Below are 65,680 nucleotides of genomic sequence, written 5' to 3'. Positions count from 1 at the left end.
AAATAAAAGTTATATTATAAAAAATAACATTCATTATAAACCATGAGAAGGATGAAATTATTTATGTTGAAACGACAGATCATCATAATTTGGTTCCCTGGTTATTAATTTTAATCTGAGATGCGGTTCCACACCCAAAGGCTGTTCCTTTTTTTGACTTAATGTCTACAAATGCTGAAAAAGCATCTTCACATAGATAAAAGCAATGTATTTCAGGAATTTCTCTATTGAAACTGGATACACATGTTGCATTTGCAACCTAAATGATGTTTAAGTACACTCCTTATATTTATTTTGCATGGTCGCTGTTCACTTCCAATCCGCCAGTCGCTGATGACACGCTCAACGGTTACCGCCACTATGCCTCCAATTAAAAAAAAAAACTAGGAGAAACTGTACAAATATATCGCCGTGTATTGTGAAATTATGCAAAAATATTTATATGAAGAAGGAAAAGAGCCTATGGGACTAATTTCCATTCTCCTCCTTCGCCCCCCCCCCAATAATAAATCCTGGGTGCGCCACTGGCTGCAGCGATACCACTAATACCCCTGCTAAATCTGTCGTCGGTTCACAGCATTTACATGATAATCCCAGTTTAACTGACATATTTAATGTGGTTAAGGGCATTCTAATTGACGTTTTGGAAATTAAAGATCTGAAAAAAGAAATCTTAGACATAAAAAAATACTTAAATTTTATGGACGAAAAACTTTTGTCCATCGACAGGAGTTTAAAGAATTTGAAAAAAAATTTAGAAACCCAGTTAGAAACGGTCAAAATAAAGTTAAATGACCTTCAAGAAGAAAACAACAAAAATGCTCAATGGGATCGTCTCCTTAATGTAGAAATAATTGGAATTCCAGAAAGAAAGAAGAAAATCGGAGTAGCTATTCCTCCCAACGATGTCGATTATGTGTCAAGAATAAAGCAATTCACGCCCGTTCCGAATAGACCTAATCCCATTATATTAAGGTTATGTCGTAGGGATATAAAAGCTGCAATTATATCGAGAGCGCGAAAATCTAAATCCGGCGGAAGAATGTTACATTCTGCCGATATCGGCATCCCAGGATCATCGCCCCCAGTGTACATTAACGAACATCTGACTAAACAAAATAAAATACTGCTGAAACTCACTAAAACTAAGGCAAAAGATTTGGGGTTTACTTATACCTGGGTCAGAAATGGTCGAATTTTCACAAGGAAAAACGATACCTTCCCTGCTATTTGTATCGCAAAAGAGGAATATTTATGGAAAATGAAATAAACTATACAATGAAACTCACCTTCGTGAGCACTTCACTTTTTATTAATTTTGAGATACCGAGGAATATCATATTTTGTGTAATTAACATTATTGGCGCAACGATATATTTTTACTTAAGTATGTATTACTTAAGTAATCTCAGATTCTGATATCCAAATTTATTATCAAAACGTACGTGGAGTCCGCACGAAGACGCATGACTTTTTAAATAGTGCCCTTAACTGCGACTATGATATAATTTGTCTTACTGAAACTTGGCTTTTGGACGAAATTAGGGATCACGAACTAATTGACTTTAGGTATAACGTTTTTCGCCGAGATCGCGATTATAAATCAGTTGGGAAAAAATGGGTGGTGGTGTATTAATCGCAGTGAAATTGGAATTCAGTGCATCCCTTCGGCCTCAATGGAATAGTAGTGCTGAGGATCTTTGGGTTACCTTGAAGACTGAAAATCTCACTAAAATTATAAATTTATGTTGTTCCTACCATCCACGCGGAACCGATTTTAATAAAATCAATCTGAGCGCGCACTTGGAAAAAAGCTCTACCATATACCATGCTCATACTGATGAAGTTTTTATTATGGTAGGAGATTAGAATCTTCCAAATTTAGACTGGACATCATCTGATGACGTCAATTATCTTCACCCTGATTACAATAATGATCCGTTTTGTACCAGTTTAACTGATTTTTTATCCTTGACGAACATGCATCAATTTAACTCTAAATGTAATATTAATAATCGTATTCTTGATCTTGTAATTTCTGACATTAGTAACTGCTTGGTTACCTCGTGTATTACACCCCTTACTCTAGAAGATGCACATCATAAATCCCTTATTATTAGTTTTAGTATAACCAAAAAGAAAACGTTACAAGCGGCTGTTCGTGAGACATATTTATTTAAAAATTGCGATTATACTGAACTCAAAAAGGATCTCTCCGCAGTATTTTGGGCAACTATTATGTTACCAAACATGAATATGGAAGATGCCTCGGCTTGTTTGTATGCTAAACTTTGGGAGTTAATTGATACTAACGTACCGAAAAAATGCATAACTTAATTAATTAACCCTTAATAAAAGTTATAAATGAAAAACTAAAATATCATACAAAATGGAGAAAGTACAATAGCCTCATAGACTATGATACATTTGTCATTTTAAGAAAAAGGCAAAAACGCCTTGCTAAAAAATGTTATGAAGACTTCATTTTTCGGGCAGAAAAATCCATTAAGCGAAACTCAAAATGTTTTTGGCATTCGTTAAATCCAAATCCAATGGGTCCAATATTCCCGGTGAAATGCTCCTTGATGAAAAAATTGTTTCAGATGGCAAATCTAGATGTAATGTATTCAATGACTATTTTAAATCTGTATTTATTCCGTCATCCTTACAAACACCTGTTTTGCAAGATGTTAGCACTATGATAATTAGTTAATTAATATTCACTCCGTCATCAGTTCTTTCATAAATTAAAAACATAGACATAAAGGCGCAGGTTCTGATCGTATTCCTCCCATTTTGATTGCTTCTTGTGGAGAAGAATTGGCCTCCCTATTATCAATTTTATTTAACATTTCTGTTAAAAGCGGATGTTTTCCTAATGTATGGAAGAGAGCATTAATTATTCCAATATTTAAAAGTGGGGACAAAAGCGTTATTACTAATTACAGGCCGATATCCAAACTTCCTATTTTCGGAAAATTGTTAGAAAAGATCATTTCCGACCATATTTTTGCAGCTCTACATAACTTCATCACACCAAATCAACATGGTTTTTTCAGGAGACGCTCCGTAGAAACTAACCTACTCGAGTTCACTGATTTCATACTTAATTCTATGGGCAGTAAAACACAAGTGGACGCTATATACACGGACTTTTCTAAAGCTTTCGATAAAATCAATCACTGCATTTTACCACTTACCATTTCGACCACTGCAACTTTTATGGTACCATCTTTGGAAAGTCGACGTTCTATATCTGATCAATATTTTCTTTTTAAAATTATCAATGGTTTTGTTGACTCGCCAAACCTACTCGAAAGGGTGGGTTTCCATTGTCCATCAAGATTTACGCGAAACCAAACTTTGTACCATATCAGTCGTAGCGGTTCTAATTATGCACAAAACTCTTTTATTCGGCGCTCTTGTTTAAATTATAATATGTATTTCTCCACTGTTGATCCTTTTAATAATTCACCTGTTTCATTTAAACGCGCTATCTCCAAAATTTTGTATAAATAGATATATGTATATACTTATATATATTATATATATATATTTTTTGTATATAATTTAATTATTCATTATTCTTCCTCATTTTTCTCGTGTAATTTCTTTATATTTTTGTTATTCTTACTCTCTATCTTGTTAGGCTTAACTATATTATAATGTATACATGGAAAGTTTGCTATTTGCAATAATTCATTATTATATTTAAAATTTTTGTAATCAATATGTAACTGTTTGTTTCCTTAATAAAAAAATTAAAAAAGGTATCTGCTAAATATGCCATTTTAGCACACCAATCATCATCATTCTGAAGACGTTTTACAAAATCATCCATACTTTGTTATCCATCCTTAATTTTGGAAAAAGTTTAACAATTCATCCTTAAGTTCTATGAATTGGCATAAAATTTCACCCCTAGATAACCATCTCACTTCAGTGTGAAAAAGCAAACATTTGTACTTAGCTTCCACAGAAATGCAAAGTTTTTTAAAAATGCCTGTTTTTAAAGGTCTGGATTTGATGAAATTGACCATATTTACAACTCGGTCTAGTACAGGTTTTAGTGCTGCGGTAATGTTTTCAAAACTATAGATTCCCTGTGTAAAAAAAATAGTGCGTAGATATAATATTAGGGTTTCTTGCCTTTGCGAGGGAAAAAAATCCTTTAAATGAGCCAGCCTACCATGACGGAGCACCATCCATACAAATTCCTCCATGATATTTTAAATTGTTCTAAATATGAAGAAATATAATCAAAAACATCTTGTCATGTCGTACGCTCGGTGAGTTCTTTGCAGCATAGATATTGATTCACTATTTTGTTTTCATTTATGAAACGAAAACCTGTGAGGCCAACGGAAAATGCGTGCGATCGAATCGGCAACATCGAAATCACATTAGATCTTTCATCGGCTTTCATAATTTCACGAAGGACTTTTTCGGTTTTCACTATTTCGCGGATTTTTTTGCTTTTATCATTATTTTCGCAGTGCACTTGCAACAAGCCAGCGGTGCACCGATTAAGAACCACTGGTCTAGAGCTACAATATTTATGCCGAATTCCACCGACAAAAATGTTTTTTTTAATTTACACCACCACCGACTGTAGTGGGTATGGCCCCCGCATCATGAATCGGGCCCTTAGGCTAGGATGTTTGGCGGGCCCATTTACCTATCACCAGGGTTAAGGGCAATGTGATGTTCTACACTAGTGTTCCCAAATGGTATTCCGTGGATTTATCTATATTTTTAAATAATCCCCTTGAATTATTGATTTGTCGGACCTCATATCATATTATCGATCGTTATCATACTATGAACCACTGGTCACGACCCCCTATTGTGGTAGCCAAGTAGCATTCAACCCTTCGATTTTGGATAAAATAACCATTTTTATTTTTCTAGAAACACTAAAAATAATTGTAATATAAAATGATACACGTGAATTATCATGTAGTCACGTATATTATATTTTCATCTTACTACATATTATATTTTGTTAATTTTGATGAAGTAGTATAGCGCCACATGCGATTTTTTTTATAATATAACAAATTTCTGGTATGTTTATCTCACAATTGGACGAGCCGCCACGCCGGACCCTCTTAAGCCCGGCCCCCCAGGCTGTAGTCCTGTCAGCCCATGGTGGCCATGTCAGCCATGGGCCATGGTGGTGGGTGTAGTCGTTCTTTTCGCCGATTTTTTATCGTCGATTTTGGATTTTTTAATAGTGAAGTTCCAAAATATTAATTGAAAATGGCAAAAAAGTATTATTGCAATTAACTTATACATAAACCTACCCAACAGAACACAGCCTAATTTTTCGTTTATCGGACTTTTGTCTATTGCACTTGGTTTACACCACTACGGAATTTGGGTGGACACCGAGAATTTTTTGACATTTCCATTAGAGATTGGGTTTCTAAAAAACCCGACATTAGTGTTTCGAAATTTTTGTGTTAGAGGGTGCTGGTGAATTTGAAATCATTTTTGTGCCGTGTTTTTATTTGTCTCTATTGGCTTTCAATTTCAATGTTTTTGGGGGGTGCCAGGGCCCCTTGCCCTCCCCCCTGGGTGCGCCACTGGCTGATAATATGTCAATCCTTGATGAAAATAAACAGTAAAAGCGTAATTATAAAATAATATGAATGGATGGTTCATAAATTGTGTTTTAATTAATTTAAGTTATATATATATTATAAAATTAGATTTATAATGTTCAAGTATTCACCAACTGGTTAGTACGCGTATGAAAATTTCTTAACCTATTAGCCACAAATAAAATATCTATGAATTTTGACAGTAATTTTTAGGAATTTCTTGTCTATAGCTATTTCTGTCAATTGAGTAATGGCGATTTTTTTTGCTTGAAGAACCGGCAACGAAAATTGACGCTGACTAGGACATAAACAATATCTTGGCCTTCCATCATTTCTGCTGTGCGGTGGAGAATACTCTTCAATTCATAATAATTTAGTTTTCGAATGTAGACGTCATTCCCATAGGTGAGATCAGTACCTTGTTACTATCTAACCTCACTTTTTATGTGAACACTTATTGTATTATTTTCACTACAAACAAGGTGTTCTGAGTGTTGTTGAGGTTACATGATTGCTTCAATTCATTGACAGTCGTTTAAATAATTACCATTTACCCAGATAATAGCATAGTGACAATACCACAAAATCAGATGTCTCCGTTTGTCATTTTGATAATAAACATTTTTCATATAATATCATACCACAATCCACGTACTGTCACATATTTTGTCTAAAAATTATTATATGAATAAGTATATTACTTGAGTTATGTTTACGTTAGCTTATTTTATAGTATTAGCCGAACATCAAAACAAATTGCACCTTTGCAGGGCTTTGACAGTAAGTTAGTGATACATTTATTTTCTTCTAAGATATGGGCTTGGAGTTTGACCCGGCAATCTTTGCTTTTGAGACTTGACAATATGATGATTATTTAATTATATTAATATCGTTTAGAATTGTACAGGAATTAAGCCTAATCTAATGGAACCAGGGGCTTACTGCTCTGAGTTTGCACCGATACACTGAAGCTAGCAATTAGACTTTAAAATATCGGTGGTCTCAAACGTGGAATTTGGTTGTTGATTGCTAACCTTTGCAGATGTGTCCGCATTTGAAAGATGAAGGATGTTATGTAATATTGATAAAAATAATATAAGTATAGGTATACTAGCATAAATCGTCAGTTGTTCTAATTTAGAACTAAGCTCATTTCAATACTGAATGTTTGCATGTGGTGTCCTCACTCAACGGACAACTTATACTGGTGGATCTATATACATACGTAGTTAGTGACATATCCTCAGGGTCTTTTTCGGGGTTTTTGCTCAGTCGGCGACCCGAGGTGTCAAAGATTTTATTATATCTTTTTATTGATTTTTATATATTTTTTTTAAACTCGGGACTGTAATGTGATAAAGGGACACGGGGAAAACAACACAAATTTATTTTTAGCTTCACTTTTATTGTTTATTTTTTCACACGAGCTTTTTACTATGTATCAACTTCCGACAGTCAGTCTTTAGCGGTTGCACCTTGGACGCTAACTGACTGCGACAGGGTTCACAATACCCAGTCAAGCTAAAAATATATATCGGAAGCGCGATGGGGTTCTCTTTATTTTATAACGCGACAACATAATAATTTTACAATGGATGGTGTTGCCATTTTAATATTATTGCGTGTTTAGAATTTAGATTTTACTATTATAAACGATTCTACTGAATTTAAATTACATTCACCCATCGCGCTGTTCTATTTACGTTACATTAATTAAACATTTATTTAAAACTTAACTAGAATATATTGACGGGTTATCAAGGAGCTTGTTTGCATGTTTTGTTAAGCCGACGATTTTTGAGATTAGGTAACATGTTTCAGCCTTTTCTGAAGTTACAGTGTAGGCACTAGCAATAGGCTAATGTGAGAGTGTATCATTAGTATGTACTTAATTCACATATTATAATAATGATCAAGAACGATTTTGCTGGCTTAGGCTTAGGTCGACATCAATTGATAATTTTCATATTATTTGAAGTTAAGTGTTAATACTATAACTTCATTATTTCCATACTATAATTAGGTGTGAAGTTCTATTATTTTGTAATAGAGTAAAATTTTGCGAGCTGAATAAAACCATCGACTTTGATTCAAAACAAAATTTCTGAAACTCACCTGCAAAATTTTTTGGCTGGAAAAGGTAAAAAAATGCCTTGGAATACTGAGATGGTAATACTGACAGGGCATGAGGCCCAATAACAGTAGTGTAGTACTTATTAGTGAAATAGTAAAATAATCACACTAATACCCGGGCGTTGAAAAAATCACATGGATGTATTGTGACCTCACCGGGGATGGAACCTGTAGCCCCCGAATGAAAAGCCAGTGCGTCACTCATTGGACTTCAATATCCAATATACAATATCCATCTCAGCCTGTCATGATTGTATGTCAAATAATTACAGAATTTATATTATTATTGCATTCAGCGTGTCTTGCTATTGTGATGGGTGGCAGTTTAATGGTATGTACTAATTTTGACCTTCGCACCAAAACAGTTACAACAGTGAGGCAGATATTTTTGAATGGCTTAGGATTCCTGGCTTTCCCTATGACCGAAAGCATTAGTTTGTGCGTCCCGGTTGCATTGGAGCACGGTATAATTGTGATGCGGTCCTTGGGCACTTTCCTCCCTGGTACATTACTTTCTTCGCGATGAACATATGTTTTACGAAGGAGAAGTTTACAAAATAAACCAGTCTCATCTGCGTTGTATACTTGTACGCGGCGGACTACTGAATTTGACAATGGAATACCGGTGAATTATAGAGCATGATTTTGTACTTGCAACTAGTAAAAATAACGGCGAATTATAGTAGTTGTCGGATAATCGAGCGTTGGATTACTGAGAGTGTACTGTACATCCATTAAAATACAGTTAAAAAATGCATCGTACAACAAAATATTTTTATTAATTAATATCGTTGTTGTAAAATGCGCTGCAGGCAACTTTTTTTTACTATTAGAGCAAATTTGTGATCTATGTTTATCTCACTTATCTGGTCGACTCGTTACGCCGGGCCCTTCTTGAGCCCGAGCCACCAGGATAGAGCACTGCCAGCCCCCCCCTTGTGGGGGCCATGATAATGAGTGTAAATTACAGTGTATATACACGCTCATTTTCTATGGCCAGCGTTGTGCGCATGAAATTGTAGAGCTTGTGGCATACATCCGGTCAATGAAAACATGACAATATTTTGTTTTGGGCTAGAGAAGTCTGGTTTAAGCCTCGATATAAAAATTGCACTGTAGTGACTTTTTATTATAGTAGTAACTAGTACCGCCATATGCTTACTTATTAGCAAAATTAAGCCTATTTCAGTGGCATAAGCTAAGATGCATTTAACGCCACTTATGTGACTATGCATCTGGCTACAATTACTAGGTTATTTACAAAAATACAGTTTTGAAAAAATCTTAAAAACGTTTTTCGTCTCAATCCTTGCTTAGCAACTAAAAATTACATATTGTTATTTTTAATTATACGAATTGAAAATATAGTTTTTAAACTGCGTATTTGAAAACTCATGTTACACTAGATTTCTATATAAATTTGTCATCGCGTAATAAATCCTGTCAGTTGGACTCAAATATAAAATCAACACTTTACGCATAAAATAACGTACGAATGGTCTACCGGTTGTCGTGTTGGTAATGTTAAATATTTTGCTTCAGGAATAGACGGCCACTTAAATAATAGATTAATGTTGATAATATCTGCCAGCTTTCATAATGTTTATTTTCAGACCGAGTTAGACGACATAACTAGGTGTATATATTTTGTGTCGTCTTGACTATTCTCAAATTAGAAATGTCTCTCATTCAAGGCAATCTATATTTGTACGACTGCACGCTTTGACTGCATCTTTTGTAAATAACATCTCTGATTCGTTCCATTCATAAATATTTACTTGAGATAAATAGTAAAATAGCATACTGTAATTAGCTAATTATATACTTACTCAGTGGCTCATTTAGTGACATCCCCTTCGATAAAAAATGAACAATCTAATTTTAATTTTCCAAATAAATCCATGCATTCAAACAATTTTAATTATTTATTTGATTGATATTTATAGGTGCATTCGTATAATATAGCAGTGGCGAAGGGTGGAGGTAGGCTGTTAAAATTCGACATAAATAGTGCACACTAAACTTTTTAATGCCTACGGTGGCTTAAGCGTTGGACTATCATGCCGTGGGTCCCAGGTTCGAATCCTGGCTCTGGCAAGTACACATATTGTTTTTCAATTTGTGTGTGAGTCAGGGTATGGACCTAACAGGTTGAGCAAATGGCTGACATCCATTTCTCGTAAAAACAAAATCTGTTAATACAAACCTCTACTCTGTGGAGGCCCATATTATCCTATTAGGATCGGACATGGTCGGAAAAAAAAAAACTTTGTCAATCGCACTTATTTGTTTTCATTGAACTAAGAATGCAATTTGCAGATGGGTAATATTATTCGATCTATAAAATATCCTAAGTTATGTATGATTTAATTGCATAATTTTAGATATTTTATAGATTGACGAGTATTTTTTGACTATTATGGCTCGGTTTTCGCAGGTTTTAATTGAATTTTAAAAATTAACCAATACCATCTGTAAATTGTAGTCTTAGTTCAATAAAAACAAATACGTATGACTAACAAAGTTTAATGTGCACTATTTATGACGGATCTTAATAGCCTACCTCCACCCTTCGCTATTGGTATATACGTACCTACCTAAATACCGACATGTTAAATAAAAAGAAATCAATATTAAAGATACAAATTGACATAGGGCGCGCATTTTTTTGATTTGTTCACTGTTCATACCTACCTACTTAATTAACTTTTTTTTACTTATAATCGAGATCTATGAGAACCCCTACTTTTATGCAGTGAACAGAAATACTTATTTTCCACTCCGTTTGTAAGAAATATGCATCTTTTTTCAAATTTCAATATAATTTAATTAATCTTAGTTATTATTTTAATTTTAGCGGCAGGTTTTAACTCGTCGGAGGCTCCCTTTTAAATTTTGTCATGAATCCATCTCTGCGCCTAGCGGCTCTGCTTATGCGCCATTTGTGATTTAACACAAATTGGGATAAAGTGTAATTATAATGAAGCAGTGATTACTATGCTTAGAATACACCATAGTATTGTTAAATTTTAAATAACTAAATAGATAATAATATAATTATTATAGATTACATCACCATATTTGATCTTAAGATGATCATGTGTACCTCCGCAGAGTGTAAGTTGTATTAACAGATCTTCGTTTTTCCCAGAAATTGATGTTAGCCACTTGCGCTCAACCTATTAGGTTCATACTCTGGTTCCAAACACATCGAAAGACAACATGTGAATTTGCCAGACCCGAGATACGAACTCGGAATCCGCGATATTTTAGAGTGACACTTTACTGCTCGGTCGTCGTGGGCGCAATATTGATATATAACCAATAATAAAACTAAAAAAATGTCTTGGATTCAGAAAATATGTACAAATAAATAAATACCAAATAGCTGTATGTTTCATATAATTTTTTTTTCGACCATGTCCGATCCTGATAGGATCATATGGGCCTCCACAGAGTGGAGGTTTGTATTGACAGATTTTGTTTTTTACGAGAAATGGATGTCAGCCACTTGCTCAACCTATTAGGTCCATACCCTGACACACACAAATTGAAAAAACAATATGTGTACTTGCCAGACCCAGGATTCGAACCTGGGACCCACGGCTTTATAGTCCAACGCTTATGCCGCGCGGCCTCCGTGGGCGTTATAAATAGGGTTTAAAAAAATTTAATATGGTAAATCATCATTTCCATTGCGTAGCAAATAGATAGTGAGTTCCATTCACTCAGTCTCTACTCAGTGGCAGTAAGAAAGACCAACAAAGGGAAAATGTTATCAATGTCCATGTGTTGGTTCAAAATACTTGTTCATAAAAAGAACAATGAATTTTACTCAAAATGAGATTTGAATCCTAGATCCGTTGATCGTAAATATACTGTACCAACATCTAGTTAGGCTCATCATGGAGCAGGGGTTAACATGTGTGCTATTCGATTTGTGGATTGCGGGTTCGAATCCTGAATCCACTCAAATTCATAAATTGTCAATGCTTGATGTCTCATGAGAGTTGGCAAAGGGTCAAATGTGGCACTTTGCTAAAAAGGTTGAAAAGCACTGGCTTGGTGCTCACAAAAATAATAAAAGACCTTTAGCCAAATCATAAACTGTAATACATCGAAATGTTATTCATATCAAGCATTGGCGGCCTTAGGCCCGAAAAACTGGTAGGTCAATTTTGAATATATTATTTCAATTTGCCTTTTCGTTGTATACTTAAAAAACGTATTGCAAATTGACTTTTTATACATTATATAATAAGTGCTAGAAATTGTTATAGGTACCTACTTACCCTTCAAAAAATGTCCATTTTTCATAACGCCAACCCATCGTTAACCGAAATTGCACACAACGCGTTATACTTTTTTGTAAATTAAGTCCACTTTTCTTTCTTTACTTTTTGAAAAATCATCAATCACACGATTATAAAAATTGTCTATTTTTCCCACATATTTTTTTTCAATACTGAGCATTGCAAGAGCGGCCAGTCTATCTTGGCCCATCGTATTGCGTAGAAAGGTTTTTATTCTTTTGAGAGTGGAAAAACATCTTTCACTTTCAACTGTTGTCATTGGTATGACGCAAATAAATTGGAGAACTTTGATCGACTCGGAAAATGTTTCAATGAAATTATTGCTGAGTAAAAAATGTAGAAGAGAAACTGCACTATTAGCGCCATGCAAATCATCTCGTTGATAAAACACCAATAATTCATTTTTTAACTTGGTTATGTTTATTTCTTCTAACTGTTTTACCAAATTTACTTGACTTGTGGGAAAATTATTTTTAAAATCAGCGTAATTTTCTTTATTGAACAAATCGGATATAATAAGATGATCGTTGGATGTGAATCGTGCTTCTATTTCCACTATAATTGTATCACAGACTTCAATTGCTACTGCGTTGCTATTGTCATCTATCCGTCTCTTTTTATGGTCACCCGTTGCACAGCTGGAATTCGGATTAGTGCTAGCTTCATTTCTGATTTCGGAAATATATTTTTTAAAATTATCGATGTATGTTTTTATCTTAATAGCGTCTAAGTTTCTTTTTTGCATTTGTTTAAATAAAATTTGACAATGAGGCATTATTTTGTGAAAAAAAGTCAACCAATAAATAAAAGTATTTTTTTCCAAATTATTTATTAAGTTTTGGGCTTGACTTAGGGTATTGGTGTCATTTTCTCTGTCCAGTATTGAATTTAAACACTGTAAAATGTCTTCTCGGTACAAAAAAACTGTCTCCACACATTTAGCATTGAAGCACCATCTAGTTGGAGCTGCTTTCGGTAGACGCACTTTGACGAATTCATCTAATATTTTCGTTCTTTTTGGTGATCTCGAAAAAAAGACAGAAAATGATTGGACGGTGGCAAAAAAAACTTTCAGACCAGTGGTTATGGTGGATGCTTTTTGCATAACTAAATTAAATTGGTGAGCATAACAGTGGATGTACTGTGCTAGTGGAAAAGTTTCGCGGACTCTCGTCTGAACTCCTCCAGTTTTCCCACTCATTATTGCCGCTCCGTCGTAGCTTTGCGCTATTAGCTGTCGAGGATGAATTTCCAAGATTCTCAGCTCTTTTAAAATTTCTTCTGTTAATCCTGTTGCCGTGCACACCTCTGGATTTACAAACTTCCAAAATCTTTCACATACTATATTGTCTTTTAAATATCTTACAACGAAAACCATTTGCGTTTTTGTAGAGCTGTCTGTCGTTTCGTCAACTTGAATAGCTACGTAATTAGATTTTTTTATGTCACATCTAATTTCTTCTTGAGTGACTTTTAATATTGAATCTAGCAATTCGTTTTGGATAGTCTTCGAAATTCCTTTGAATGAAGTTGACCTTTCTAAATGCTCCTTCATAACAATATCTATTTCCTGCATGAAATTTATTAATCCACGAAATATACCAGGATTATCAGACTCTTTAGACTCATCATGGCCTCGTAAGGCCAGCTCAAACGATCCGCAAAATTGAATACACTTTAAAATTTTTGTTAAAATTAAACGATTTTTATCGACAGTTTCATTGTGATCAACAATCGATCTGCGGTATGCACTATCTAACTGAATTCGGATGTCTGTTGTTCCTAATAAAACAAAACTCATAGAATTATTTATGTGTGCTGTTGACTTGCTATGCTTTTTTATTTTTTCTTTAAGATGTTTTAGATCACCAACACCAAATTCTGTCCATTGCTTTTCATTTTTGCAATCAAAAATTAAACAATGAAAACAAAAAAATAAATTCCTTTCATTGCAACCACATATCCATTCACAAAAATGATAGCTTTTCTTGTTGAAATATCTGTTAACATCTTTGCTTTTCTCTTTTGTTGTTTGAATTATTTTCATATCCGGCATGTACCTGCCTAATATCTTCGCTTGTAGACGTTTATCATAGTTAAATGTCTCATTCTTTATTTCGTTTAAAATATAATCCACTGAATTAGACATTTTGTGTCAGTTCAAACAAATAAACCGTCGTAAATTCCACAAAACTTCACGAAAATGTAATAAATCACTAAAAACCAAACTTTGTGTGTAAATTCGTATAATAACTACACCAAAAACTATTTAAATACGTTTAAAACAACCAAAAGACATTCGTTGAAACTTGTCAACTGTCAGAACAAAATACAGTATACAATAATTTTCGGCGTGGCAGTAGCATGGGACTCCATAATTCAGTCGACTTTATCATTCTGTTTCGCAAAATTAGCTGAAAATATTTTTTGTTTCACACTCGGACAATGGGCGAGAGACCTGTAATGCACGGATCTTTGGAACTCAAAGCGTCGAATATTGAATTTATCTTTCTCTGTCTAATGTATGAGAAATGAGAGAGAAAATTTTATAAAAATATTAATTTTGGGTCAAGAATTGAATTGTCCGGCAATTGGCGGGGAATTCTCGCCTATCGAGAATACAAAACAAAAACAAGCGTACGCCTTATAATTTCAAATCCACCGATTATTATTATATATGACATTGTAGATATTATTAATATTATTCTGTCGATTGTAAGGTATTTATTTTGGGAGGTCATTGACTAATTGACCTAAGGAGGGAGCCGCGCATGATATCAAGTATATTTTACAATTACAAAGTTTTCAGCGCTCAAAATGGAAAATTTTATCAACACCAGATTAGACCAGCAATTATACCGGAGCTACATTCCGGTCCACTTCGAGCCCTGAAGTTTTTTTAAACTGATATTTCAGAAGATGCAAAGAAATCATTTCTCAGTAATTTGTGTTTGTAATGATTTATTTTATTTTGCTTCATGTGACAGGTTCATATAACTTGTCATAAAAATTTGATTAGTTATTTGTTGCCTATGCCAAAGTATTTTTAAAACTAAATTGAACATTTATTATTTTAAAATTCTCTAATAGTTCTGAGTATTTGAAGACAGACGCAGCACAACGCTGAATGTGTCCACAGTCCGAATGATTAATAGTGAAATGTGCTCTCTGTTATTTTTTGCAGAGCGGCGAAAATTCATCTCGACGCCAGAAGCCGATTGGCCGAAGAAAAAAACATATTAAAATTTCATTGGACAACGCAAAACACTTCTGGCGGGGAGATAATTTAACACACTGGCCATCGGCTTTAAGGTCAGTTGTTAAATCCGCTCGGATCTAACAAGAATACTTTCATAATTTTCATTCAGAAACATTAAATTCAGTGTTATTGAATATCTATTAAGAATAAATAAAATTATTTCTCTAATTTATACATTATATAAAATTAAATGTGTCATTAATAATAATTAATTTATCATTTATAAATAACTTACGTGCATACAATGTCGTTTCCATCTAAATCCGAGAGACAAGTGTGTTGGGACGCGCGAGATAGATACTGGGAATGTTTAGAAAAAAATAATCTCAACCCCGAGACGCCGGGCACGACTTGCCAGGACCTACGCAAGGTTTACGAATCGTCGTGCCCCTCGCAATGGGTTAAGCACTTTGACAGAAAGTGGAATTATAATATTTTCAAAAAGAAAATCGAAACGGAAGGATACGAACCTGTCCCTGAAAAGTAATGCAAAATTAATCTAAATTTATTAAACAAAACCAAACTTGACTATACGACAAATAATATGAAATTATTTTATGGTAAATGTGACGCAGATGCCGTCATGAGATTTTATAACATTCTTTTTAGACCTAACCAAACCTACCCCAACCTAATATTACCTAATATAATCTTAGTTTGCGATAATGATGCATCAAAATGTATGAAAATTTCAAATTTTAAATTAACAATTATTTAATCGAAAAGCCTATGCACCGACAGAAAAAGGTATTTATTATAATTGTCTACATGGAATAAACTGTTTTCGTAAAAAAAAATTATAAAAGCTCATGACGGCATCTGCGGCACAATTACCTAACAAATAATTATTGTTAGTAAGGTAAGGTTTCTAGTGTGATTTTCTAAAAATGTATAAAAGCTAATATTTTTATAATATTCGAGTTGTTGATGTTTCAAAATTCTTTTCTTCTTTTGACCATGTCTCCATGTGGGCCTCCACAGACTGGAGGTTTGTATTAACAGATTTGTTTTTGTGAGAAATGGATGTTAGCCAACCTATTAGGTCCATATTCTGACTCAAACACAAATTGAAAAACAAATGTGTGTATTTTCCAGACCCAAGATTCGAACCTGGGACCCACGACGTTATAGGCCGACGCTTAAGCCGCTCGGCCATCGTGTTTTCAAAATAGATCTGTGTTAACGAAATTATAAAATTGTTATGGGATTTAAGGATCCATCTATGAAATGAAAGTGATAACCAAAAGCTTTTTTTTCATATCTACTAATCTTCAAAAATTATAAAATATTAAGAAACATTACATTATATATTTGAATATTTCTTCTTCTTGGTTGTACACTCATGGCTGAGGATCGTGACCACTTTTTAATTTTGCAATCCTTTGAGCCACCGATACTTTCCACCCTTCTCGATCTTCCGCTTCTCACAGGGCAGAATAAATGATGTCGTCAGTCATCTCTTTCACTTGATAACTCCAGCGCGCAGACGCTCTTCCTTAGCTTCGCCTTCCCTTGAGGCCACCCAAAACCACCAGTCTCTCCAGGTTGTCCGGTCCATGCTGGACAATATGTCCAAAAAACTGCAGAATTCGTCTCTCGACATATTGTCGAGAGCTGTTCCTTTATCTGCAGTCTCTGGATGATTGACCGATTCGCCCTGTGCTGCGTCCAAGAAATACGAAGCATTTGGCGCCAACACCACATCTCAAAAGCATCAATTGCCTTCAGGGTCCATGACTCGACTCCGTATAAAAATATAGAGAACACTAATGTTTGCACAAGTATCATTTTTTTAAATTTCTTTTTTGGAGAAATGTATACTTACAAAATTGGTTATCCAGAGAGTGGTTGGATTTTTCCTATCGCATCATGTCATTTATGTGCAGCTGTTGTATTGATGCTCTCATTAGACTGGTCAAAGGCTCTTTTGATATACAGCTCCTTTGTTAATTTTTATTGCTTCCGTTTTGTGGTTTAGCTGAGTTTGGTTTTGACTTAATTAATTCGATTGTTAGTAATCGCATTTATATTGATTTTTTTACAAATGTAAATATGTAGAAATCGATGAAATAAATATGTCTTAGAGAAATGTCAATTTATTTATAATAATTTCTTGTAAAATTCCTGCAATTTTTTAAATACATGTGTCATTAATTTGTGGGTGCAATTTTGGCCAATTGTCAAAATTTCATTCAAATTCTAAAAATATGATGTTGGTACCTGCTTACTTTTGTGCATACCAATTCGATCTGTATTGAAATTGTAAGTAGATGAGTAATATTTGCATTTTTTTCTTTGAGAAAGCCTCTTTTGTTTGTAGAAATATTGTCTCATACAACATTGCGATTATAATTACAAAATAATTTGGCAACTATATTTTATCTAATCGATTACTTCATATTATCTTTTCAATTCCACATCAGAAGTAGGACTATGGCAATTACCATTGTGTTTTTTTGATATAGACTATTATTTATAATATTTCTGGTAGAAGAAGCCACCTACATTAATCTTAGTCCTGGCATACGGGTAACTTTTGAAACAGGTGAGTGTCCGGCAATCTTTGGGAGAGCTTTGAATAAATAACCAAAATCAATTTGTCTCCATCACTTTCAGCTACCTGCCACATTTGTACACCGCACCCGTACTATTACACATCTTTCCGACAATATGCAAGTGCCAGGACTAAATGTAGCTCATAATACAAAATAGAATTTACCAGTTGTTAATGTAGATTGTAGTAGTATCATCAAAAAAAATAATTTTATTGTTTGTCAGGTCTATTTACTTGTGAGAAAAGTATTAGATTTATTAGAAGATAGATATATAATTATTGTAGAAGTTCTGTGACATCTTATTGTAAATATGTAAATTTAAGTTGTCCGATATTGTTACAAATAAACAGTTGAACAAAATAAAAATGGATTGTTTTATTTATATCGTTCCATATTTGTTACAGCGTACCAAAATCGTTAGAATCCCTGGCGTCCAGAAAACAGCGGCCATTCAAGCAAGTGCTGAGTCACACTTAGTAGCCTTACAGTGTTGTCATCGCTTGCGATCTGTGAAAAATTACACAAAATACACTTTATAAACCATGCAAGGGTCATCATTGATGGCAACACAAACAATACATTTATAAATAAGAGAAAAAGACTAAATTAAAATGGATTTGGAGACATTAAATACTTGGCATAAATGGCTGGATGTCAAGACTGAAGACTTGAAGATAGAAACGGTAAAAGTAAGTATAAGTTTTTTTTTTATATGATCAATCATCATCAGGCAGGGTCGTTCAACTGCTGAATGAAGGCCTCCCCTCGGTTTACATCTGACACTTATGTCATGTATCTGAAATAAAATTTCACTTACTGTTAACATCTGCATGGTATCTGACGTAAATTCTCGCTGAAATAAGTCGACACTTCATTCAAGGCCAACATTTGGAATAAAAATATATATACTGTGTGTTACATAATATGGCACTGTAACTTATTCTGACACTTATGTCATATACTTCTCTCAAAATGTCGTCTCAGTAAAGTTGTCACTGGGAATGTCCAAAAAAAGAGAATCGAAATCGATAGCTTACTTATCCACTTAAATTAAGGAACTTGAAATGTGAAGTCGGTAAAAGTGTACTATTTGGAACAGCCCACAAAAATCAATCATATTTGATGATGATTGGAGAAACTATATTTATACGTGAAATTGATGTTTTTCCTTATGAATTGAGTATAAGCTAAATTGTCATTCCATCAATTCTGTATCAACTTTCAATTCATGATGGAACTGCTTTGTATTATTTGATTAATTATTTGTTTAATTAAATAAAACACAATTTTATAGTACTTATTCCACTTTTTGATAATGTCCCTTTAATCCTTTCCACACGGATGGTACACCAGTTGTACACTTGTTAATTGTCCATTCGATATAATTAGCATGTTATTTAAATGCGGTAATTAAATAGTAATTAAATGCTCCGCGTGCAACAAGTTAAGGAAGACGAAACCGGTCCAAAATTTTATTAAAAAAGTGGAATAAGTAGTGTAAAATTATGTTTTATTTAATTAAACAAATAGTTACATAATATATAAACAAATATTACTTTAATAGACTCTTTTAAGCGAATTAGAATATTAGCATTGTACTGTCCTGTGATGTTGGTGCCTTTTGGTTTATAATCTATTAACATGATTCCTTGTGAATCCCAAAACACTTTCCATCACCTTCCCAGTCGATAGTACGACCTTGAACTTCTTGGGGGCTGAACCACCCTTTTTATGCCACTGCATGGACTCCTATTTTGACTCAGGGTCATAATGATGAACCCACATTTCATCTCCTGTAACAATTTTGTTGATAAGTTCCTCTTGATTGACGCCAGACTGCCTAGAACATTCCACACGGTACCTTTTTTCATGTGGGACAAGCATTCGTGATACCTATCTCGTGCTTACCTTTGACATCCCAAGATTTTCGTGTATAATTATGGAAATTGTTGTTTTGGATAGATTGAACCTTACCGCGATTTCGGCTAGTTTTCCGCATTTTCCATAAGGGCATCTTCGATCTTTAATACCATTTCATGTGTCACTACACTGTCATTTGGCCTTTCACAACGGTCATCATCTTCTAATGACACTCAACCTTTTTTAAATAAACGTGACCATTTGTAAATCATGGTTTCACCACAACAAAGAGTGCTATAAACCACTTTCATTTCATTTTGGATGGTTTCCACACCTTTTCTCTATTTTGTGAGGAATTTAATTACTGCACAAAGCTCAATATTTGACATTTTTTAAATTATCATAGACTTTCTTTTGTTCTTTTGAATATTGGAAGCGATTTAATGGAACAATCAACTTGAAATTGCTCAAGTATACCTAAAAAGGATTACTTAACAATAAAAAAATAATTTTAACTCCAATACAATGCTACTTTCACCACCATTCCGCGAACTTATGGAACTCCCCTCGTACTATGGCTTGGATTAGGCAGGGTTGAATTAAATTTTAAACACTATCTACACATTGTAGTAGTTTAATAATAAATTTCTGGTGGGTATATATATATCTGAAGTGTTTTCAAGTTATGTATGAAAACAAACACGTTTGACAAAGCTTAGTATGCACTATTTATGTCGGATCTTAACAGCCTACCTCCTACCTTCGCCACTGCCGGGTACGAAGCAAGAGTGGCTCCAGATAATATAATGTAAACATGTATTATTAAAAAGATTTTTACTGAAAGACAGAACATGTGGACCTATAACAGGGTTCAGGAGGATCAGCAGCCGGTAGCTATTGGGTTAATGGCCCTCAAACAAACATATGTATTGGTATTGAAAAAACAAGCCATTCGAGCCGTTTAAAGGATTCAAACCTGCGATGTGCCGAGTATAAGCAATAATTTTAACATTCACCGCTGCTCCAAATGGTGTCTTTTTATGATACGCTGATTTTTCATTTAGTTTTTTATTGTTTGCAGAAAATTTTGGCAGTTATCCGCACCAGGATACCGAAAGAAACATTTAAAAAAGATAACACTTTCTTAATTCGCTCTGCTGAGATTTCAGCCATGCTAATGTGTCACCTTAAGCATGGACTGCCGACAACAGAAGAACAGTCCATCTGTTCACTCACATATTGTTCTACGCTCCATTTGATGTCGAATGAAAGCGTTGAAGACACTTTGCAGGAAATTTTTGTTATTCTCTTCTCGTTTCAAAGAAAATTATATGGCGAAAGTGAGGACTCAGAACCGACAATAGACTGCCAGTATTCCAGAAAGTGTAATATAATGATTATTGGTCTCATTAACGGACTATTTAAGTCGGACTCGGTGCACAAACCTGAAGGTTCAGCATTGCAAAAAGTAAACGATTGTATTGTTTTAGCGTCTTTTAAAATCGTTGCAAAAATCTGTCTATTGTATTCCAATGTTACATTTCATTCCTTCAAAACGCTTCACGTTATGCTAGAGAAGATACTAGTGTGGGGTATTGTCGATAAAGTGATGGCTTCAGACATGGACCGTGTCATCATATTTGTCATATCGAGCAACTGGGAGAATTCTATATCCGGCGTCAGAGAGATCAATTCTAAATTACTAAAAACGTTTCGGTTACTGATGGATGCCAGTAAAAATAGCATACTCGATGCGGTTAAAGATGTCACCTTGAAATACCCGTGGAACAGAGCGAAATATTTGATTCTGTGTGAAGTTTTACCGGATTTAAGAGACGATCGGATCTTCGAAGACCTCAAATTGAGTAGAGACGGCTTAGAACTCAGCCTGCAGTGTTCGTCTCTCGTGTCGGCCGGGAGCAGTCTGTACAAGACCATGATTGGAAACCTGACCTTGGAAAAATGGCGTGAAAGATTTTTTGAATTATTCAAAAACAATATGCTCTCGAAAGAAAGATGTATTCAGACAAATATACTAAACCATTGGCTTCTTCCTACTTTGAAAATCTTTCCAGAAGTTTTTGACATTCTGATAGATTTGTTTGTTGAAAAGTCCTCGAGTGATAATGATCATTATGCCTTACTGTATGTATTGAAAATAGGTCGTAAAACTGGCCGCATTTTTACAGATTGGCGTAATGTCACTCAAAAAGAGCAGCAATTTAAAGATGCTGTCTATTATGGGTTACGACATATCGACGAAGACGTCAGATCTCAAGCGTTCCAGGTAGTTTGCGGTACTCACCAATTCAATGTCATTTCAGAAGAAGAGTGTAAAATTGTCAAAGATTTCTTGATCACCAATATCAACTACAATTCTACTTCTTTCTGCAACAGTACTATCAATTCGTTTACTGTGGTTTTTATCCGCCTCATCGAATCGTTTCTGTGCGTCATAAAAAAAATTAAAGTTTCTTCAGACGATGACGATCGATTTTACATCGAAGAGTACTTTATTTGGATACATGAATTTATAATGCAAAATTTAGAACAACCTGGAAATTATCACCGTAAAATATTTTCACTGCACATCAATGAAATCGTTTTGAGGTATTTGTATCCTTCGAGTGATATGAAACAATCTACGGAAAACACGACAGGGCACACTAAAAACGGAAGCTACCGCAAAGCTCCAAATCTGGCACGTGTATGTAGAATAGTAGAGTATTTAGAAGGAAAAAATAAGTGGCATTTTAAAGATCAAGATAACATTCAAGCGTTGATAAAATGTATACACGATCCTACGGATGATGTACGGGAATTGACTACTAGTATTCTAATCGGCCATTACAGTGTAAAGTTATTACAATACGACCATATTACACGAGAACTTTTCACAAATGGACTCGTGCTGTGCAACAGTAGGATGTTTTATGAAATGGAGAGCGGATGTTTAATGTTTAAAATAATCGCTAGTCTTATGGAGCAGCCTGATTTGCCACTGGAAGGCTGTTCAGATTTAGTTGAATATTTATTTAAAAAGGCGACAAATCAATTTGATTATCAAAAGAGTGATCTATTGCTTTCTATCTACGACAATAAACCGCTGTACGGATTGATATCCGCGCTGAAGATGACTGTCAAGTATTTGAACTCCTACTCGATGACTGACGATACCCTACAAAGATTAATCTCTCTCTCCGGTGCGATAACGAGTCACTTCCTCGACATTCTGGCTTGCAAGAGTGAAAGCGACAGTAAAGATTATCCGCCGAGCTTTGCGGAGATGAGTGACAGCATTGAGCACGTCATCGATATGTCGGCACACCGATATGATCCGGTAGACGGTGAAAATAATTTGCATATTTCAAATGCACACCATTTGGTACTCAATAACATTTGGCTCAATTTGGATGTGAGTATTAGATTTATATTTTTTCTTTCATTCAATAATTTTGTTATACTATGAACCGATGGTTATCATAATAATTGCCTTTTGATTGTGATTTTTTTCATAAAGGTAATCTTGATTTTAATAATGTAACATTGCATAAATTTTGATAATTTACATTTGAAAGTATTTTAGTTAATCAACATAGGTATTTGATACACCCCTGTTACAGGCGGGCTTCTCCCGGTGTAAAATAATCGTTTAGTAGTCATAAGTCGAAACGTAACCCTGACCTCTAGAAACGGCTTCATAAAACATCTAATCTGATTCCTTCCTCAACTAAGTAAATTTTTTTTTATTCATAAGTAAAGGCCTTCGTCCGGTGTGTGAAAATCACATACTGGGCGGAGGTGTAATTAAGATAAATTTTTTTATCTTTTTTTGTGAATCCGGGGTTCGATGGACACCTGAACTAGCTGCTGGAACCCCGGACATCTCATATTGTATCTAAAACATTAAAAAAAAAATATTTTAAATTTAAATTCAAGGATAAATATACAGTTTAATAAAAACGCTATTAATTGTGAATTCGTTGTGATTCCATCCTACCACAAATTATTAGCTAGATAAAATGCCAGATGGTGCCTAGAATGACCCAATTTTGATGTTGCTATTCAATTCCAGGCCAGTTGTGGATTGTCGTCTACACTTCTTCTAAAATACGTCACTCGAATGGATATAAAAACTGTGGGCGATTGCTTAAATGTAATTGTGACAGTGCTTACGAGATGTCGCCATAAGGGAGCCATAGAGCACGCCGGAGCCACATTGGGTAGGTGTTCAATTAAATCTTAAACACAAAATGTATATACATAAAAGTACATAATTTGAAAAAGCTTCAGAAATATGACTGAGTGGAATTTGATCACACATCTTTCGCTTGTTAGAATAAGGTATCGACTAAGCCGCCGACTCGTACATCATTCTTGCAGATGTTTCCTAATAATTATGCTACCTGAGATGTTTTTAAATTTCGTCAAGTCATTGTTACACCCCCGAATGGTCCCCATTTGGGGATGTCTCTGTGGATCTAAAGATGCCCGAACCATTATCAAGCCGACACATAGTAAGGGCTGATTGCGAGAATAAATAAATAAATAATAAAACCGGCAATGGTGTCATAAGTAATTTAATAAGAATGGCAACTCAGCATTTTGCACATTGCTTTCTGCGCTGGATTTTCGCACGCGCAGAATCTTGCAGAAGCATTTTGACAGCCAAACAGTAAACAATGTTAAGCTCGTCCTCCGCCAAACTTAAATTGAAAAGAATTTGTATAAAAATGTAACCATTGGTATTAACGTAATAAATTTCACCGTTTCCGATTACAATTCTGGTGTTTAATTTGTTCACTTAGTTCAATAGTCCCAATGACAGACGAAACACCAGCATACTGAACGAGGAGATGAATGCCTCTTCTCGCTCACGACTTGGACGGAGATATCATCATGCCTTTGTTATTTAAATCACAGTAATAACAATGCTAATTTTGATTCATAAATGGCACCAGGATTGTTCCAAATTTTAGTTTTGACATCCTTCAATGTAATAATTTTAATAACAATAAGTTAAGATTCTACGTTTTTTCTAATTAATAGACAGTAATATGTTTTTGAGAGTTTTCCAAGATATGACATTTGTGTTGCTGTATGGTAGTGTTGCTACTCGCTAATCGGTCGCCTAATATGTATTAAACGTCAGTTAAGTATGACTTTGCATCTGACCCTAGGTACATACACTATTTATTATATGGAGATCAATGTATGAAATTATTAACACATTCGCGGACACGACGTCTATACATGTCGTATTTTGTGAGATGTGATATGACAGGACGTCCATAGACGTCCTGTAGGTACTATGGAACGGAATACGACACGACATTTATAGATGTCGTATTTTGGATTAAAACAATATGTGTCCTGCTACTTGTGTCACGGTGCGAACAAATTTCCATTAGATAGTGTGATATCTTAAGACTTAACTCATTTCTATATATCTAAATCGAAAATTTGTTAAATAAATATTTTAATATGTGTCATATCACTAACATGTGTCCGCGAATGTATTAATCAACCAATCCGACCATGTCCGATCATATGGGCATCCACAGAGTGAAGGTTTGTATTAACAGATTTCGCTTTTACGAGAAATGGATGTCAGCCACTTGCTCAACCTGTTGGGTCCATACTGACTCATACACAAATTGAAAAAGAATATATGTACTTGCTGGAACCAGGATTCGAACCTGGGACCGACGACGCTATAGGCTGATGTTTAAGTCACGCGGCCATCGTGGGTCCAAATTATTAACACATTAATTAATGTATGTATTTTTATAGGGATCACAGTTCGACACCTGACATCGCTGATGAATCCTGGAATCAATGAATTGATTTCATTAATGCTGAGAGATTTTCTGGTGCAGGCCACTTCTGCAGATGAAAGCCACGGCGGGTCGATAACTCGTAAAAGTGCCGGCTTTACTATTCTCGTCGATAAGATTATCAGCAATGATTCCCGAGAAGAAAAGGTATGTTTATTGTCTTTTTACAATCTGTACACTTATTCTAGCTCGGCTGTTTATCGAATAACGCTGCACCGGTTATGCGCCGTCTTACGTGGGCGAAGTCGATGCGAATGCTATGCGACGCGGCGCGGCACGAAAATATCAAACACATGGAGTGCCAAATGAGTGGCCTACATTGATATTTTTGCGCGAACTGAACGCGGCGCGCGGCTGATACTCATTGATTATCTTCATATAAATGATGAAAATCTCCATGAACGTATCTTTCTAAATATATAATATTAGTTCCACTTCTTTGAGATAGATATTTCCGTAAAATTTTGTATTTAAAATATAAGTTTTCAAATAAAAAAACCTTGCGTCCGACCATGATGAATAATATGCGATGACGACTGGTGACAAGCCACGTTGGACAACGTTGCCGCTTTGCATCGTTTCGCTTTGTATTGCTTCAAACCGCGTTCGCATCGACTTCGCCTACATAAGATGAGCCATTAATCTTAGGCTTAACTGGCTCGCACATCTAAACTCGTCTCGTCTGCAACACAGCCATAAATCAAATCTTGATCCTTGTCCCACCCATGTTGCATATTTGACTGTGCACATAGGCGCTTAGCCATAAACAGCTGTAAAGAGGTCGCTTTATATTTCTGAATCCTGTAATCCGATCAGTATTTTTTCATGAAAATATGTTACCGGGACATTCTTTTGCATCATGTAAAAATTTATAAAACATTCAATTTATATTTGAATTCCCCAAGCAGTTTTTTCTCAGTCGAAAGTACCGTTAATTTTCCTTTCTGTTTTTCATTTCCAGCCGTTATTTTATCTCGCAATGGATATTCTTTTAAATGCTCTGAAATCATCGAAGAATCCAGGAGAAACGAGTGAACCATTCCAAAATGGCACCCCGTCGCCATCTCTAAAATTGCAAGAATCGTCGTCTCTCGTTTGCGCCGATGACTTTTCGAATGAGCGAGACGTCCCGCTAGCCAGAGCGCTTCATCTTCTTTGCCGTACGGTTGCCAACAGTTTTCTGGCAAGATTCGTAGTCCAGTTCGCTTCCGAATTGACTACGGTTTGCTTCGATCACCTGACGAGTGAACAATGGCAAGTCAGGTAAATAAATTCAATTTGAAGTATTAATACTTTGCTTTAGTGGCATTTTAAAAAAAATATCTTCCAACACAAGATGTCATATAAAAATAGTACAATTATTGTAAAAAATTAACAACCTACCATTATTTTTTTAGCTTTTTTAATGTTTCCATATCTCAATTTATTAGTTGAATATTTTTTACCCAGTGCATTAATAATTGTAGAATATTGGAATATATTTATGTGGAATAACAGAAGCATCCAACATAGAAACAACCTTCTTGTGCGGTTCCTCGCTCGCAATTTACAGGCTTGTGTGTCAGTATGCGAATATAAATGCAGCATTGCATCCGCATTTCTCTTGCCATATGGTTTTTTTTACTAGTCATCTGGCCCCATGTCCCCGACGACGGTTTCGTTCATTACACTATAGGTAACTCCAGATCTCAGAGGGTGCGTTTGGACATGACATTTCGCGATCAACCGGGGATTTGAAAAACAAAACAATTTATAAACACTTAATTGATAACAAAATGCAGGTGATACGTAAAATAAAAGTGACATAGCTTTACAATAAAACTGAAAAAATATCATTCTTTTTGTTCCATAGTTTTTATAATCCTAGAATTTTTTGATAAATTTAATAAACCAATTGGAAAAGTAAGAGGTTATTTGTTACATTTCCCAAAAAAGATAGTACTGATCTCCTGAGTCTACAAAAAGTTTTTTTATCTTTACAGAAATGCCGCTCTACAACTGTATGGTGCTCTCGTACCGAAGATAATCGGTCAGAAGAGCAATCGAGGCGAAGAAACATGCCCCGTCTCTCCTTACGAGTTGTTTGTCCATGTGCCATCTCTGTGGCATCACATTCGTCGCTCGTTGAGTGCAGCTCACAATGAAGAATCGCCAAAAAATATTCTCATAGTCCACTCCGACCTGGTTCCCGTCTTGAGCCTCTTATCCAGTATGGCCAGAGAACAAAATTACTATCCGGCTTGTCGCGAGGCGTGTGCGCAGCTTAACGTCGAACCCGTCCATTTGGAAGATATCTTCGATTACCTATGCGGCCTATTGGGCAGTCCCATTTATGCTGTTCGCAATATAAGTGCCAAAATAATTCAGTCATACTATTCTTTGACTCGTTTTTACAAACACTTCCAGACTAAATCGGCCTATAGTGAAAATGAACTGCACGGTTATCTGACCGCCTTAAAACATTATGTTTTTTACTATAACAGTGTTCTACATAAATATTTACTCTCTGACAAAGAATCAAGTCAGTGGTGTAGTATTTTTCTCTGTATTTTGGAGAAGATTCACGTACCCATGAAAAAGTCTTCGTATCTAGTTAAAATTCTGTTTTTAGAAGTAGAAAATTCATCACGTGACATTCATCACTCTGATAGCCGTACTTCAAATGAGTATATAGACTTAGCAAAAGACAGTGTTAAGTTGTACAATGAGTGTATAAATAATAAACAAATACAAATGGGTATCCGTCTGTGGATTGATCTCGAAGCGACTATCGCCATTAACGCATGTCAAGAGAGTGATCTCGTAACAACCATTGAAGTATTTCTGAATGCCGAAAACGCTGCTGCGCTTATTGAAGAAGTGTGTATGCCGGTATTGAAGAATAGATTGAAAACAAATACTTTCACACAAAAACATGTCTATGAATCATTATGTGAAACCATTATCAGTTCAAAGGTCATGAAAAGTGTAGGTAAAAATACTTTTAGGGTTTTATATTTATTAGCTCTAAACATTCCAGTACTTGAAAGGATTTCTTCCAAAGATTCAGATATACTACTGTCGCGTTTAAACTTAAACCATAAATCAAGCATTATCTTTTATAATCAAGGATATCTATTGCCTTTGTTGTGTTTGATAAATAATAATTCATCTTTTGTCGTGTTACAATTGTCTCGTGTCTGCAGACGACTTTCAAAACCTCACTCGAATGAATTTGAACATAGATATATAGCAGCTACTTCCGTATATCACCTAATTAAGACTGTACTTCTTTCCGAAGACGTACGAAAAAATTCTGATGACTATGAAATAAAAGCCAATGTAATTATGTCAGCGATTTGGTTATTACAAGATGAAAGCTCAGATGTCAGGAATCAATGTTCAAAAATGTCATTTAAAAAGGATGAAAGTATCGTTGAAAGCATCCATCCTAATGTTCATTTGGAGAATATTTTCAGTAGCGATTTTCTTTTAGAAGCCTTCGGTGATTCTGCCGTGATATTTCTCGAGACGGTCTTGAGCGAAATTCCAACGAGCGAGACTTCAAAGGAAGATCTCGACTTGCAGAATCCTTTCGATCACAACACGAGTAATACGTATTGGGAACCAGAATTGATGAGAGAAAATATTGCTAATTTGATACTCGCTATAAGAAATAATGACTAATTTTTTGAGGACTATACGTAATAGTATGCAAATAAAACCATGACTCCTTTTATATAATAAGCCAAAGCCATGCTGATTCCTAATTTATTGTGTCCTTTCATTGAATTAGGGCTCACCGCCAATTATTTATCAGTTACCAGTAAAGTATTGGAAGTTCTGACGATAATGGGCTGGTTCTCGCATTAAAAAGATGATAATATGCACACTGTTTGTGCTTCATAGCAATTTTATATTATTTTTAAATTATCACCTGTTTGAAAACATTTTTACATGAATTTACTCTATTTGTGCTCACCAGTCTATGATAACAATTTACAATTATTATTAATGGCCGCATGTGCCATGTGTCAAAATAGGGATTTTATGGTATTTTCAGAGTATAAACCTGGACATTCCTTAAACGTTGTAGAAATTCTATTTATATAATTTTGAAGCCTTATTATTTCTTTGTATTTATGTTTAACATTTGATGACTGCATAAAGTATTTTTATTACATGAAATAGTATTCTTTTGAACCGCTCGATATAATGGTTTAGAACAACGGTCCCCAACCTGTTGGAACTCGCGGACCACTAAACTCAAAATCTTGAATCCCGCAGACCACTAGGTACCACGTATTTTTTCCACACTTGTAAAAAATTCGATATGTCAATATAATGATAAAAGAATTATAATAAATAAACTTATTAACACAGATATTCATTACGAAAAATGCAAAAAAAAAAACATTTTAAATTTCATTTTATTAAAAGAATCAATACAATTATTCAATTAATATGAATTCTACGTCGACATAGAGGTGCATAAAAGATTAATTACAGGTAACAAAAAGGTAATCAGTGTGACCTTTGTTGCTGCTTGTTTGAAATAAGCTGTTGGATTCTTGGTTCCAATGACATTACTGCAACACGGAGAGCCGTTTGTATTTCAAGCCGACTGCAGTACTTGGTTTTAATTGCCGTAAGTGATGAGAATGTCTTTTCACACAAATATGAAGTTGTAAATGGAATTAAAATTTTTAGAGTTTTTTCACTCAACACTCGGTACACATTTTTGAAAGAAAACCAAAAATGAGATATGAGATCTTGATATAGACAAGTGGAATTTACTTTTGAGACCATCGTCGGATGATAGATCAACAATACAATTATCGATTTTCGTCATAAATGGATTTATTATTCACGTATTTCCGTGTCTGGATCGTCCTTCTTTGGATAATGACGACAAAAAGAGTCAGTGAGCGACTGTAAGTGCTATCTAACAAGAGTTATTACCTCGGTCGGTTGACATCTTCCTGTTTCACATAATCATCGAAATTAGGGAACATTTGCAGATCTTTTTCAGCCAACCGCGTTTGCCATAGCAATATTTTCCTTTAAAATGCATCAATTTTGCCTCATAATGTGAACACATCCGTGTGCAGTCCTTGCAGGGACGCGTTTAACTCGTTTAACAGAGAAAAAATGTCTGCCAGCTATGCAAGCTTTGCCAGCCAATCGTCATCAGACGAGAGATTTTGGAACTTCGAATTATTTTGCTGCTGAAAGAATAACTTGACTTCTTGGCGTAGGTCAAACAATCGGGTTAGTACTTCACCTCTCGACAGCTATCTCATCTCAAAGTGCATTTCTTCACAAAGTGCTTCAAAGATTCGAAAATTGAGCGCTTTGAGGCGAATTTCGATTACAATTTTAATTACATCAGAGAGTACTCCGTGCAGTTCTGGAGATAATTTTTTCGCAGCAAATTGCTCACGATGTATAATGGGATGAGTAAACAAGATATCTGGGTGTCCAACGTCTTTAACTTTTGCAACAACTAAAGGTTAAAATTATAAAAAAAAAATATAAGAATATACTGAAACTTTTTAATTAATATGAAAATTGCAAATATATTCAAATTACTCTGCGGACCAACAAAATTATCTCACGGACCACCAGTTGGGGACCGCTAGTTTAGAATATAGCCATATTATTTCAGGACTTCCATGTATTTGTCCTTGTATTTTTTTAAATTCTGACAAGAATTAGGCATTTTGTTATTCAAAAAATGGGCACGATTATCACGTTTTAAGATAATTCTAAAGATACGGATTATAAGATATATCCTTTACCATTCAAATGTGATATACCCAACTGTATATGATCTCATTAATTATGATTGCTTTGTAATAATCATCGACCTAAGAATAAGGTATTTTTTTTAACCGGCTGGCTGCCAATGACGTCTTAAGACGCGAACTTTTCAGTGAACGGAACGCCGCTCATACAAAAATGACATCCTGCTTTAAACGGGATTTTACTAAAGTAAATCAATTATTAAAACAATTAATAAACATACAAATATGTTGAACACACAACGACATATATTGGGAATATCGTCACATACTCAGAATTGGAACAGAATTCGTTTTTACCACCTGAAACATAAATTGATTTTAATTTTTTATTTTTGCAATCAAATTCGCGGCGTGCAAGGTACTGCCATACATACACCTACCGGCAGTAAAAAGGTTAAATACCCCATTATCCTTCGCTCCATTTTATTGTCATATCCAGCGCTCAATCCGTTCCAAATAGACGTGAAATTAGTGCTCGTCTGAAATGTCGTTGAATTTAAAATACATAACTTTAATTAGTAAAACAGTGAATTTTTCAAAAATTGCTATTAAAACGGTTTATTCTGGAAGTATAATAGATGTTTTATTATTTTCTCGATTATCAGGATTTATTGTTATCCGTATTACCTTCATCCCAAATCAGTCCGAATAATCGATGCTCTACAGTCCAGTGGCGCACCCAGGGGGGGGGGCCAAGGGGCCCTGGCACCCCCCAAAATTATCAGAATGATTTTAAACATTGAAATTGAAAACCGATAAACCATACCTTTGGGCTTAGACAAATAAAAATACGGCAAAAAAATGATTTGCAATAATTCTCCAGCACCCTTTTTAGAAAAAATTCTTAGATTTTAATTTCTAACACAAAAATTTCGAAATACTAATGTCAGGTTTTTTTTAGAAACCCAATCCCTAATGGAACTGTCAAAAAATTCTCGGTGTCCACCCGAATTCCGGAGTGGTGTAGGTCATGGCTGGGGAGGGCTGACAGGGCTCTAGCCAGGGGGGGCCCGGGCTGTGGGGGGCCCGGCGTGTCGGGTTGACCATATAAGTGAGATAAACACACATCATAAATTAGCTTTAATAGCAAAAAAAAGTTGCCTGCGGCTCTATTACACTTCATTGCCACGAACATTTTCAATTATATTATAATTGTGCAATATATTTTTTGTTTATTATGTGTCGATACTCGATAGCTCCATTATCAAAGTAGATGTATTAAAAATCGCCAATAATTCACTGTATGAGTACCCTTAATTTGAACTAAAACACAATTTGAAAAACGTTAATGTAGTGTTTCACACTGCCTTTAATCTTGGCGGTAGGTAGGGGGCCCGCCAAATATCCTAGCCTGAGGGCCCGTTTCAGGATGAGGGGACCATGGTCTAGGTACACCGAGTGCAATAGACAAAAGGCCGATAAACGAGAAATTAGGCTGTGAAGAAGAAAAATATCCTATGAGACTAATTTACATTCTCCCCCTTGGCCCCCCCCCAATATTAAATCCTGGGTGCGCCACTGCTACAGTCTACTGTAATATGTTAAAAATGAAAAGCTTATATATGTAAAAGTTTTTCCGTGGAAGAATTTCATTTATTTTTTCATGTATAAATAATAATTATATAAAATAAATGATAATAATGAATACGTACTCAATGAATAATCAATAATAAGTCAAATATCGTCACCGTTCAGGCAAAAGTCACCAACCCTGAAAATGGCAGTTTTGAGTTGAGTATGTCACCCGAAGCGTAAAATTATGTTCTTTAAGATGCAAAACACACCATGGTACATTAGTTAGTAAAATTTTGCTTAAATCCGAATTATTGGTTTTCCACTAAATGACCGCTTCAACACAAAGCGAGAATCAGACTAAAAACAACATGGTCGCCAGTACATTTATGTTGTGACTTGCGAGAAGAATGTTATTTTGTTGAATTGATAATTTAACTATTTGTAGTCAAGTGTGTGACGAACTTGTGAATATGGTTGAATGTCCAATTAATACAGCAAGATGTTGAGCCAACCAAAATCTTGGAAAATCAATCAAATGCGCCAAAAACAGTACGTTAAATTTGACATAAATGCATGGGTCACTACCTAAATTTCCAGTGGCGTGTAATTCAATTATTGTGAGTGGTTTAAACTGCTTTTTTCACTGATATATTTTTTTACAAAGAATAAATTGTCATGAAATCATTTAAAAATCTCGTTCTAATAATGATACCCAGCAGATAAATTAATATAGTTACTAAATACGTACTATGCAAATTTTATGCGACTGGTTGGCCCGTTTGCGTAAGTTGGCCATTAGATATAATTAACATGATATTTAAATGTGGTAATTAAATATTAATTAACAGGTCAGCAGTTTCATTTCAAATATGCATATATTTTGGTGTTGAGAGAACAAATAACCAATCATTTAAGTCTTTTATTTAATCAGTGAACTAGAATACAATCTAAATAGGTATGCAAAATATTTCCAACAATGATCTATCATTGGGCAAAAAAAAAAAACATCAATAATCCCATTATCCATAAACTGAGAAGTTTTTATCGATTTTCTCAAAAAAATGAAAAAGTGTTATAGCGGGTTTTGAAACTTAGAGAAACTTAGAAACTTAAACATATAAGAGAATATTGTGCATTTGTAATTTTTCATACACTCGACTTGATCCCCTGCCATCTCTGCCAATAGTGACTTGACAGGATGGCAGCAATATGGTTTCCAGTGTGGATGTGACTTAGGCCCTCCTCCCACGTAGCAAATGAAATCCGACGGAACTGAGACTCCAGTATCTAGCTAATGTATTTCAATGGCGGCTCGCTGACGGCAAGACTGGAATCTCTCAGTTGCAAATCGCCCGCAACTGAATCCGAGGAGACGCGACATGCTAGTCTCTCAGTTGTCAGTCAGCCATTAAACAGTGGTACCAATATCAGTAGAATCGATGAAAAATCAGCACTGAAATCAAATCTGAAAAATCGAAACTGAAATACACAAGCAATAACAAGTCAAGACGTCAAACTTTAAAGATGGTCGAACCGATTTTTAATTTTAAATATGTGGCAGATGTTGAGAAATACTCCTGCCTGTATAACTACAGGCTGCCAGAATATTCCCGTAAAGATATTACAGAAAAAGCTTAGAATGAAGTAGGAAAGACAATGGGTTTCACAGTTTGATGTTATGAGATTATTGGGTTTCAGTATCCCCGTGTGCGAAGTATCAGTCACTGGCCAGTTTATGAATTCCATCAGCAACCAGTTTGTCGGATTTTAGTTTCTGCGTGAGAGGATGGCCTTAGTAATAGAATTAGTAGCTAGACATTCACTAGGACACTGCTGGATGCGTGGAGAACTACCTCGGATCCAAATACACAACATTTTTAAGAAGCCTACACGACAAGGCAATGTAATAGATATTGTTTAACCAATGAAACAACAATGGTTTTGACTATTCTATCATGAGTGGAATAGTTAATTTGTCTCACAAGGGGTCATTCCCACTCTGCTATGTAGAATGTGCAGTAGCAAAATATAAGAAACTGCTTTGCACAAACTGTGAGTGGAGTGGGGACGCGACTTCAAGAGATAAATACACCGAAGGAGATAAAGCCTGACAAAAAAGAGGCCTTCTGGATGTGAATGATTATAATAATTGACATAGACATGGTGAGAAAATGATGCAATGCTAGTGGATAGTGATAGTCATTTTTAATATTGTGTAAAAAATCAGTCTTCTGCGTAATATTTAGTAACTGGTGTTGTATCGTCTATCTGAATTGAAACAATATGTCTGCCGGGCACCATTACTAATCCCAGGACCCGTGGCTCTTCGTCTGATTCTGCTTTTAAGTATTCCGCACAGGATCCTAGAACAATGAAAACACATAAATCAGACATTTTGGAAAAACCTCCAATGTATAATGCTCAATTTACATTGGCAGATTCCGTCTACCACGATTGCGAAAAGCTATTCTATTATCTATGCTTAAAAGTCACTTTTCTGGAATCGTGAACAGTCGTTAGCAAATTGGAACAATTTTTATTTATTGGGCACGATTCACCCACCAAAGATTGCCGGGAATGTTCTCGAAAATATCTGAAGTCACTCATCACCGTAACTATTCGCACCATCTTCAAACGTTACAACTCTCTTTCGACTCTTTCAAATACCATCAAATAGCTATCCTCAAGATAGCTAAAAAACGAACAGTGTGGACTAGCGCCGAGGACTCGCTCCTCGTTGAATTAATACACTTAATTAGGATTAATTCTTTAATAAGGTTATTTGTAAAATCAATCTTAACTGATTCGCTTGGAGATTCAAGCTCGCCAAGTAGATATCTATTATGTAAATTAATAATAAGTATTTAAGTAATTATACAAAACTAAAATATTTTTAAAAAAAAAACATGAGTGTAGCTGAAGTGGTGTCCCGTGTGGGTAAGCAGTTAATGCGTTGCTTGTGGTGGCAAATTAAGGAAGAAATGCGAACAATACAATTTTTGAAAATAGATTCCGCGGAGTCAACACATTTATCACCTCAACATAAATTTGAGACTCAAAATAATATGGCGTACTTAGTTTGATTCCGATCCCAATAATTGGAGTTTTTAGGGTGCCGCAGGATGAAAAGATTTGAAAATCACTGTGCAGATTAAATAACGTGTTATAAAAAATGAGTTATGAATACCATACGCTATTAAAACCTTCAATTTTAATGAGAGAAGTTGAACAAGCAAAATATTCAACAATGTTACATTGAGATAGCTTTGAATTGGGCACCATTGCGCTAATCGCATATAGATATTTAAGACAAGACAGAACTTTGACACCAGTTTTCTCAAATTTCAATTTCACAAAAATATTTTTTCTGCAATTCATTGTGAATGGCCAATGCTGTGAATTACAGGTTTTATGAGAAACGATTGTTAATCATTCCATATTAGTTCCATGCTCTGTATTAAAACACACATTGAAAAACAACACATACCGAGAATCACGTTGGCGTCTCTGTCAGTACATAAAAATACTCCTATGAGGACACGACCGTCGGTCATTTCTATTCGAAAGTTTTTGTTTAACCATTGCTTAAGTTTTTCTTTGCCTTCAGACAGTACGACTGGCTCGACCTGCAATAAATAGACACATTTTATTAAATTATGTCCTCTAGCAAATTTTAAACGGCAAGTAATCATGTATGGGTAAGCGATGATGCCCACAGAACGCGTCGGGCGCGCGAAGTCCGCGTATGCAGTGTTTATTCATAACCATAATCACACGTCTCTTCCCGCGCATTACCCTTCACCTATGTTATAAGCGGCCCAAGCAGCACAAAATAAATATTATTACAGCGCCTCTCATAACAAAGCAATAAAAATATTATATTATTTCGGGGCTTGTAATTAAAATTTACGATGACATTATTCAACCAGCGATAAACTGAACACGCAATAAAATAAAACAATGACTTCTCTGTAATTAAATAATTGCTTTCCGCCCGTCGATCGACAATGCCTCGCGCAGCGTGTTTTTACTCGCTGTGTTCAATGAATGGACTCCATTGTATTTTCTTTCATTCGTATCGCCGAGAAGCGGTGATTCGCGAAAAAACGATGATTCATGCGGCGCGCGCGTAAAATGCGTCGTCAAATCCAGTGGGCGCTGGCGTATTTGATTACGTTGTATTTTCGTTGATTTACGCCACTTGTAGAAATTTTGCGCGAGCGCCGCACTCGCTGCGTCAATGGGCTTTATGCCTAAGGATTATACACTCACCAATTCTTTTTCTAATGAATCAGTAATGACTTCATCGCTCACAGTTTTCATTTTTATACTAATGAATCAAATATTAATGGTTTATAATTTCATTTGACGATTTTTGCTACAATTTTGGGGTTATGAAAATATTGTTTGACAAGTGACAACTAGAATATAGTTGCCGAATTAAAAAAATGCTTACAAAATTTAAATTAAAAAAAAATACTTATCTATATTATTGTTTATAGTATGCATCAATACAATCATAAAAAAAATATATTTAGACAATATAAATACATCTAGATAATGGTGAATATGAAAACATTAAATTAAAATATAGAGATGCGTAGGATTAGAGGTCCATTTACCTGGATCACCCAATGATTATAGGTGCACAAACAGATAAAAATCGTGCACTAACGATGCACAAACAAACGCACCCAAAAAAATTTGGAGTTTTAACATTGGGTGATCCAGGACCTTAGGATTAGGTTATGGGTTCATTTTTAACCATAGATAATATAAATATACGTCAAACGCCGAAAATAGAATAACATTCACAAGAACACCATATTATAATGACAAAATGTGTATTCAAAAGCGATTTTAAACATTACAAGTCCAGGGTCCCACCTCCAGATTTGTCTCTTGTCTTAGATCTGCACGATGTTATTAATGATCAAGCCGTAAGTTTACTTTGCAGTGATTTCAATTTGAGGTTATAATATTTTGATTTCACATTGATCGGATAGGTAGTTTATTTACTATCTAGATACAGGTAATTTATATACACTATTTCTTCGCGTATCTAATGGCGCCTGTACACATGCATGGAATTACTGTCGGCAATTGTGCTTATTTTAAACTGTCATGACAATAACTGTTTACACGTAAAAGTGCTGACTGTCTCTCCAATCTCATTCTTCAAGAGTAAGCGAGACGCGAGGTTGTCATTTTATACTACTATCTGATGGGTCGTATTGAAAATCGGAGCTCAAAATGAGTAGTTCGTTTTTTTACTGGCAGGCGCAGATCGAAGATAATCTTACTTGCGCGCAATAAATCGTCACAATTTGAAATCTTCCAATCTTGTTTGATTTATGCATGCAATCTTGCCAACTGCAGGATAATACATGTTTCCCCATACATTTTCTTACTGTGCACAGTACAACCATGCACGTGTAAACGAGGTATAACTGATTGTCGAATCATTTATTTCAGAAACCGTTCCGAATTGAAGTTATCGATGGTAATGCGGTCGCTGCAAAACTTCATCAGTGCGGATTGATACCGCTAGAACGATGGCGCGCGTTTACGTTTCCGTCTCGGAAGGGATTGATATACATAACAAATCCCTTTTCTGGTGCAGGCCAAAGGTATTGGGCGATGAGATGTCTGAGAGATTTTCCCATGAGACCTCATAAATTAAATCTCGACATTCACGGGGACTTGTCGGACGACGCCGATTGGTGGAGCTCATGTCAGAAAAATAATGTACTCAAGAAAAAATTGCGATGGTGTACGCTTGGATATCATCATAATTGGGACACAAAGGTAAATATACTGGAGTTAAATTATTATAGAAATTTACTCTTAACTGAATTTTTAATAATAATATGTACACATGAGAGACAATTTATTGTAATATTTAAAAAGTATATATATGTAGGTGGGTAGGTACCTACCTATATACAGTTGTTATGAAAACGTCATGCATAGAATTTGTTTAATTATATCATAAAATATTATTTTGGTTTGCGTCTGTAATTTTATTATCATTTTGCGATACAGGCAGCCTTCGATTTCATATGTAATTGGTTCCTGAAAATGTGTACGAATGTTGAACGTACAATGACAGCAATGTAAAAAAAATATTAAGAAGTGTAGATACTTTAAAATATTTATTTATCAATTGGTATAATAAAGTTAACGAGGCGTATTAGCGATCGGGTGTTTTCTTTATAAACTTGTCAAGAGATAGTTGAATACCGACCACCTTTTTTTCTTTTCTTGATATAGAGTTCTATAACATGCCGAGTCTTTATCAATAATTACTCTACGTACTTGAAATAAATTCATTTGCAACATCTTTATCTGCACTGGCAACTTCTCCAGTGTATTAATAAGTCTGTATCATTCAACCTGAATCAAATAAACGAAATGGAACCGTTTGGTTTGGGACCGTTTGGTAAATGTCCACGGAAACGCTTTTCTGACGACTAATTAGTGTTGCCAGTACTTAAAATTAATTCATAACATATTAGTCTCTAAAACAGAAACATTCATTGAAACATCAACTTGTTATGAAATTCTAGCCTTCTATCGTTGTCTACAATAATACAAATTCGTATTCATTCATTTTAAATGTACAAAATATAAAGAATGCTTTGTGAATAGCCATTTAGTTAATTTATAAGATTTATAGGTATGACAAGTTTTTAAAAATTACTTTTGATAAGAGCTTTTTATAATTGCCCACTTGTTCATGTCGACAGTATGATTTTGTGACTTAGACGACAATCGAACATATTAAATTGATAAAATTCGTTAGGTAGGTAATATAAAGATCATTCCGGGTTGATTTAACACAGTTTGTAGTTTAAAATCTCCGTTACAAAATATAAATAAAATGAAAATAAATTCTTGGTCTGACATAATAATTATAGTAATGATATTAAATCGAACTCTTTGCACAGAAAATATGGTTGGATTTTGAGATAATAAGACCAAAAGCGGCTTCTTGTTCGCGTATGGTAACTTATGAATAATAGGTATTGATTATTAATCTATAATATACATAATTCAAGTAAACTTCTATGGTGTAAACACCTCACGATATATAAATGCCGAATAATGCTTATCAACACTTTGACAGATTGCCATTAGTCTATGGATCGTCCGAATCAGTTTGACGTTTCATGTCAAACCATTTCTGATGGTCCGAGAACGGTTTGATTTTCAATGATACACTGAACCAAACGTCAAATCTCAAACCATTTCCGGCCAACTTTCTACTCATACAATTTGTATGTATATTGTCTATGGTTTAATTTGATTTGTTTCGTTCAGGTTGAAAGAAACGTACCTAATATTATGTAGAGCAGTGTCTGCCAAACTGTGTGCCGCGGCACACTAGTGCGCTGCAAGAAGTCTCAGGGTGTGCCGCGAAGGAAGAAGCCTCAAGACTGTTCATTTTAAATAATGCCTATTCATTTTAATTTTCTTCAATTTTAAATAAATTCAAATGCAGAAGAAATAAGAACTCTTTTCTGCATCACTTTGTACTGATTCCTGGTCATGAGTATTAATATTAGTGTTGCCGGCATCATTATGGGGGGTATTTAAATGTTGATCAAAGAAACCCACCCACCCACCGGGCAAGAATACGGTGCTTTTCTGTGAGTATCATGCCATCGTCATCCTTGCACATTGTGATACGTGGCTTGAAACCCTTCCTAACATTATTTATCTTTCTATATAACAGCCGGTTTTCTTGGGCTTTATAGTGTTCTTGAAGTAGGATCATTTCCTTTTTTAAATAATCACGTTTCTTTTTCTTGTGTAGTTTCTTTTCGTCACGCCGGCGCTTTTTATACTCATTGTCTGATGCCCGTGCCCGTGTTTTCTTCTGTAGCATCATTAAGTAAGCCCCATTCTTTCTCGTAGTGACTTCGCGGCAATCTTCGTCAAACCATTCTGATCGTTCACCTGTTTTTCGGCGTCCTAAGGTTTCATTAGCTGAGGATACTATGGCAGTCTTGCACTCTTCCCAGTGTTGATTCACCTCTTCATGGTCTCCAACCTCGCCAGTTCCTGCGGAATCTTCAGTTTCTCTGTGTCAATGGGTTTTGCCCTTGCTCCCATTTCCTTTTTGGTGTTTGAGATCTTTGCTCTAACTTTTCCACATACTAGGAAATGGTCTGAGTCTACATTAGCCCCTCTGTTCACTAGATCCGATCTGTGCCTGTTGTCTATCAAAATATGTTCTATTTGGTTTATTGTGCACCCATCCGGGGATTTCCAAGTTCCCTTATATATATCCTTACGGGGAAACATTGTGCTACCAATAATCATATTTAGTGACGCTGCACAGTTAATTAGTCGGGTTCCATTATCATTACTTTCATTGTTAAGACTATGTTTTCTGACAATGGCAGTGTAGATCTCCTCCCGTCCTATTTTGGCATTTAGATCACCGAGTATAATTTTCACATTGTGATTTGGGCAACTCTTGTACATGCTTTCTAATGCATCGTAGATGTCCTCTTTTTCCTCATCCGACTTATCCTCTGTAGGAGCATGTATGCTTATGAATGAGTAATTGAAAAAACTTTTTTTAATTCGCAGTCACATGATCCTTGGGTTGACTGGTTAGAACCCAATTATTAAATGTTTGACTCGTTTGCTTACGATGAATCCAGTCCCAGAGTGTTGTTCACTATCATGGCAGCTATAAAGTATAGTGCAGTCTCTTTTCTCCATCACTCCTTGACCTATCGATCGCATCTCCTGTAGGGCCGTAATATCACATTGGTATTTTATAAGTTGTTTTGTAAGGTTTTTCTGCTAAATATGATACTAAACATAATTTAAAGCTTGAAGAGTAAACTGTAGAGTTTATAATAACAAACCATAATTCCAATTTGTAATTGCTCTGTACTCAAACCAATATAACGTCATTTTACCAGGTTGGCGCACTATATTCAGGAACATACACATGGTGAAAACGATTAGCACATTTTAAGTTGTTTTAAATGGCTTTAGTTCATACTAAGCTTTGGGTTCATTTTAAGTAAACTAAATATATTGCTGGGGCGGGGCTCAAATGATTTGAGTGAAGATGACGTATACGGTGCATAGTGCCTGTATTATCGCCTATTGACAATATGGGCACATCGGTTTATGGTTTGCATTACAATAAGTGAGGCAGCTGGTCTAACATCAAACAAGTGCACTGCACTCCTTGCATTGCTATGAAACATCGTAAATCATATCTTTTATTCATAGGTTTTTAATATTATCACTAACTAATTGTAATGCAAACCATAAACTGATGTGCCCATATTGCCAATAGGTGATAATACAGACCATGCACCGTATACGTCATCTTCACTCGAATCATTTGCAATCATGACAATATATTTAGTTTACCTACTTAAAATGAACCCAAAGTTCAGTATGAACTAAAGCCATTATAAAACAACTTAACCGTGTTAATGGTGTTTTTGCCATGCGTAATTTGTTGGATAGTAGTCGAATAGAAGCTGAATAGAAGTTGCAGTTATTGTCGCGATAGTTTAATTTATAGGCTATTGTTGCCAGTAAATCCATGCACTTGTACAGGCACTATAAGGTTTTTTTTATAAAACTCTACTTTCTTCAACTTCTCAATCAATGGAACATTGTAATATGTATTGGCAAACTTAATATTAATTTTACCATTTGTGTTCCTCACCATTATAATTGAATTCATAAGTTTAACTAGTTTCATTGATTAATTGAATATTTATTACTTTTCAGCATTACACTGAAGAAAATAGACATTCGTTCCCCGCCGACCTTGCAGAATTATGTGAGATTATATCCAAATGTTGCGGCTTCAATGAATTCATTCCTCAAGCATCTATTGTGAATTATTACCATATGGACTCGACACTAGCGCCGCACACTGATCATTCTGAAAGGAATTTGGACGCTCCTTTACTATCATTAAGGTGATTATATTATATCCTATTAATTATCAGAGAAACCTGCAATCGAATACTAGCAGTATGGCCTCCTCCAAAGTCTTTGGTCGTGGGTTTGAATCCAATAGTAGGCCCAAATTTATGTGTTGTCTTTTCACTCTACATTTCATATCAATCATGCATTGCATATTATGCTAAGCCGGCTCGCATATCTAAACTCGTCTCGTCTGCATCGTGTCGAATACGTCGATGTGATGCTATCGTTATTCACAAAACACACGTTGCCAGATTGACACATTGGTGGAATGTGACTTTTTAGTTTGAAAAAAAAACATTTCACCATTGCACGCGTCTCGGGCTGCGAATCGAAGCCGTCAGTGTGTATACTCACACGCTACGAATTGGTCATTACAAATACATAATATACATGTTTTGAGAGGTTACACGCGACTGTCTCCAAGCCCCTATGTACGAGGTCTTCTTATGCAACATCGGTGCAACGTTCCTAGAAGGTTTGATTTATGGTTGTGCGGTAGACGAAGCAAGTTCAGATGTGCGAGCAGGCTAATGTAGTTCTGCATTGAATGATGTACTTATTTAAACAATATTAAGAGCTAAATTCATAATATAATACAATAATTAATAGACCATCCCATTAATATTATTCCAGCACCTACTCGGTGAAAATTGATAAAACCTTTCTATTATTTCATAGAATTCAGTTTTGGTATCTTGGGTTTTGCTTCTCGACATCGTACTACCGATGATAGTAACTGAATAAAATCTACATTACATCAGGTTGTGAAATCTTGAGGAAGTCTTAGACGGAGAGTTCACGAAGGCAGTTAAGGGTGTAAAATTTGCAGGGAGTTTATGTCATGGCCATGGCCCCCACATATCTGAAGTGGGCCCCCAGGTTAGAATCTTTGGCGGGCCCCCCTACCTATCGCTAAAGTTAAAGGCAGTGTGACGATCTACAGTGGTGTATTCCAAATAGTGTTCGAGGTAAAATTTAGGGTATTTTTTTATCGATTTTTTGTATTTTTAATACACCCACTTGAATTATGGAGTTATCGAATATTGACAAACAACAATCAAAAATTGCATCGCACAACCACATAATTTTAATTGTTATCATGCTTTAAGTAAAATAGCGCTGGAGTCGACATTATTTACTATTACAGTAAGTCCTCGACTTACGTGAATTTGTACTTACGCGTTTTTTTTAAAATATGCTTTTTTTGCTGCAGTTTGTTTCCCTGCTCGCTTGTATTTACATTGCGCTTGTATTATTTATTTGAGTCAGCAGAAATCATAAAAATGACGATATTGTAATGTGGACGAAACTGGGCTTATTGGAAAAAAATGCCAGATCAGTCATATTATAATATATCCCAACTAGATATATCTATGCCAAGTTTTGAGGTGTCTGAAGATAGGCTAACCCCTTTACTTGGTGGAAATGCCGCTGGGGATTGTAAAATCAAACCATCAATCAATAATGTTTTCTTAAATGTATGAATGTAGGTCCATTTTATTTTCACTTATCTTTTGAAACTAACACATATTATTTAAAAAAAATGCATGATTTTACGTCTTTAAGCTCGGTCCCCCAGGCTAGAGCCCTGTCAGCCCCCCTTGTGGTGGCCATGGTCATGGCACACTCAACCCGTACAGCTGGAGATAGCCCACTGCACTTTGCAGGCGATGTCATGAAATGTTTGCCTTTAATTATCTTGGAAATTAGATGGACGGCATTTTTATTTACATTTCCATCTGGAAACCAACCACAAAGAACTGATTGGTGAAAATTTCAGATTGATTGGACCAATGACAAAAATGATAGATCAGCGGCATAAGAGGCTTTTATCATTTAACGAAATGGGTCGCCCGCACTGGCATCTCAACTGGACATGCTTAGTGTGTTTTTCTCCGTTAGATTACATCGTACTTTGGTTAAGCGGTCTTGTAAAATTTACAACAGTGCCTTGCCACGCTATCTTCTGCGGGGTTTGGGCCTTAGCTTTATATTTTTACTGTTTTATTATTCTCACACCAATCTTCCAATATATTCTCTCTATTTACAGTTTTGGTCAATCTGCGATATTCCTCATTGGTGGAGAATCGAAAGAAACAAAACCGATGGCGCTTTATCTACACAGCGGCGACATTGTTATCATGTCTAGGGAGTCCAGGCTCTGCTATCATGCTGTGCCGAGAGTTACACCCGCTAAGATAGAACCGTGGCGTGAGATTAGCGATGACGAGGCAGCAGTTTCTTATTCAAACGGTTTCAAAACAGATTTTCATGATGTTTGCCAAGATGAGTTTTGGAGACCCTTTGGAAAATATTTAGGAGATTCTAGAATTAATATCAATGTTCGACAGGTTTTATATAAAAATCAACAATATCTAGATGACAATAGATAACATTCAATAGTCTTGGACTACTACTCAGATGCTCTTGCTCTGGTCTAGGCGTAAGAGCATTGACTGTTATCTATTGTCATCTAAAATCTTCCAACCTTATTGGAAAACAAAAATACATATTGACACTTCCAAAAGGGTCATAGCCTAATTAGCTCAAGCAAACGTGTGAACTCCGTCTATGAATACGAGGTCCAAAAATGGGAACCGACATGCCCTGTGGCACAAACAATCTGACAACAAACAGCTACCATTGACATTCCAACAGAGATGGTCGAAGAACGCATCCCAGCATCCAGGGAAGATACTGCGAGCAGGCCCAGAGAGGATCTGGGCGCAGTCAACCGAACGACCAGTGCTGTCTTGGGTCTATGGAACTGGTTCTGGGAATACAAACCACAGTACCCCTAGGCCCTGACGGAGCTACTCAAGGCTACCGTCTGCTTCAAGTGGACTGATGCTCCAGACCAAGCGTTTACCCGCGTTAAGGTCGCAACGTTCCAACCATTGTGCCTTACTCAACCGGACTTTGAGTGGCCCTTCTGCCTCTAGACGGATGCCAGCCGACATGGCACTGCTGCCGTACTATTCCTCGTCTATTTAGACGACATCATCATCTACAGCAAGACCTGGGACGACCACGCCTACCACTTAAGGCTTGTAATGGAGCGGTTGCAGTACCACGTATTTATTATCAGTCGGACCGGCGAAATGTCAGATTAGGCAACAGCAAGTCGATTATTTGGGGCATCAAATCACCGCCACGGGAAACGAGCCTCAAATACACCACCTCCAGGAAGTGGAGACGGCTGCGGAGCCGACATCTCGAAAACAGGTGCGACCCTTCTTGGGGGTATGTAATTGGCTCTGGGAATACGTACCTCGATTCGCAGAGATGGCGACTCCGTTGACGCAATTACTACGCACTACTGTACAGTTTCGTTGGTCAGATGGAGCGTCAGACGACTTCCGCCAAATAAAGAATGCCTTACGGCAACCTTTGAGGTTGGCAAGGCTAGATTTCTCGAGACCCTTTTGCTTGCAGACGGACGCAGAAACAGCATGGTGGTTCTCCTGAAAAGTACTGACTTTTCCTTTCGAACACAGATATGTGGTCATTTGGCATTGAAAAAACTACACTGGTAAGCAGCTTTATGTTTATGCTTTGTATAAAAAAACTTTCATTTTGAGAAATTATTAAATTTATTTAAATACACATTCGAATGTTAATCATTAATACATTATGGAAATAAAATTATAATATAAGAAAAATATACACTCGAACTTGGTTATTACGAGGAAGATGGGACATGGGACCGACTGAATTTGCTCGTTATATAAGCGTTACTACCCATTTACTTAAAAAAGAAAACATGTCAATGATTATATTATTATTGTTACTAATAGAACAATAAACAGAACATTAAATGGACGCATGTTGGATATAAATGACAAACTGTTTCGTTCGGCAGGCGTCATTTGCACCCGTGACCCGCAATCCGCGTATCGCCTAGCCACGATCTTTTTAGACCATGCCTCAACTGAGGTATAGCCTTTACCACCTTCATAGTGGAAAACGTTGATTCACATAAGTAGGTAGAACAAAACAATACTTTCATTTTGGGCGCAATTCGAACTAAAATTGGATACTTTTCTGTTGGGACGAAAGGCCATACAGATTCGACAGTCGAGGCAACACTCTTAAGCGACAAATCACATTGAAGTTCTATCAATTCCATTTCTGATGAAGGGCCATCTTTTTGAAAATTTTCAACGATCCAGCTGGAAAGTTTTTCATTTCGGAGTCCAATAATAAAAGTTGAGAGGCTAATTTATAAATGATAAAATATCCTACGTGAGCTACCAAAAATGCCGCCGCGAGTGACCGTTTGGCGATCACCGCTCTAAGTGATTTGGCAGCTATTCTGTTCGAAAGGATAAGATGCTCCTCACCATTGCTTATTTTTTTTTAGTTTGATTTAGATTCGTCTTCCACTGTTGCAGTCTCCTAAGCTGCTTTCATGTTAATTCAGTAGGTTCAACCATGGCATGGGGGGGGTATGTTCTGATTCAGTTAAATCGATGGTTGTTGCGGTTGTCTCAATTCCGTTCCTGACTCGGAATGCAGAAACAATATATTATTATCTTGATACACGTTAGTTGAGGTGTTAGATTTAAAGCAATAAAATCAGTAGCATTTTCTACATTAGACAGGAATACATTCAGAGAAATTATAAGTAACACTTTGGCAAATGTGGTTGTTTTGCATTTCAGTATAGTTGCTAAAATTAAGTGCATAAGAAACACATTGCAACGTATGTTGATTTTACATTTAAAATATTTTGAATTCATTAAAAAAACAAATCAGCTTATCTAACATAGTGATTGATAGATATTTTTACAGTACAATCATTAAAAATTGCTGCATTTTTTTACATTTAAAATAAAATTGACATTTTAAATATTGTGATTGTTTTGTTTTGGATGATCGATATAATATTTATGTTAATACGAGTGTAAGTTATACTTTGCAACTTTACAGGAGAGTTAAATGAAAACATACTTTTTTATTGGAGTAGACTAAATATCTAAAGTCATACTGCAAAATGTTGTCAGGTAGATACTTCGTTATGAAATAACCGAATGTTAAATGTTAAACCTACCATAAATAGGGTATCTCGTGTTGTAACTATCATTTTATAACTCTTATAATACAAAATAATATAATCAGTAGACACCGACAAGTTTAACGTGAACCTCCCTGGCAGCAGCAGCGGAGCCTCACGTTAAACTTGACGGTCTCTAGGTATACATAATATCAGTGGCGAAAGGTGGATAGGATTAGGCTGTTAAGATCTGACATAAATAGTGCACATTAAATTTTGTTAGTCATACGTATGTGTTTTTATTGAACTAAAACTACAATTTACAGATGGTGTTGGTTAGTTTTTAAAAATCAATCAAATCCTGCCTCAACCAAACCAAAATAGTTTTGGTATATTTTGGGCGATCCGACAAAATTGTGCACACTTTTTCATTCATAGTTATTTTTTTCGTTGAATTAGAAATACATATTACACATGTTGATAAAAAATATTATTATATTAATTAATGAATATTTTTTGACTATTATTTATTATGGTTTGGATTAGGCAGGGTTTAATTGAATTTTAAAAACTAACCAACACCATCTGTAAGTTTTTGTATTCATAAATATGTATGACTGACAAAGTAAAGTTTAATGTACACTATTTATGGCGGATGTTAACAGCCTACCTTCACCCGTCGCCACCGATACATATGAATTTAAGTTGGTTTATTTTATATTCTGCATAATTATAGGCCCACGATGGCCGAGTGGCTTAAATGCCGGCCTATAGAGTCGAGGGTCCCAGGTTCGAATCCTGGGTCTGGCTAGTACACTTATTGTTTTTCAATTTGTGTATGAGTCAGAGTATGGACCTAATAGGTTGAGCAAGTGGCTGACATCCATTTCTCGTAAAAACAAAAATCTGTCAATACAAACCTCCACTCTGTGGAGGCCCATATGAGCCTATTAACATTAGGCTCGGACATGGTCGAAAGAATTATAGGTACGAAAATTTCTGCAGAAAGTTTTTTCAGTGTAGGTACTTGTCTACGTAGCTCATTGTACTATTTTTTGTGACATTCAAATAACGTGGTAAATAAACAGTTGTGACCTGTGAATTAATTACACATAAATTAAATAATAACATCGATAGAAATTTGTCGGTAAGTACCTACCTACAACTACAGGTGCTCGCGTAGACCATACAGATCTTTCTCGTGTGACGTCACCTTTTACTCGAGAATGTTTACGAGAATTTGAGGGACTCCCCGCTGCTACCTTTATAGTATAATATCTGACTAAACAGACGCACACAACTTGTCACCAGATTATTAGCATTTTAATAAAATTTTGATAATAATCACTAATAAGTTAAAAAATATATTAATAGTAAACGTTACAGATTTACAAAGTCTAAGATAATAGTTTATTTATGACGATAATAATTATTTTAATTATTACCGTTGCCTATGTCTTGACCGCGTAAAAGAATTTTTCAGAGTGCAAAAAACAAAAAAAAAACAAAGGAACTCAGATCTCTAAAGAGAGAAGGATGGGTTATTATGGTAAATGATAGGTACCATTTGTACGCTTGAGACGCGTTATGAAATATCTCTGGTTAAATTACTTACGTGAAACTGAAATTGTACAAACTGTTGCCATCATCTGGCAATGTGTATAGATAGGTAGGTATTGTGATATTGGGACTTATGGTACTTTAAGGGGAATAATAGGAAACTGGACGTACGTAATTCGTACCGTTACACTCCAGGGTGTCAGCCTTCTGTTGACGCTCACTATAGAACATTTGGCGACCATATACCCTGACCTCAGTCAACTGGACGTGACTCAGTCAATCTCTTGATTGGTTGATTATAAAAATAGACATTAAGTCACGCGGTTTACATCGATGGATCCGTCGATGTGCACCGCAGAAGAAATAAGTCAGTCGAAAGAGACCAAGAACCAGTAAGTATAGTCAATACTCAGTAGTTGTGATAGGAAAAATAAATAAATATGTAGGTATGTACTATGTAAACAAATAAAAATTGCACTAGGATTAAGCGAGAGGGGAAATATATGATTGTGAGAGAGAGAGAAGCGCAGATAGGCATTGTAATATTAAGATTGAATTGTTATATCTAAGATCTATTGAATACATCATATTATGGTTATAAATGTTAAGCAGATAAGATTTCATTGTGATTTTTAAAAATGTAAGAGGGTCAGCACAGAGCAAAATTTATAAATTCTCCAAAACTAAATAATTACAGACGTTCGAAGCCAGATTTTTTGTCTTGATACTGCAGCTTCGCTGCACATTTATGGAAAAAAAGCAGGCAACACCATAGATAATAATAATTATATGTGTGGTGGCCAGTTCACCCGCATCAAGGCAGAAATATGTGGATTAATAAGCGGGGAGACCATTCATAGACAACAGCTGTATATAATAGATTCGTAAATTCCATACAAGAGGATGCCCCGTATAATAATTGGCGTGACTAGAATTTTGACTGACGAGAGACCCAGAACCCAAAAAAATATTCATAAATAATTATAAAAACGAAATCGCCACAATAATAAATAAAAGTCAATGTTATTTCAAGTCAGATACAGTTTATTGCAATGATAATAATAATATTGACATGAAATTTGAAAAGAATGACATCAGTGACAATTTTATTAATAGTGTCGCAGCTCGAGAGTTGATTGGCTGGATTATGGGTGAGCTCTGATTGGTCATTGAACTGGGCTTGTGTCATTGCAGCTTCGTGTCAGTGATTGATGCCAATCGTACTATAATAATTATAGTATTTGTACTATAGTTTTGACCTGCGTACTATAAGTCCGAAAATACTATAATTTTGAAAATTCAGAAAATAAGTTCGCAAAAAGCTCTCGTTAATTGCCTTCATGGCCCCCACATCCTGAAGCAGGCCTCCAGGCTAAGATCTTTGGCGGGGCCCCCTACCTATCGTTAAGGATAAAGGCAGTGTGACGCTCTACAGTAGCGTTTTCCAAATGGTGTACGCGATCAAATTAATGTGTATATTTAGTGTTTTATTGTATATTTTTATACATCCATTCGAATTATTGAGATGTCGAGTAATGATTTATCTCACTTATCTGGTCGACTCGCCTCGCCGGGCCCCTCCTGAGCCCTGTGGGGGCCATGATAACCTTGCAAGTAATTTTTGTCAAAATAAGGTCTCGTTAATCACTTAAGGTGTAAAAACGGAATTACTTTATTTTGCCGGTAGAATTTATCAAAAAAAAGTTCTCGTTAATTACTTCACGTGTTATTGTTTAAAAAAAGGCCTCAATCAGTTTGCATGTATTTTTTTGAAAATGCAGAAAAGTGTTGGTCATTCAACGAGTACTAGGTATATTTTTTGCCGAAATACTATAATTTTGGAGGCTCTGTACTATAATTCGATTTTGAAAATATGGCAACACTGCTTCGTGTACTGTGATTGTCTATGGTCCTGTGTGACCATTAGGGCATTAGTATGTTATATTAGTCTATGGCGACCGCATTGTCATCCACAATGTGGATGACCCACATAGACTAATAAACTTTGTCATCCGTCTGTCATGGATTAATTAACGTGACTGAGTATTAAAGTGGTCACGATCGCTATATGTGTATGGAAGATACATCCCCTGGGGAAGACGGGAGACTGGAGAATAACTTGAACGGTCGACTTGCACAGTGAAGTCGCTAGCGCGTTCCTTTTCTCGCGATGTTTTTTCTTTATAACAATAATTTTACTTTTTCTATTAAAACATAAATTTGTAGCGAATTGTGGATAAATTCAGTGTTCAACCGTAATATACAATAGTAGAATTTCGTTCGAAGTTTTTTTTTTTAATTGTGACTTCAAACAGCCCATGCTGCGGCAGTATTTCGAGTCGCCTACGCGAAGGCGTATGCAAGTGATCGGCCTGAAGTGTGAAGAGCAACGGCCGTACGAGGATGCTTTTAGTTTCCTCCTGAAGAAGCAGGAGTTGGCCGTAGTGTTGTTACCTGATGAAAAGAGTGAAGAACTGGCGGAAATGTTCTACGACCTTCTGTCTGAACGCGACCAAGTATGGGTAAATCGCAGAAACTGGAAGACCATGGAGGAACTCTTGGAAGCCTCCAAGCGGATTGACAGGGACGCCCGACTTAAATTAAGGATGGAAGTGTCCAATCTGAACTATGAAGAGCAACGGCCGCACGAGGATGCTTTTAGTTTCCTCCAGAACAAGCAGGAGTTGGCCCTAGTGTTGTTACCCGATGAAAAGAGTGAAGAACTTGCGAAAATGTTCTACGACCTTCTGTGTAAACGCGACCAAGCATGGGTAAATCGCAGAAACTGGAAGACCATGGAGGAACTCTTGGAAGCCTCCAAACGAATTGACAGGTACGCTCGACGTAAATTAAATATGCAAGTGTTCTACCTGAAGTATGAAAGGCAACGGCCGGCCGAGGATGCTTTTAATTTTCTCCAGAACAAGCAGGAGTTGGCTGTAGAATTGTCACCTGATGAAAAGAGTGAAGAACTGGCGAAAATGTTCTACGACCTTCTGTCTGAACCCGACCAAGCATGGGTAAATCGCAGAAACTGGAAGACCATGGAGGAACTCTTGGAAGCCTCCAAACGAATTGACACGGACGCCCGACGTAAATTAAATATGCAATTGCTCTACCTGAAGTATGAAAGGCAACGGCCGGAGGAGGATGCTTTTAGTTTCCTCCAGAACAAGCAGGAGTTGGCCGTAGTGTTGTTACCTGATGAAAAGAGTGAAGAACTGGCGGAAATGTTCTACGACCTTCTGTCTGAACGCGACCAAGCATGGGTAAATCGCAGAAACTGGAAGACCATGGAGGAACTCTTGGAAGCCTCCAAGCGAATTGACAGGGACGCCCGACTTAAATTAAGGATGGAAGTGTCCAAGCTGAAGTATGAAGAGCAACAGCCAGATGAGGATGCTTTTAGTTTCCTCCAGAACAAGCAGGAGTTGGCCGTAGTGTTGTTACCTGATGAAAAGAGTGAAGAACTGGCGGAAATGTTCTACGACCTTCTGTCTGAACGCGACCAAGCACGGGTAGGTCGCAGAAACTGGAAGACCATGGAGGAAATCTTGGAAGTCGCAAAGCGCCTTAAGCCTTCTAGGGACGCCCGACTCGTCGTCGCACCATCCCTTGTGACTGTCAAACAGACGGTCCAAAAGACATGTGTATGTCGTTGCAAGTGCGAACAGGGGAATGGACGAAAACAGGCCAACTGGCTTGACAAACAACGCCCCGCGGCAGAAACGAAGGCACGCCCAGTCGGCCCAGTACAGCCTACCAAACGCGAGGAGCCATCTGGAGACCGTGGACAGAGTGCCCAGGTCCGGCGTGGATGGTACCAGTCTCTTGGTACATACCGCCGTGGAAGAGGTCGAGGTGTCTACAGAGACGACTAGAGAGGCTAAAGGAGATGCCAGCACTGTCCAGCTTATCACGAAAATGCAACATGCCCTAACCGCCCAAGGAACGTATAAGAGAACCTCGGTGAAGAGGTGCCGCGGACTCGACGATTCGTCCCAGGCTCAATGACGAATGGCGAATTACCGCACAGTGTGATACTATGCTCTTTTCCACTGTCAACGAATCAAACTAAATGTGTTCTCAAATAGTTCTAAGGATTTTAATTGTAAGTAAGTTACACTAAATTCTGTACACATTCGGTACGTCACAAAATATTATAAAGTGAATACATAACGGCAGGTCAACTGTAGTTTTCGAAAACGAAAGTATTCTTGGGGTCTCTATCTATGCTAAACGTAAGTCCAGTCATAAATAAAAACTGAGCGCAACATGCAACATTCTTATGTGTCTTGCGAGGACAATAACGTCACTCGCCAACTCAAAATGAATGACGAAGTGCGACATTTTGGGATTATACCTGTGCTGCATGTCGGGTGAAAGTTGCCTCCATTTTTTCAAACTAAAAAGTTGCATTAGAACAATCTGCGGAGTTCCATTTGGCAATGTGTGTTTTGTGAATAGCGATGACGTCACATCGACGTATTCGACACGTTGCGGGCGGACGAGTTTTGATGTGCGAGCCGGCTAAACGACACGCCGGGCGGCTTTACCACTGAGCCTAGCGAGGGTAGATATTTGAAAAATAAATCTTTTACAGTGATACCCAACCGGTTTTTAAATCAGCCAACCACCTAAACATAAAATTAGATAATATAATAGGTATAGTTGGTCTGGAAAGGGTACTACTTAATACTAAAAGACTTCTCAAATCAAATTCAACTCGGCGAGAATCTAGTGGAGGGAGGGGGGATAAATTGTTGATCGATCGAGAAATGTGCGATTGTAGATTGCAAAAATGATATTAGATTAATAATAACAATTAACAATAAGATACGGCCAGACTTCATGTGGACTCGCACCCTTAGAGCTTGTACAGATGACGCGTGTCTCGCCGCGATACGTCGCGAGTGTATGTGGACAGCTCAATGAGGTCACCTGTATTTCGACCGCGCGCAAGAAGTGAGACGCGGCGATTACATGTGGACGTTTCGATGAGGTCACATGTACCTGCGGGTCTATTCTATACACAAGGCTGCTTTTGTCCGCTACGGCAGCTAAATAGGGTAGGAAAGTATCGAATTATTAACACTTATTGTAAGAATTACAATAATTTAGTTATAATTGTTACAATAATTACTATGTTTTAACAGCACCTCTCGTGGCTATGATAAATTTTAGACCGAGAGCAGGTCGTGTATAGAATAGACCCGCTGGAATGCGCGCGAGTTTTTACGCGCGAGTGAAATCGCGCCATCTGGACAATGAAGGCCTGTTTTATAACGCATTGGTTTTTTTTATGTCGTAAGCACTCCGATTCTGGAAACCGTAAAAATTCTGTAAAATAAAAATATGTGTAGAGAGTATCGTTGTTTCTTTATTATCCAACTGTAGATATAGATGTACCCAGGACAGCCGGTCAGAGGCAGGTCCGACGGGGTAGGTAATGATGCCAATTGAGGTCAGCGCATCTATTCTATACACAAGGCTGCTATCGAGGGTAGTTTATCATATTTATGTATTGAGTTATTATAATTGTTACAATAAGTTAAACTGTTTATCCCGCTCTAAAAGTTAACACAGCCAATAGAGGTGCTGTTAAAACATAGCACAGTTCAGACGGCACAGCCACATATTTTTAAATGTCAATAGGTAATACTTTTTTACTATTAGAGCAAATTTGTAGTGTGTTTTTCTCACACTAGTCAACGAGTGCTCAAGAGATGGGTGTAGAGTGCATGGAATATATTGTCACAATTTTTGACTTCAGGACTTTGTTAGTAGTTAGTAGGTAAACATACTAAAAGTCCCTGCCCCTGGGAGGTGAGATAAAGGCGGGAGCTGTTAGCGCTGTTCAGTCAGCGGACGAATAGCTGTGGACATTGCGAACAGCACCAAATCTAGTTAAATATCTATTTTTTTCTTTATAATAATAATAATACAAGAGGCCCAATGCCAGTACCTAGTGCATTTAGTAATAGAAGTGAAACAATCACACACACCCAGGCTTGAGAAAAATCACATAAATATAATATTGAAACCGGAACTCCTGGATGGAAGGCCAGCGCCGCACTGCATTACGACAAACACGACCGCTACCGGCTCACGGACATTTTTATAAATACAGTCAAACTTGGTTATTACGAGGAAGATGGGACCGACTGAATTTGCTCGTTATATATAACATTTTTCGCACCACGTTCTATTTAAGCATAGAACATAAAAAATCTAAAAACCGTCTTTAAAATCCCAGAATCAAGCATGGCATTCATAACTACAAAATAAGTTGTTTATTGTAATGAAGTGCTGAGCCGCCGGCGCTGGTAGGTACCTACTGACTTCACAAAGCTTGGATTTTTTACATGCAATTTCAAGCATATGCGTGGATACTTTTTCAATGTTGTCGGCGAAAACACCAATTAGGTACTTAGACACTTGACTAGTTTCATAAACGTAATCCGATCCCGTCGGCATCGGTCTAGTTAACTGCCCGGTCGGATTTTATTGCTTAGGGTCGAAAATGTTTTTAAACGATCGACACATTAACAGTTTTGCTCGGTATAGCCGAGAAGTAGCTCGTTATAAATGTATGGAGAAAATCAAAAACTAAAATGTCAACGAATGTTTCCTCATTACATCTGAGATCTCGCTATTTCCGTGATGGTAATAACCAAGTTGGACTGTGCAATTAATTCTTCATTTGTGAGCTTATATTGTAGGTCATTATTTTGCAACTGACGTATCTTGATCGTAGTAAGGATGTGGTGCCGAAGTGGGTTAACTAAGTATATTTAAAATACCGGCGACGAAACCTCTGCGGATAAACGGTATATGAAACACCTGACGGCGGGATGCTGCGCCCCACAATTAACGGAAGATATATTTGACATTTTAACTATTCCAAACAACAAGCAAATGATGGGCCGACACCATAAACGATAAAGTGGCAATCGAATTCAAAAGGGAACACTGACTTATATTTTATAGATATTTCCATCTTTGTTACTTTGTGTTTTACCTGTTTGTTTTGAAAACTTATTGGTAGTTGGGAATATTTTAAGTCGACACATTCCGTTCAAGCGAACATATCGCTTTGTTCCACTACAAAGTAAAATATGACATTTTTATTACAACGTTTTTCTTAGCTCGTATTCTTATTTGTCCGTTGATTGTTTGTCCGGTACAAATGTTGCAATCGATTTTTAACTAACTACCCGACTAGCTAGACATTTGAGACTTTTAGAATATATCAGAACACGATGCCAATGCATTTTTTAAATATTTTTAGCCATCTTTAAGTAGAATTTAATTCGTATTGTTGTTTTTATTTAATGAAACGCATTTTTTTTATAGTACTTATTCCACTTTTAATTAATATATTAGGACCGGTTTCGTCCGCCTCAGTGGGACATTTTCAACTGAATACATTTTTTTAAAACAATATTTATCAAACAAAATTCAAAGCGATAGAAATAATATAACAATAGGTACATAAATAATTATCCGTCCAATAATACCTTCCCAATAACAGATTAATTTTAAACTAATGAGGTTGGACATTAATATTTCATGCTACGTCAGGGGCATTAAGCAAATTATTTAAAATATTAACAAACCACAAAATATGAAACAATCTACACTTACAATAACATTAATATCAACAAATAATTTACTTACCTTGCCTTACCAGGGTACTTAGTTACGTCACTGCCATTGGTGTAGTGGGCCACTTCTCCGGACAAGTTTCACCAAAAAGTATGTTACAAGTAATAGTTTTGAGTCATCGCAATATGACTAGCATCGATCGATTGAAATATCAACTGATGATTATAGCTGGAATCGATCCACTGCTAGATGAAGACCTCCATTAGCTCTTTCCACTCTCATCGATTCCTAGATCTTTGCTATCACGTAATCCGCGGAACTGAGGTCGAGCGGTAGGTAGTCTGTTCGCACATGACATTTTCATTTCTCCAGCTTGGCGATCTGATGACATATCGGTACATTGATTTATTCTGTGGTCTTTCCGCGTTATTCCCAACATGCACACTTACTTTGCACGTTACGTTATTCGTGGTATTTAGATTGAAATGAGAAACAATAGGAAATATTTCTGTAAATAATGTAAAATATTTCATTAATGCCCAACATGAGAATGTTTGTTGAATTTTAGTAAAAAGTGAGATTTAGGTACCTAATACCTACTATTTACTTTTACCTATTTCTGATACCTATCATTAGTATATACAATAATAATATGTAATAATAATTACAAGATAAAAAGAACTTTTTATATACGACATTTTTAAATTTTCTGTTGAATCATATAAACTTGACAATTATATGTATTAATAATTTAGGACAAATAAGGCAATAATTGTCATCAAATCATTTTTTTGCTATTTTGCAATAAAACAAACAAATATAGAATACTGAAATGTCATTTTGATTTCCATAGTATATATTAATAATTTAGTTGCTAGGACTGCCCCCTTAGCAACCAATAATAGAGGATTGGATTACGGATTTCTTCCGAAATAACTTTTCATTCAAAACAGAATTAACTGAAAATGAATTCAATTCTACTTAAAGATGGCTAAAAGTATTATAAGAATGCATTGGCATCGTGTTCTGATATATTCTAAAAGTTTCAAATGTCTAGCTAGTCAGGAAGTTAGTTAAAAATTGATTGCAAGATTTGTACTTGATAAACAACCACCCAGTGACGTCCCTAGACAAAATGCCGCCCCTAGGCAGTGCTAAAATGCCGTCACATTTTTTTATACAGTACTTTTTATCATCCTTTCATGACTCCAATATCTAAGAAATGTGTTGTATGGATACATTACTAACAAGATATAGGTATACCATTAAATCTAATTTAAATGCCATCCCTGCTTCAATAGACAATATTGCGAGTCTACGGTTTCAGAAAGGTAGGTACATTTAAAAATGCACCTGAAATCCTTAAAAATCCAAAACTCGCGAGTGACTGGCAAACATATTTGGATACATTTTAAATTACGTATGCACGTGTCATTGCTGTTCACCAAGAACGTGACGTCCAAAGACAACGGAAGTAAACTAGACATCGTAAACCCGACAAAAAATATAGCCCTGTTAAACATTTTAGAGTATCTACCTAATTAATATTTTTTACCAACCAGTGAGCTGAATTTTTTAACGGAAAGATATTTCCATTATTACCAAGTTTAGGTAGCTTTCTATGTATACCTAATGTTTCTCCTCGATTTGCCGCCCTTTGGGTAACTGCCGACCCCAAGCGACGCTCAATCTGCCTACCCCCACGGGACGTCACTGCAACCACCGGACAAACAAGAATACGAGCTAAGAAAAACATGGTAATAATAAAAATAATCAAAATTATTCGGTTTTATGAACGAACTTAACACAATAACTCCAACATAATAAATAATAATGTTAAGACAATAGGAAAAGACCATCTTCTCGGCGTACATTTTGAATTTATTTCACACGTTATCTGTCATTTAGGTGGGTAATATGAGAAAATATGAGAATATTCTCCATATAAAACTAACAATTATGGCCACATTAGTCTTATATTATAGAGTTATAGACACAGCAAGTAAATTAATGGGCCGCAGTCAGTAAACGATTATTATAATGTAATAAATATTAATGGTAGTAATGTAATGTATGTGCTCACCGAGCGGGGGTGTTCGGGGTGCGAAACACCCGGGCGGCAAAAGTCCGAAAAAAACAATAAAATAAATCGTCACTGTTCTGGCAGAAGACACTAATTCGAAAAAATGACATTGAGTTAGTCATACCAAAATGTTCCTTATTTCAAACTTTACCGTCTGGAAACCTTCTTATTAAATAAACAGTCTTTATTTTAAAGTCATCTTTTTTACGATTACTTAATAAACTCACATGATAGACCATTATTTCAAACATTTTAACAACTTCAAAGTCAAATTACTCAAAACTAGTATTCTCCAGTTAGTGTGTTCTGCCAGAACAGAGACGAAATTTTATGATGAAAAAAGTCGGAATTTTATTACATAATAATATCATTAAATATTCTTTTATAAATTGTAGTACCGTGATCCATCGATACGTGTCTATCGATTTAAGATGTTTTACATAATATAAGCAGGGCTTTTTTTTAAAAAAAAAAGGTGCCGGAACTCACTTCATGTCAAGCTTTTTACTAAATAAAATTATATTCAAATGTCACTTAAATGAAATTTAAAGGAGCTATGCCACGAAGCGAACAAAAAAAGGTTGATTTTTACGATATTTTTTTATTTTAGTCAAAACAAAGCTACAGAAACAATAAAATACATACATTATATTTGAAATATATTGTACAAATAAGACTAACTTTAAAATATAATTGTAAATACATATGTAATGTATTTATTTATGAACTTGAATAAAAGTTTAGAGTGATTTCCAAAGTTTTTTCCAATTCTCGTCTGATACATCATCTCGATTCCTTTTCTTAGTGTTAGAGTCTAAGGCCGAATGTCGTCCTTTAAGTAACCACCTATCAACATATTTTGAAGGATCGAAAAGTGTCAAGGGTGGTCCCACGAGTTTGATGAACAAGAGTGCCGAAACTGTTTTAGTGTTTAACGAAGCTCTTGTTGGGGTAATAATAAGATTCATTTGCGAAAACCCCCGTTCACATTCACTTGAAGAAATGGGAATAGAATTCAGAGCATATACCAAACGCAAGAGTTTTTCAGAATATGTCTTTTCGAGAATGTATTCGCGAAATCCACGAATCATTTCTCGTTCATCTAGTTGAAGCCTGATCGAAATGTTTCTAATTTCCATCTCTCCAAATGTCAACCGATTATCAATGTCTTCAGGCCAATATTTTTGGTCAAGTACGCGAGCCCAAAGTGCAAACTCAACATCTTTATTATCTAGCAGCCTTTTTTCAATTGACGTTTTCAACGTGGAATAAAATATTTTCGGATCAATAGGAGGATCATTTTTAGAAACTTTTTCGTGAAGTAAAACTCCACGAAAATGCAGATTGCTTATAGCAGCTGCAGCACATTTATAATAGGGTCCAAAATTCTGTTTTCTTTCTTCAAAAACTTGAACGAGTTCTTCAGAAATGATTTTTAACGCTGCTTTGTGTGCAATAGATCCTCTGTGATCGAAATTTTTTTTTCGAAGTGACCCCAATTGTAGCTTCCTCTCTTTCCCAGAATACGTGATTTCATTATTGGCCCATTCTTTGGATATTTTCATTCCCATTGTCGTTTCAGTTCCAAGAGTTCCAACGTTTCTGCAAATTGTGCAGCCAAGTTTCATTTTGTGTACGTTCAACCATTCGTTTTTTGAGCAAAAATCGTTTTTTTGATCTAATGACCAGCAGTCTGGCCAATCGTTTTGAGTTCGACCTTGATCCCCGAGATCAGCTAGAGATGATTCAGGAACATCTACATGTACCGATATTTCCATATCTTCTGTCATCGTTTCTGTTTTGAGCTTTTTATTTGCGGAATCGGCGCCGCTGCCGGTGGTTGAGAAGTAACAGGAAATTTTTTTCATATTTAAACTTGGGGTTGCACTAAATAATATATAAAATAGTTGCACAACACGTAATCGTAACACAAACTGACTTAACAAACGTAAATAACAATATACGCAGATGCTGCCATGCGATAAACGTCAAACTGTCAAAATCATAATACGCAGCATACGTATGAAGCTAGTTACATACGCATGTTTGCTATTTAAACTATACGGTTACTTCACTAACACTAACACGCCAACATTCAAAATGGCTTCCACCTGTACCTTATTTTATCATTTTAACGAATTATTATTGTAATTACTTAAGCGCAAATATTTTTTCGTTTAATTGATTTTGAAATAAAACCGTGAAAAAAGGTGCCGGAACGCCGTTCCACCGCGTTAAATGGAAAAAAAGCCCTGAATATAAGTATAATACTACTTATGTAAAATTTGTGTTAATATACTTTGATGATTATAAAATGATTGTTTCAACTTTTCTTTGATGTTCACTAAAACAAAATGAGCGAGAGGGGACGTCAGCTATCCTTGGCGTGTCCCTGAACGTATGGTTACCGCAACAATACTACAAGCAGTGACGTCCCTAGACAAAATGCCGCCCCTATGCAGCGCCAGAATACCGCCTCATTTTATTATAAAATATTTTTTATCATCCTTTCATGACTCCCATATCTAAGAAAATTGTTGTATGGATACAATACTAACAAAATATACCACTAAACCTAATTTAAATGCCATCTCTACTTTAATACACAATATTGAGAATCCACGGATTCAGATACATTCAAAATACTACACATGACAACTTGCATGTGTCATTGCTGCTCACCAAGGACGTGTCGTCCAAGGACAACGGAAGTAAACTAGACATCACGAGCCCGACAAAAAAAATACCGTCCTGTTAAACCTATTATGTTAATTAATACATTTTGTTTCTAACCAATGAGCTGAATTTTAGCTAAGCTTAGGTACCTACCTATTTCTATATATACCTAATGATTCTCCTCAATTTGTGCCTTTCGAGTAACTGCCGCTCCCAAGCGACGCTCATTCTGCCTACCCCCACGGGACGTCACTGACTACAAGGCAATCAATCAGTATTTCATATGGAATTTATTCTGCTATGATATAACTAATCATTTCAGACATGATTCACACTTTATTTTAAAAGTATGACTCCAACGATAACCATCTAGCGAAAAGGTGCTGATTTCTGAATTTTACATACATATTATATTTTTTTGTTGTTTTGGTTTTCAAGGTTGAATGAATGAATAACCATCAATCCTAGTCTCCAAAATGTGTATCGTCAGCTGAATGCAGAACTATTATTATCACTAACTGTACTCACATTTGAGTTTGTTGAGAGTTTTTTTAAGCAGTTTACTTTAGTTATTTACTATTTATATACTTAGACAAATCGCGAGTGGAGAACTACAAGGTTCTAAGTGTTTGTCCTTGAAGAAACAAAAGTAACAATGAGGCAGCTTAGAATTGTTGGGTTTGTTTTACTGGGTCTTACAGATATTATATCAGTTATAGTTTTCATACAGGCTCGCAATCTTTGGCACATTATTACAATAATTAATAAACATAATAATGTTGGCCATGATATTTGCGAAGATTACCTACGCGACATTTTTACGATTTATTTTGAAAGAAGTGAAATATGTATTTTCATTTCCAGTAAAACAGGTGCGCCCACATGTTATTATTTCTTCCGTTTCAGTTGAAATAAATAATACCACTGCAGCTTTCTGCAGTTCGCGATGCATTTTTATTATGTGAAAATACTGCATCGTTATTTCCAGTTTCGCTGTATTAAAAAAAAAATAACTTAGTTCACCTAGGGGTCCACTATTTTGACGTCAGCTTAGATTTCTAGATTAATAGTAAAACGAAATTATTGAGAGACCTTTTTATACAATGGTATCGTTGAGTTGCTATTTCATAACTTTGCACTCCGTCTCTAGGAAAAAAATACATATTACTGTTTTACATATTATACAGTCGAACTTGGGTATTACGAGGAAGATGGGACTGATTAAATTTGCTCGTTATAAGCGATACTCGTAATATCAGAGAATATGTATTTTTAAATGAGCGGTCACATAACAAAAAAAGTCAAAAATAAAAAATCTGAAAACTATCGTAAAAATCCCCGAAACAAGCATGGCCTTCATAAACTACAAAATAAGTTATTTATTGTAATGAACGCTCGTAGGTACCTACCTACGGACTTTCACAAACCTAGGATTTTTCAACCATAGTCGTGGATACTTTTTCATTATTGTCGGCTAAAATAATAATTACAACGCCCACGGTGGCCGCGCGGCATAAGCGTTGGACTATAAAGCCGTGGGTCCCAGGTTCGAATCCTGGGTCTGGCAAGTACACATATTGTTTTTCAATTTGTGTGTGTCAGGGTATGGACCTAATAGGTTGAGCAAGTGGCTGACATCCATTTCTAATAAAAAAACAAAATCTGTCAATACAAACTTCCACTCTGTGGAGGCCCATATCGAGGGCACACTGACAGAAAGCATTTACTCATTAAAACAAGTCCTGAGATAATCGTAAAAATGACTTTAATTTTTTTTTCAAAGCGTTCTCCCACATAGATTTTTTTATGATTTAAAAACATTTTTTCTACATTATAAAGACTAACCTAAAATATACGACATGTTACTAGTCCTGTATTTTGTATTTACGCAGAACGCATTAGGTCATTATCATGCTTTCTATCAGAATAAAAAAATAACAATATGATTTAATAATGTTTTTATTTTCTCACCATTATATCCTATGCCTTTGTGCGTTTTATCAGGACGTAGAGCGTAAAATTGTATACATTTTGACATTTAAAACAGAAAAACAGCAAAAACTGAAATAATGCGTTCTGTCGGTATACCCTCGATATGATCCTATCAGGATCGGATATGGTCGAAAAAAAAATAATAATTAGGTAGGTAATTAGACACTTAACTAGTGTCATAAACGTTATCCGTCCCCGGCGGCAACCTGTCCGATCGGATTTTATTGCTTTAGGGTCGAAATGTTCTTAAACGATTGACACATTAAAAGTATTTTATCTCGGTATATCCGATAAGTTGCTCGTTATAGCAGTGAATAAATGTATGGAGAAAATCATGAACCAAAATGTTAACGAAAGTTTCCTCATTACATCCGAGATCTCGCTATGTCCGAGATCGTAATAACCGAGTTCGACTGTATAATCTATTTATTTATTTATTTATTTATTACTACAAATTATATTAATACAAGTGAATATCATTTGATCTAATTTTGATTTAATGCGAGGTATTCAGACAAAGAGGCTTAGCAGTGTAGTAAAAAGTGCAAAGTTAAACGTATACCTACTCTACAAAAGTACAATTTGCTTTTTATATCGAAGGTTGGATAGGACTCGAAATGAACCGAAGCGCACCGGAGCGCCGTTCCGGGTGTAAAATCGGCAACATTGTCGTTCCGTCTAGTTGAAAAACAATTTTACCGTTTTAGCTTGAATTGTCATATAACAATAAATCAAACACACTTATTTTTATAAAACACATAAAACTAGATAGGTAACTATGTTAATATTTTTATAAAATTAACAAGCGCTCCGGTTCGTAAAATTCTCCATTTCGAGTGCTGGTTCGCGATCAATTTAGAGTATACCTCCCTGTCCTGGGCCAGTCCCCCAATCCCCAATGCCTTGCGCCGCACGATCGATTCGTCAGAATATTTTAAAGGGCTCGAAACAGTTCAAACCTGTCTTTTTTTAAATTTAATTTAAGCATATAAAAATCTCTCAAAAATTGAGTATGTATAGCGTATTAACTAAAACATTACAAAATCCCAGTAACTAACTTCACAGAGACCTATAACGTAACCATAAACAGATACTTAGGTACCTACTTACTTATACACAAAACAATAAATCACTAATATTTTGTGTCATTAACTCATCACTCTCACCGTTAATAATATATAATTTTTAATTGCAGGATGTGATTGTATAAAAGATGTAAGCACCAACACACATTGATATTTTTAATCTAAGTTCGTATTTGTAATTTATGTTTTTTATCGTAATAGGCCTCAAAATCAGTCAGTGCCTCGAGCATCCAAGTCCCTTAACCCGCCACTGGCGATAGTGGGTGTTTTTCATTGACAACTAAAATTAATTCAAGCGTCGATAAGAATTTTATTTGATTACCCCTGTGTTTAGTTTGCGCTATGCCATGTGCTCCATTCTCATTATTTTCTGAAGTGACGTCATCATGAGGGGAAGTGTCTTGTGTTACGCAGACGATGCGTGTAATTAAAGCTGTCAAGAAAAAAAAGCTATTGTTTCAAACTCACGATGTTGATTGGCTAGAACAATTTTATGCTTGCAGCCAATCACAAGTGGAGTAAGTGACAGGCATTCCATTGTTTTAACTAAAAAAAGGTGGATCATAATAATAGCAATATGTTCATTATTATCCACTCTCGTTAATTGCATAGTCTACACATAGATGGCAGTATTGTCTACTTGCATGGTATGGATAGGAGCATGAATAAAATATTGTAGCTGTATCTACAGTGGTATTAGTATACACTATAATAAATATAATATTAAATTTGTCTTGATTTATCTATCTGTCTGTCTGTAACAAATGAGAGTAAAACATTGTAATTGTTTAGGAGAGAGCGAGACAGGAAGAAGACGTATAAAAACATTGACGTAAAC

At 35.8% G+C, this 65,680-nt stretch overlaps 3 protein-coding genes and 1 pseudogene across 3 annotated transcripts; 3 read left to right on the top strand and 1 right to left on the bottom strand.

The window, feature by feature from the left end:
• The window catches only part of LOC147070988 (uncharacterized), a 4,272-nt pseudogene extending 1,199 nt beyond the window's left edge, over window positions 1-3,073 (top strand).
• A 2,777-nt stretch (window positions 3,074-5,850) lies between these two features.
• LOC147070987 (uncharacterized) lies at window positions 5,851-34,897 on the top strand. Its single transcript, XM_085949234.1, has 8 exons — window positions 5,851-6,011; window positions 15,237-15,364; window positions 18,271-18,555; window positions 20,808-23,141; window positions 23,802-23,949; window positions 25,520-25,710; window positions 26,525-26,826; window positions 27,546-34,897. The coding sequence occupies exons 3-8, from the start codon at window positions 18,478-18,480 to the stop codon at window positions 29,227-29,229; spliced, it is 4,737 nt and encodes a 1,578-aa protein (XP_085805360.1). The 5' UTR covers window positions 5,851-6,011; window positions 15,237-15,364; window positions 18,271-18,477; the 3' UTR covers window positions 29,230-34,897.
• A 153-nt stretch (window positions 34,898-35,050) lies between these two features.
• On the bottom strand, window positions 35,051-37,280 carry LOC147070986 (N-alpha-acetyltransferase 38, NatC auxiliary subunit-like). Its single transcript, XM_085949235.1, has 3 exons — window positions 37,137-37,280; window positions 36,352-36,490; window positions 35,051-35,227 (listed from the first exon to the last, which is right to left on the bottom strand). Exons 1-3 carry the CDS (start codon window positions 37,185-37,187, stop codon window positions 35,088-35,090), a joined length of 330 nt encoding a protein of 109 aa, XP_085805361.1. The 5' UTR covers window positions 37,188-37,280; the 3' UTR covers window positions 35,051-35,087.
• A 201-nt stretch (window positions 37,281-37,481) lies between these two features.
• AlkB (alpha-ketoglutarate-dependent dioxygenase AlkB) lies at window positions 37,482-46,593 on the top strand. The gene is made up of 4 exons (XM_085949233.1): window positions 37,482-37,804; window positions 38,340-38,672; window positions 42,639-42,832; window positions 44,893-46,593. The coding sequence occupies exons 1-4, from the start codon at window positions 37,697-37,699 to the stop codon at window positions 45,233-45,235; spliced, it is 978 nt and encodes a 325-aa protein (XP_085805359.1). The 5' UTR covers window positions 37,482-37,696; the 3' UTR covers window positions 45,236-46,593.
• Window positions 46,594-65,680: the final 19,087 nt, after the last annotated feature.

Source organism: Rhyacophila brunnea, unplaced genomic scaffold (assembly GCF_057557595.1).
Source record: "Rhyacophila brunnea isolate RB1 unplaced genomic scaffold, BYU_Rbru_1.0 scaffold_21, whole genome shotgun sequence".
Classification (NCBI taxonomy): domain Eukaryota; kingdom Metazoa; phylum Arthropoda; class Insecta; order Trichoptera; family Rhyacophilidae; genus Rhyacophila; species Rhyacophila brunnea.
The sequence above is the reverse complement of the archived record's forward strand: the minus strand, read 5'-3'. Positions and strand labels throughout refer to the sequence as shown.

What these genes read in the sequence shown, in the direction of transcription:
- LOC147070987 (XM_085949234.1), top strand. Translation starts at nt 18,478, where the DNA reads ATGGATTTGGAGACATTAAATACTTGGCATAAATGGCTGGATGTCAAG. An exon ending in TGAAGATAGAAACGGTAAAA is followed by an intron (nt 18,556 to 20,807) that starts GTAAGTATAAGT and finishes TATTGTTTGCAG; the next exon opens with AAAATTTTGGCAGTTATCCG. An exon ending in ACATTTGGCTCAATTTGGAT is followed by an intron (nt 23,142 to 23,801) that starts GTGAGTATTAGA and finishes ATTCAATTCCAG; the next exon opens with GCCAGTTGTGGATTGTCGTC.
- LOC147070986 (XM_085949235.1), bottom strand. Translation starts at nt 37,187, where the DNA reads ATGAAAACTGTGAGCGATGAAGTCATTACTGATTCATTAGAAAAAGAA. An exon ending in ATTCATTAGAAAAAGAATTG is followed by an intron (nt 36,491 to 37,136) that starts GTGAGTGTATAA and finishes TATTTATTGCAG; the next exon opens with GTCGAGCCAGTCGTACTGTC. An exon ending in AGACGCCAACGTGATTCTCG is followed by an intron (nt 35,228 to 36,351) that starts GTATGTGTTGTT and finishes TCATTGTTCTAG; the next exon opens with GATCCTGTGCGGAATACTTA.
- AlkB (XM_085949233.1), top strand. Translation starts at nt 37,697, where the DNA reads ATGACAAAATGTGTATTCAAAAGCGATTTTAAACATTACAAGTCCAGG. An exon ending in ATGTTATTAATGATCAAGCC is followed by an intron (nt 37,805 to 38,339) that starts GTAAGTTTACTT and finishes CATTTATTTCAG; the next exon opens with AAACCGTTCCGAATTGAAGT. An exon ending in ATCATAATTGGGACACAAAG is followed by an intron (nt 38,673 to 42,638) that starts GTAAATATACTG and finishes ATTACTTTTCAG; the next exon opens with CATTACACTGAAGAAAATAG.